We start from the raw sequence: 72,089 nt of genomic DNA on the forward strand, positions 1-72,089 counted from the left end.
GACTGGCTGCTTCTCGCACAGTCGGAGCAGGAGGCTGTTACCAGACAAATGTCCTCGTAAAGCACCTGCTCAACCTGGGTTTCATAATAAACACAGAGAAGAGCATGTTGTGCCCCGCGCAGACTATACTCTTCCTGGGTTTACACCTGAACTCGGTGCCCTTTTCAGCTCGCTTGTCAGCGGATAGAGTGAAAGCTTTCAGAGCTTGTCTCGCTCTTTTCCAGCTGCGCAAACATGTTCTCTTCAGATCATGCCTGCGATTGCTGGGGCTCATGGCGTCAGCCATCCTGGTCGTACGACTGGGACGCTTACACATGAGGGAGTTTCAGCGCTGGGTGGCCGCCCTAAAACTAAACCCTGCGCGCCATGGCGCGCGGAGAGTGATGGTTACTGTGAAATGCGTAATGGCACTGCGCCACTGGCTGCACCCGACTTTTCTAGTACGAGGTGTGCCTATGGGTGCTGTCCTTTCACGGAAAGTGGTCACCACGGACGCATGTCTGACAGGTTGGGGAGGTATTTATGAAGGTCGCCCGGTGAGGGGTCTCTGGAGCAGAGACCTCCAGCGGGCGCACATAAATTACCTGGAGCTTTTAGCGGTATTTCTCACCCTAAAACGCTTTCTGCCTTTCCTCAGGGGACATCACGTCCTCGTGAGGACAGACAATACGACCACAATATCGTATATTAACCGCCAAGGGGGTTTGCGTTCTCTCCAGTTACACACACTGGCGCGCAAACTTATCCTATGGAGCGGTAGGCGTCTCCTCTCTCTGAGAGCGACGCACGTACCGGGAGTGAGGAACCTCGGGGCAGATATACTGTCCAGAGGTATACCACTTTATGCAGACTGGACTCTACATCCAAGGATTGTGAGCCAGCTGTGGGTGCGTTACGGCAGAGCCGCGGTGGATCTGTTCGCATCGAAAGACAACGCTCAGTGTCAGCTGTTCTTTTCGATGCGCGATCTAAATGCACCGTTAGGCGTGGATGCACTCGCGCACAATTGGCCCCCGGGCCTTCTGTACGCGTTCCCACCCCTGGCTCTGATACCCCCAACTCTGGCCAGAGTGAGAGAGCAACGCCACACACTTATCCTGATAGCTCCGCACTGGCCAGCTATGTACTGGCTAGCGGAGATATATCAGCTGCTGTGCGGGCAGCCATGGCAGCTCCCACTACGCAGGGACATACTGTCCCAAGCGGGGGGGGCGATCTTTCACCCACACCCAGAGCGCTTGGCTCTATGGGCCTGGCCCGTGAGTGGTACAATCTAAATACAGTGTGACATGACGCTGACCCTGGCAGCTGCCAAGCGAGCCAGTGGCACTCATGCACTATCTGTACAGTTTTCATGCACTCAGTTTGCCCCAGGGCAAACAGAGTGTGGTTGAAGCCTGACCCTGCCTTTATCTTAAGGCGGTCGGTTCGGGTACCACATTTGACATTAAGGCATCCCCCCCGCCACTGTATTCCTCCGGGGAACAGCGGCCGGATTTGCCGTGTCCAGCCCGTGCTTCACGCACGTACAGGGACAGATCAAGGGTGCTTTGTCATAATGACCAACCCCTTGTGTCCTGGGCTAACCCTTATAAGGGCAAGCCTGTTACTAAGCAACGGCTCTCCCACTGGTCTGTGGAAGCAATTGCTTTGGGGCTCATACGAGTCAGAGTTCGCAGGCACCCTCGGGTCCGCGAGCTCTTTCGACTCAGAGTCTGGCTGCATTCTGGACTCTGTCCAGGATGTCTCCCATCAAAGACATTGGTGCAGCGGCGAGCTGGTCCTCGCCGCTCACTTTTGTCTGCCTCCTAACAGGCTGGACGTTCTGCTCCCAGTGTGACTCAAGCAGTGCTGGGCACCTGGTTGAGTCAGAGCTCTACCTGTTAAGTTCTGGTTGGTTTGGTGATTTTCGAGATAAGCTCGTCTGGCAATACGGAAGCTACAATTTCCCATAGTGAGACATCGAACGGAGTGTTATGAATGAGAACTATAGGTTACTTGCGTAACCCCAGTTCTCAGAGTAACATGAAGTGAGATGTCTCACCAGACGGCCCTCCTTGCTATGGTGAAGCGAGAAGAGGTGCTTATTTGGAATGGCGCATGCGTTGTGGCGCAAGCTACTTATAGGGGGTGATTTCCCTGACGCTGACGTCAAGATCTCCAGCCAATCAGGATTGGCGTAATGAGATTGATGCTTCTGTTTGCTCCGCGATGAGGCGCATCCCATAGTGAGACATCTCACTTCATGTTACTCTGAGAACTGGGGTTACGCAAGTAACCTATAGTTATATTTTTAGCTTACAAAACAGTGATTCTAATAATACTAGTTTGGATTCCTAGACATTTGAACTCAAGACAGTATCCAAAAAATACATCATATCATTTTAGTTAATATTTTACCTCAGAAACACACTTTTGCTGATATCTTACGCGAGAAATTCAAACGTGGCTCCTATTTTTCTCAGCGATCTTACCATCTAACTGCGCATGTGCAGAGTGAGTTTCATCACTCTAGCTTGTTTGTGATTGAAGATATTGAAGGTGTTACAACCGACCCGTGTTACAACTGTCCCATGGTCTCCCCCTACTTTACTCAAGTATTATACTTAAATAAACATTTGAGGTACTTTCACTTCACCCGAGTATTTGACTACTTTACACTTCTGCTCTAATACATTTTGAAAACAATTTTTGTACTTTTTACTCCACTATATTTATTTTACAGATGTATTTACTAGTTATTTATCAATTCATTTGGACTCACAATAAAAAAACGTTTAAAATATGATTATTTGGTAAGGATTAAACCATCCAAGATTGTATTCAAGTAACTAAAACCATTGGTGGTTTAACGGGACATACATTGGCAACATTTTTCCTACGAAGCTTTTTCTTCAAATATATTTCACAGCTCCAGCTTCTTAAATGTGAAGATTTGGAATGGTAGTTTTTTCTGCAATGAGGACTTTTACCCCTAATGCTTTTTCAATCAGGAGAGACGGTTTTGATGTAGGAATACATATTTATTGCCAGGAATACACAAATTAATGTAATGGAGTTTTGGCGATTAGGCCCCGTTGTGCAGGAGTATCATTCGGGAGGGGAGAACCGGTCCGATTCACCATCGAGTCACCTGAAATGACAACTGTCAGATGGGAGAGCAGATTTAAAAGGTTTAGCAGAGCGCTATGATAGGCTTGTGGGAATAGAGCGAAGTGATTGGTTAAACTGGGGAGTGACGCTCCCGATCACTTATTGAGAGGAGAGAGAGTAGTAACATGGAAATAGTAAATGCATGAGTAAAGAAGGTCTTCCTGGTTGAACTTGCGCTGAGCTTCATAAGTACATTTTTCTAATCAGACCTAAATACTTTTGCTTAAGTACCATTCTTGATGAATGTACTTTTGCTGGAAATTGAGTTTTTGTACAGTGTGATATCAGTACTTTTACTCAAGTAGGGAGGACTTGGAATCAGGGGGTAGCAAGTTGGAGTCCCACTGCAGTCAGCATGTCGTTGTCTCCCTGGGCAAGACACTTCCCCAAAATTGCTCCTGTGAGGATTGTCCACAGTACTGAATGTAAGTCGCTTTGGATAAAAGCGTCTAACAAATGACATGTAATGTAAAGTAAAGAATCAGAATACTATTACTGCCTGTAACTACTGTATATTAAGGTATATAGCTCATAGTAAGAATTATAAAAACAGATTTAATGTTGACAGTTTGGGCACATATGGTAATATAAAAATACACAAGTAGGCTACAGCAAAAATACGTTATGGTTGCAAAGCCTGTTACAAGAAGTAATGAGTTCAGTTTGCTCACTGTCTAGTCCTGGAAAAATATATAAACAATAAAAACAGGGTTAGTGAATGTCTCAATCTCTTAAATCTAGTGTTATTTAAGGAGATGCATTATTGAGGAACATGTGACCCAGGTGTTTCATTCATTACACAACTACTTTAGTTCTGTATATGATATGACTTTAAACCTTTGAATCTAAGTAACAATGCGCTAACTGTAAAGAAGCGGAGTGAGAGGTTACGTATATTTATTTATGAAATGTAGGAAAGTAGAAATAAAGTAGAATAAAATACAAATATTCAAGTAAGATAAAGCCATTGTACCTTGAAAACAGCAGCTGAGTATATGTTGAACCTTTCACGACTGATAAGCAGGACTAAATTATATTAGAACAAATACATCTCGGAACGATACTATCTTGTGCTCTTAAGTCAGTTGTATTTTGTTGAAAGCATGTTAGACGAAATACTTTATTCCAAAAGTTAAGCAAGATGTGAATTACCATGTTTTTTTGTCTGTAGGCCTATAGGTTAGATGGAAAGCTTTACCTCCAGCAGCGGTTAGCTTAGCTTCGCATAAGACTGAATAAAGTTTGAAAACTGCTGACGACCTCCAACCAAAACTAAATCTTCCTGGTGGCCCCTGAACGCTCATACAACTGATGTTATATCGGTTGGATATACTCAAAACAAAACATACTCAATACAAAGTCAGTCCACAACTTTAAAGCCCTAATGATTTCATGGATAGTGCTCATACTGGAAATGTGATTCATTCAAAATTAAAATGTGAATTTATTTGAACGCTTAATGATAATATATTGTTAACGTTTCTTCATGTATGAAAAAATGATTTTAAATGATAGTAAATCACATTATTGTACAGGCAGCACTTATATGTTATATATCGAAGGGCTGCTATGTGTTAAATGTGTTCATTTCATGATTCTGAGCACCTTTCATCTATTTATGAGCATCAGAAACACTCCCAACACGGCTTAGGACCTTTATTTGTGAGCTTTATCTCAGTCACTACAGTTGGACTGCACAGTCATCTGTTTCTCCTCTGATGCACTCATAGAAAAAGGAATGTTTTTTATTATGGTCCTTGGTCTTGGAATGACCTTCAATCAAGCCTCCAACTGATGGCACTTGTCCCAATAGTCTGTTTTAAATTGAAGTTGTCTGAGGTCCTTACCACCAGCTGCTCTTGCAGTAATAAGTAGCGTACCTTTCTTACTGTCCCAAATGTGCACAATGTAGTTACTGCTTTTTGTTTACTTAGTTGTGTTCTCTGTATTTTATATGTCTGTGTTATGTGTAATAATGTGTAACGTTGCTGCCTTCTTGGCCAGGTCAGCATTGTAAAGGAGATTGTATCTCAATGCTTTTATCTGGTTAAATAAAGGTTAAATAAAAAAATTAAATAAAAGAACAGAGTCGTGGCACAAGATCAGTTTTTTTGGCTTTATCACACCTGCTTTTTATATTGCTGCGTTACATTCGCTTAAACGCATGACAGATTCTTGATACTCCCTGCTGAGAGACAGCTTCCACATTTAGTTGCCAGAGGGCTGAATGTAAAGGAGTACTTTGAGACAGTCGTCAGCTCATTAATCCACCGCTGTGATTCACAGCATGCACTTCTCATTAGGTCTGTTCAAAAGAAACGTAAGGCATATATGTGCCCCTCTTTAGATTTCAATTAGAGTTTAAGCTCGGTCATTATCAGTTCTATGTGGGCACCATTGATTTGAAGTATGAGGTATGTCACTATCAGTGGCGTTTTCTCCCGGAGGCCAAGGGAAGCCAGGCTTCCTCTGTTTTTTCGGATTGTAGTTATAATTTAAATAAATAAATAAAAACACTTTGTTTTGTTTCGATAATTCTCCTTTACTGTGTGTTGCTGCCGGCCCGTCTCTCCCCCATTCTCATTGAGTATTTTACAAAGAGTGAAACAAACAGCGCCCCTCTAGATGTCATGGTGAAACAGTAGATTGCACTCACTGTTGCGAGAGGAGGCCAGCCGAATCTGGCTTCCTTTGGTGAAAAAAAATGGAGGGATTGACCAATCAGATGAGGCCCACGTGATGCCCCTGCCAACCTGTGATTGGTCAGGGCCATGCCAAGGGAAGCCAGCCGCCTCTAGCTTCCCTTCAGGGGCGGCTGGCGGCTGGCGATTTGATTGGACACTGCCATCCAATCAAATCACATCAACATCAGTTTTAATACTGTAACTGTCATCACCGCCGTTAGAAATTATCAAGCAAATGAAGCATTATGGAGGGAGGAGATTTGGCGTACTTAATCAAACATAACTTTACTAAACTTCCGCTACAGCAGCAACTAAAAATTAAATCAGATGACAGGCCAATGCCCGTACTCGAGCTGTGTACACAGAGGAAAAAGGGAGATAATCGGACGTTCAATGAGGACAATTATGTCCGCACAGAGTGGCTAACTGGAAGCGCTAAACTTCAGCGTCTATTTGGCTGGCCATGTCTTCTTTTTGACAAGGATTCGTGCTCCCTGAACAATACTTGGGCAACTTCAGGATTCATCGACCTTGCCAACCTGTCACGGGCAATTGAGAGGCACGGTAAATCCAAAAATCACATAGATTGTGTGATTGTTTGCATACATTAATAAGTAAAATGCTTAAATTAATAAGAAGAGAGTTTCAGCTGGAGAGTGCGTGCGGACCTGTCGGTTAGATAACAGGCGTGTGCAAGTCCTGCATCTGTGTGATACAAATGTGTGTCAAATGATACCGGGCGCTGTAATCACTCATCTGGTTACGTTATTGACCGCCCCCCGACCCAAAAAATGGGCTTCCCCTACATTTTCCCCCACGCCACGCTACTGGTCACTATAGGTTCACTTCCCTGCATAATTATCCCTTCTTTCTTCAAATAAGAAGGTTTTTTCTCTATTCCTTCTCATCCCATTGTGCATCACAGATCTAGAGGTAGCAAATACTTATTTTTCTGAACTACTCTCAGATTTGTGTTCAGTTTCGAACCAGAGGAAGACACTTAGTTCAGCTAATGAAAAGCATCCAGAATAAATTAAGCAAATCCTTAGACCCCGGCCACACGAGGACGAAAACGGCTAAACGCATAGGATTCACGCAAACGCAATCGCAAACAAGCTTCCGTCCACACGCAATAGTTATCCGGATAGTGTCTGCCCAGTGCCCACACGAGACCGCTCCGTTTAGCTCCAACCGCTGGAGAAGCTGCAGTACATTATGCAGGAGCCTGTACGTGGCGCTGTAACTTCCTCCACAAAAGCAGCGAAGAAGCATGGTTGTCATGGTTGCCCTTCTGTTTATTCTCCGCGGTGGGGGCCGAGGGAACCGGGCAGAGTTTTTCGCCAGTCAACGTGTATTCAAGTTTAAACCTTCCGACAAAATTATAAAAGTGCCGGTCAAAGGTCTTCTTTGTTATTTATTGAGCTTTAAAACAAATGAATAACGACTCTATATAATATAATAATACAAATACACGGAGCCTCTCTTTTTCCACCCTCTCTTTGGACAGCGTCTGTCTCATGCAGCAGCTGATCCAGTAATGAGTGACCCGGCCGACAGTAAAAATAAACATATTTATAACTAGTTTAGGTAGTTTGAGAGGTGTCTCCGTCCTGTCAGATTAGACTTCTCTCGCGTTTATGTCCATATCGAGAGAAAGATAAATAATCTGAATTCAGTGTGCAGTTTACTTTAACGCGGGGGTGAGCAGCAGAGGTGGGGAGAGGCGGGGCTATTGCGCAATCATTATCAGAAAATGATCGCTGAAGCTGCAGTACATATCCACAAAAGCAGCGAGTAAGATCCCCCCTGGATGTATAAGTCTGCTGTAGACAGGGCCGCCCCTCCCTACAGGCCAATCACGCAGGCTGCATGGGGCCCCGCCTTGCACAGGGGGCCCCGCCCAGAGGGCCTCAGCTGCTGTGCGCAGTTCTCCGCTCAGTTCTCCGCGCACCCCCCGCGAGAGTGAGAGTGCGGTGCACGCCGCTGTGTGAACGGGCCGTGAGAGGTGACAAGAGGAGCACGTTTGTAACCCGACACCGTTGCAATGAATCGACATCTGACCAATCACGGCTTTGATACGGCCACTAGTGCAGGTGAAGAGATGTCGGTGAAAAGACAGTTTCAGTCTGGCGCAAAAAACAAAACATGAAGAAACTAGCGCATCACTCGAAGGTGGGTTATTGAATGAGTCAAATGTACAACTTACGAATGTTGTATAAGTCAAATTGCCATCTTAAAACATCAGCTGCAATTCACGACATGAAGAAGGCAGTCTCTGCAGAGCATAGGCTAATGGAGATGCAGTTATTTCCAGCATTCTTTATTTACCATTCATTCATTATGTGATGCCTTTTATCTGCTGATGTACAGGAGGAAGAGAGATACACTGTCTGTCTACTTGGCTTACATAACAGTTAAAGTTTACAGCTTAAAAAACATGGAACATTTGTTCCCCTCTTAATTTTTATGTCAATTTGCACATTTCATGGTGACGCTCAGCCTCTCCCCTTAACTCCTAGCAGTCATCATCATGTCAACCACAACACAGAGAAATACTGATAGAAATGTGTGTGTAGTTGTTGATGCATTGCTGACAGAGGGAACTACAATACAGATTTAAGAAATATCAGTTTTTGAGCATGTCATAAGAATGTTTTGTCTTGACTATATTACAACTATATTATAATAAAACAATATAGTATTTTTATTATTGAATTGATTATGATTATCATTATTAGTAGAAGTAGTTTATTTGCATTAATTATGTTTTTATCTTTTTGAGGCTAGTATTTGGCAGGAAATGCAAAATTCACCTGTAAACCCATACTGAACGACATACATGCACATTTACCATTTACTTCACTGTATAAAAAAGTAACCGTTGATAATAATAATAAACAGGAATTATATTTGCAAAGTAGCCTACTTTGTTTCCAAAACATTTTTTTTCACTCCTGTCGGTTGGGGGGGGGGGCCTCATCTCACAATGTCGCTTGGGGGACCAAGTTGGCCAGGGGCGGCCCTGGCTGTAGATGTTGCACAAAGAACTGTAGCATGGTCAGTAGCGTCCGGAGCACGATAGCAACTCTGCGATCCGCCATTGTTGTTGTTGTTGGTGGCGAAACACATCAGCAATGGCGCGGGGTAAGCGGAGGTGAGCAGAAGAGGTGGGGTGGGGAGAGGCGGGGCTATTGCTATTGCGCAATCACTATCAGAAAATGTTCGTATAGGGCGCACACACGGAGCCGTTTGACCCCCCAGAGCGTTGCGTATGCCGTTCTATCCACCTTGGGACCCGTTATCGTTTCCTCAGTCGTTTAGTGCCGTATTCGGTCGTCCTCGTATGGCCGAATGGTCTATATGACACTAAACAGTAACGCAAACGGCCGTTTTCGTCCTCGTGTGGCCGGGGCATTAATTGTCACAAATGTAGCTTGAATGCTTAATCTTGCCAAATGTGATAACAAATTAAAAACATATGAATCCATGCCAAAATAGCTATAATTGATCACTCTTGCGTGACTTCACTGTGCCTCTAAAACACTAACAGCAATTCTTGTTATATACATTTAAATTGTATTGTGTTTTGGAAATCTATAATTACAGCCTATACTGAGTTATTACGGTATCATTATGTTTGTGCAATACTAAGACGTCAATGTGTTTATGCATGAAAAACGTACAGTGACTCACTGTAGCATTTAAATCACTTGCACTCCAATTTATGTTAATATAGCCCCAGAAATAAGTGTCAGGCAGCCTTTCATTTGACTGACTACTGCCTATCTGCAGTATGGGAACATAACTGCACAGAGAGAACTGTTGGATTCATTTCCAGGGATGTTGTAGGGAATTTGAAGGGATGTCATTATCATGTGGTGTCATATATATTTAAAGCTCATAATTACCATAAATGTGGGAGTTCATGTCAGTAATGACCTTTTTTTAGCTCCACTGAAATATCGCACATATTATCCTACATTATTATTTTCATTATAGTTCATACGCATATAATCAACCACAACTATTTGAATTATATCCCGTCATTTGTAATAGCCTGGAATTAAGTTGAGGTCAAATTATATGAACACTAATATAGATCTGCAGGGGATTGTAAATTAAGTTTGTTCTCATGGAAAAAGGTATCACGAAGTGGAGCTACAATAAATCAATCAGTGGTTCCCAACCTGGGGGGCGCCAAAGATCGCAGAGGGGGCACCAGGCCTCAGATGATTTGAGGCCAAATATCATATTTAGACTTTTTTTAATTAATTAATTTACATATAATTATAAAGCAATACATGATTGTCACTAAAAGCCTTGTCTCTACATTACAATAAACAATTTAAAAAAGATTAATTAATTTGAATAACAATTCAAGTAGCTATTAAAGGCATAAAAAGACAGAAATGTATAATTCTTTCTTTAATATAAATGTTTCTTCTGCCCGTAAAGTGTCCAAACCGGGCTTTTCTGGATAAGCGCATTTTTAAAACATAGTCATTGTCCATGCCGGTTTCAGTTGGATTATTTGTCACAGTTGCTCTGATCAGATCGTTCTCCATTTTGTAGATTATTTACGACTTTTGAATCTCCATAAACACATCGGCAAAATCCGGCTTACTTTGAGCATGTGTTTTAAACAGTTTAATCCCTTTGTGAATTGTTTCCACTTCCGCGCCGTCATTTAATTTCTTCATACAGCGGGAATCCAAATGAATTAATCCTGAGTCCAATAACCATCAAAGTCACTCCAATAGTGCTCCTTAATTACGCTTTCATCCTCCTTTAACAAAATACTTCACATTCATCTAGTTTCTGACAGTAGTTCAATCAGGAGAGATGTGATGTATGAAATACATGTTTATAATCGGGACACATGATATGCGGGAATAGTGATTGACGTATTACAACAAGTAACTGTAATGATGTTTTGGCGATAAGGCCCCGGGTTTGCAGGATGATCATTTAGGAGGGAAAGAACCGCTCTGATGAACCCCCCGGGGTCTAGACACTGGTGGTGGTGATAGTAGTTTGTCCGTTCTGAAGGGAGAAGGTTTCAGCTTGGCCCTGTATTAGGAGACAGGAGGCGAAGGGGTGGAGGAGGGTTGTGCGTTGACGCCTAAAATGACAACTGACAGGGAGGGGAGAGCAGATTTAAGGGGTTAGCAGGTGCGATGATTGGCTAGCCGGGGCGTGACACCCCTGATCGCTTATTGAGATAACGTGTGACACCCGATGATATTGTCTTCCTGATTGAACTTACGCTGAGCTACATTTCAATCAGGAGAGACGTGATTTATGAAATACATGTTTATAATCGGGACACATGATATGCGGGAATAGTGATTGACGTATTACAACTGTAATGATGTTTTGGCGATTAGGCCACGGGTTTGCAGGATGATCATTCAGGAAGGAAAGAACCGCTCTGATGAACCCCCAAAAGAAGTGAAGTATGAAGTACGGAGCTGTGAGCAATTCTTACCTTGCGGCTGGCTGCGGAGATCTATGGATGAAATGAGAGATTAACATGGGGACGTGATGAGCGCCGGAATCGCTTCCGGGCTGCGGGGTTAGACATGCGCGGACCCACTGGCCGTAACCTGCATTCGCAGGGTTAAACCTGACGCAGACCTGTGTCCGCAACCTGCATTCGCAGGGTTAAACTTGACGCAGACCTGTGTCCGCAACCTGCACCCGCAGGGTTAAACCTAACGCGCACCTGTGTCCGCAACCTGCACCCGCAGGGTTAAACCTACCGCAGACCCATGTCCGCAACCTGCACTCGCAGGGTTAAATGTGACGCGGATCCACGTCCGCAACCTGCACTTGCAGGATTAGCGTACGCAGACCCGGAGTCATAGCCTGACAGTTAACACGTATACATGCGGACGTATTACCACCACCAGTTATAGGCATAATTACCATTTTTAGTGTTTGAGGGACCTTTGGATAGCCAGCACGGCACTGATGTCCGGGCGGATGTAGGATGTGAAGGCAGAGGAGGACCATCGTCTGAGTTGTTGCAGGGATGAGGATGAGACGCCTTGATTAGCAGCGGAGGTAGCTGCGCCTATCCTGAACGAATGCCCCGAGATAATTGGGGTGATAAACCGGATCTAATGAGAACTTGCTTAAGTAATGTGATGGAGGGTCGCTAGTGTTAGATCCAGAGAGTGTGATAATAAACGTGTAAGCGATAGTGGAATCTGAGCGGCCGCTATGGCGGATGATCTCATGCTGATATTCCCCCCCAAAACGGAGGATGTGCAATCCACGTCTTTAAGGGACGGGGAAACCGCGGTCGTCGTGAGGCCGGCGGATGCCACGTCCAGAACGGGAGATGATGGCGTGCCGAAGATTATCCGCATGCAAAGTACGGTTGCACGGTGAGGAAGAGCAATTCTCGTTGGAGATGTTTGCTGTATACGCCTTGACGTTTATGTGGATGCACGCAGTTTGGTTAGAGGAACATTAATACCATGAGCTTGATGTGATGCCTAGGCACTCCAGGTGTGTGACTAGGCCTATAGTTCCTCATGATTAGGCACGCTGTGCTCCTGGAGGAGTCTCTTCTTGTTTCTTCTTCTCTCTTCCCAGTTGAGCGGGGTTATAGGTTAGTAATGTTGTATTTGAACACTAGATGGCGTAAAGCAACGCATGAGGGGATCTCCCTGGGCAGTGGGTGATTGAACTGGGGAGAGACACTATTAATATTATAGTTTCTCCTTACTTGACTCCCGCTTAAGGCTGAAAAGACTTCCGCTGAACGGATGATGGGAACTTAAAGCGCGTCGTTAATATCTGCTTTGAAGAGCCAGCCTTGCCTGCACGCTATTAAGATTACATTATCTCCGTGCGTAGAAAGGGGGAACATTGACCTTGTCATCGAGATTACCCTAAGCAATACCAGTCATGCTAGTAGCCTACGCTAAAGCGAATAGAGTTGTAACGAGCAGTAGCGCTTGAACAAAGTGACTAGAACGCGACCGCTCCTTGAAATATTTACCAGTCGGGCAGCATTAAGAATCTGTTATTGTGTAGGAAACGGTTTAATGCCGCAATGATAGTGACAGTAGTCAAGATGATTGATTAGCTTGTTGCTAAGCAACATCACCTGTAGGATGCCAGAGAACCTTAATGACGTTGTTGTGATGGCGACGGCGTAAATTCATGTATGAAACACATCGCTAACAGATGGGAAATATTTATAGCTGCTTATATGACAGTCGGACAGTGAATGCGTACGACGACTGCTGCGTGTGAGTTAACAGACAGTGGAATAGCTCCGGTGCACAATGCACTGCAGCGGCGTTTATGCCGCTGAACCACGTGATAACCGATACAACACGGCATTCTAGAAAAGTATAGGTTGAAGAAGTAGTTCTGATTGAATCTGGCTTCGTATGATTGAAAACTACCCGACACAATCCTCCATGATGTTGTTTGACAGCAGTAAGGGAGAAAAACGGCGACGTAAACAATTACGTCATGACGCAGACGCGATATTACACCTTTGAACCTAATTCACCTCTGTAATGTGTAAGGATTTAGTGGATCAGAGACTGTGAACGGATTTGGACAGTGCTGCCAAAAATATGTTGTTGTCGCAGATCCAGCCGTTGGTGCACCGAAAAACGGAATATTCTAGTGGAGAAACTTCGCAACAGGAGTCATTTGGGGGGGCTCTTGGGAAAAAAGTTTGGGAACCACTGCAATAAATGATGGTAATCTTGCTAAATCCGTTTAATCCCATCATTCTCTGTTATATAATGCATTTGACAAGACCACCTAGAGCAGGGGTGTCAAACTCAATTTCATCGCGGGCCACATCAGCATTATGGTTGCACTCAAAGGGCCGGTTGTAACTATATAAATATACATATAAATATATAATATATATAAAATAATGTGTTATATTACATTATTGCCTCTGAATTGGATTATTATTGGATAGGATAATGACTTAGTAATTAACTACGTATGAAAGCAAATAATTGCAAGTCTCTTCAGTGCGCATGTCACAAAACGAGATGCATTGTGGGACATGTAGTTTATAGGCAACCTGATTCTGTAAAGCGGCATTTAATCGTATAATAAACGTATTACATTCTTTGCAAGCTCTTGCGGGGCCACATAAAATGAAGTCGCGGGCCGGATGTGGCCCCCGGGCCTTGAGTTTGACACCCCTGACCTAGAGGTATTGAATCAATTTAGCATATGGACCAGATTCAGAAAAGGCCTGGTTCTAAGTTTCAGGATTGATATGCCAAAGAAGATTGCGTTTTAAATGGTGATCTTTAGAGAGGCTGGTAGGTCTAGCTCATTCTTTAGATATTATAACCATAACGTTTTAAATGTTTTTGGTAACAAAAATGCCCTGAACACAAAAAAAGATACAGTGGATTTAAGGATTTATTTCCCCCCTTTTTTCAAAGTATACTGAAATAATTTGTCCTTGTAACTTTTCATCAAAGGTGGAAACGACCTATTAATTATTTTCACCCCTGAAACTCATGAGTCATGACCAATCATAATGTAGCTATTATTTAGTTTTAGTCAGCTTTTCTGCCTTGGGCATGTGTTATATTGATACCTGTTGCACAGAGACTTAGGTAGTTTAGGTTCCTTAAACCTTATGTGTTTACAATAGAACCCCCGACAAATGATATTGTAAATAAAGCTTCAAATGCATACAATTCCAGAAATGTGCTAACATTTCCTTCTTGGCTGAAAACGGCATGTGACAGGCTAGATATAAAAGTTTCACAGGCCTAGCAACAATAACCAAAGGGGGAGGGGCTTTGGAAAGGGTACATTCAATTACCTATACAACAGGCTTTCTTCGACTAGGCAATACATGACAAATAATAAAATAAGTGCCCTGCCTAGTCAAGGGTATTTTTATTTGATAGTGATACTGTACTTATTCCACACACAGACTCTGGACTCTATAATCTTTAAACACCCTTTAAAAGCACCTCTTATCTTTCAGAAAGTAATGCTTTGCAGCTTTAATCCCTTGGTTTTGGATAGTATTTAATTGAATTTGAATTCACAGGATAAAGTACCAAGAAGAGCTGGCGTTTAATTATTGGCAGGCTTCTCCTCAGTTGCTCTGTTCTGCATTTAAGGCTTGTACTCAACCCCCGTCAGCAAGGCATGTACACGCAGTATATGTGAACTATATGTGTGGGGCATGTGATGAAACCATGCAAACACACCCCCTGAGCTCAGAGAGGCTCGCTAAAGTTCACCTCAAGTTTTCTCAGGTTTCACTCGCTCAGTTCCTCCTTAACATTTGCCTTATTTTCTCCTGTCAGAACTTTACTGTGTCCCATGAGAAGACAACTGGGGAGACCATGTTGCAGAGGGACATTTTCAAAGTCTTTATCAAAGACTCCACGGAGGGAGGAGCAGGGACAAAACTACGAGTAAGTACAACAAAAGCACTGTCAATGTCAAGCAGAAACTATGACAGAAATCTTTGTTATTGACATATTAAAATGTACATATGTGCATTTGTGTGTAATACTATATATATATCTGCATGTCTATATCTGTGTAACTATGCAGGGCAATTATACACACAAGTTTGGCATACATAAGGCATTTTAAGAAGGGAAAAATAAATGGTTGTGACAGTCCAACGTATCGACATTTTAATTAGAATAATAGGTTAAAATGGAAATACTAAGTTTCTACTCTATCATGGGTTTATTGTGTTTGTTTCAGATACTGAATTCATGAAAGTGTTTCTCTTCTCTGCACCAACGTTGGTCACGCTGATTTAAAGAATTTCAAATGAAACACTGAAAAAAAACACACACACACATCAGTTATCATTTATTAAATACTGTTTTGTTCTTTCAGCCTGCACTGGGTCACATGAGCACCTCTCAACCTGAAGCCTCTGCGTCAGTCAGTGTTCCCTCTGAAAATACCACCAACCCCGTCGCTGCCTCTATGGAAACAGCTGTTGATCAACACAGGGACATTTCCCAGCGGCATTATGGCAGTACCTCTGGACTTGCTGAGGTTAGCTCGGGTTTCTTTGCAAATATAGCGTCTGTGTCAGAAGACAGAATGAGCCCAACCAACTCGGCAGACCTGTTCCCCACCCTGGCTTCATCCAGAGAGTCCATCCTCTCCGAGGGCTCGGACAGAGAGAAGAGCTGGTCGGCCATGGAGCTTTCCTCTCTCACCTCTCCATTCTCTCTCAGCCGCACTGTATCTCCCTGCTCATCTGTCCGCTCGGGCACTTTCACACCTAGTGTCATTCAGATAAAGAGACACTTTCTTGCTCCTGGCTCTAGTCTGATCCACACCCCTTGTTTTTCATCCTGCGAGAGCCTCTCCTCCTCCGTGGGTCCCCAGTCCCCTCCTCCTCCTCCCCGGCACCGGCCTCCTCTCACCCGACTCTCCCTCCTCACTGCCATCCTGAGAAAAGGCCGTCTTCCTATCCTGTCCCCTGCTCTGCAGAGGCCTTACACCCCCTGCTGGCCTATTAACCCTGTGACCCTGTCTTTCTGTAATGCATGCGCAGCGGCCTCCAGTGTGGCCTCTATTCCCCTTAAGTTTTCATCTCGGTTCTCTTCATCAGCGTCTATAGATAGTCAGAGCCACGTTCACCGGGAGCCTAATAGATGTGCCACGGCTCCACCACCTGTGAAGTCGAATGAGCCCAGCGGAACATGCTTTCATACTGAGGCGGAAACACGCTCTGAGAAAATGTGTACTAGTAGTGCGCCTAGATGGCAGCAGGTTATTTCACCCCCTGGAGTGAAGAGCGTGCTGCCTCGAGCTCCTCCATTATTTTGCTCAAATTTCAAATCTGTTCCTCCCTTAAAGCATGAAGACATAAACCAAAAGCTGCAACACACACACAGGTCTATTTCCAAGTCGCCTGAGATGAAACCCATCAACACTCAAATGTACCTCAAGGGCCCTTCAGACCAGAACCTGAAAACACGAATCTCCCCATCCCCTAAAGTTAATAATGAGCTAGAGACCTATGCACCCCAGCAATGGAATCCTCCACCAAATTCATCTCCCTCAAAGCTTCACTCGCTCTCTCGACAACTGATATCCCCTCCTCTCGTTCAGCCTTCACAATCACGATCAGACAGTGTCGAAATGTTCTGTGACAGAGCATCACCACCTGCACAAAACACCACAGATTGGTGTGAGCCAGGAAGAACCTACCCTGATTCTAAAAGTGCCACAACCTCTTCAATTCGTTTTCACAGAGCTCACTGTCTGTCTCCTTCCCGCTACACAGCCATGGCTTTTCCTGGATGGCTGCCACCCACAAGCACCCCCACGCCTACGCCCTCCCCTGCTCCACCAATCAGAGACTTCACCCCGTCACCTTCTCTCTCCATGCGCTCCACGCCCTCCCCGAGGCCAGGGAGTGCTATATCCGACTGCAGTGACAGAGAGGGTAAAAAAAGAAAGGTAGTCACTCTGCTTGCCACATGCATGTCTAAACTGATAATATTATTAAAGATGTGACATAGTGTTCTCACAGGCTATGTTGTTAAAAACAGATTTCACTCACTGGATATCTGGATATCAAGTGCGGTTCTCTCTGTGTGGAGCTGTTTTTAGATTGCTGTTCATGTTGTTATAGATCTTTGCTTTGCAGAGATTTCCATCTGTTTGCTGGATTGCAATGATTGACATATCTGAAATTACATAGGCCTATGTTGAAGCAGGGGGGGACCCGTCATCTGAAAATCGATACAGAAGCTTTTTCTAGGTCAGCCATACATGCTTGAAGTTAAGTGACACAAGTAGTGCGAACACACTGAGTATTAATCAGGAATCCAACTTCGTCTGGAAATATAAGTAAATGTGGGACACAGTCAACAAGTTTGGTTGCCTGTCAGTGCGGAAAAGTTAGTTTGAACTGGACTTTAGAGACAATTACAGTCCGTCCATGATCCAGCTGAGCAGCGGGAAGACAGACAACACTGCAGCATTATGCTCGTCCCGTTGGGTGTCTGGAGCCTGGCTCATTGTTTATGCATGATTAGTGGCCTGTGGCAGTGTGAGATAAAGCATGTCTAAAGAAATGCTACATGATGAATTTCAACAAAGTCTATTTTTAGTATAATGCAGAAATGTCAATCAATGTGTATTCACTGTCTACCCTTCTCTCTCTAATAATTCCAGACACACAGAATTAAGTTAAGCTACAAATCGCTCGCTGCAATTCCCTCAAACACCCTTCTGTTGGATCAACAGGTGAGTTCAATAACCTGACTCTAATCCCAGTAACCACTAAGCTTATTGGAAGCAAATGCACCAGCACTTAAAATGGTTTGGCTTATTGAAAGCTAATGTATCTGCTAATGTTGCTATTCTGAATTTGTATCCTCGGTTGACTGCACTTATTGTACGTCACTTTGGATAAAAGCTAAATTAAAATTGAAATGTAATGTAATTTGAATAATCTAGTTATCGTGTTGAGATCCTGTCGTATAAAGCCTTACTGTATGATGCAGGCACTTAAATGTTGCCGTGGAGCACAAGTGAGGAATTTGAGATGGGAATCAAATCAGTCAAAAGGTATAATGTTTGGTATAATTATAAGAAGGCTCTTTTTTTTGTAAAATAAAATACTAAGAAAAGTAAAGAAAAGTTGAATGGCAAGTTTCCAATAATCAGACACAGACAATTACATTTATATTTGACAGAAATATAAATAATGCAGCGTATAGGTTAAGCAATTTAATGGTTTTGAAACCTTAATAAAACTCCAATCAGACGTAAAAAGATGTCATTAATGCTGCAGTACGGTACATTCAGAGCAGCAGAGGAGGCAGGGCTCAGACAGAATACAGAGTGGACGGATCTCAATTGTCTGGAGGGGATATCAGTGTTGTCTAACCCTCCTGTATAATCCTGGCCTTGGCAGCGAGCTCAATCTGTCCACTCTGCTTTACATTCACAGGCAATAGACGAGCAGGTGGAGAGAGAAGAGAGTCCATGTGACAGGCTGAATGTGGTAGATACAATTGAGAGAGGTGTTGCAGACACCCACGCTGAGGTACAAGTGCACACATCAGTTTTGGTTTTCACTGCACACATCATACAACAGTCCAATAACATCAATTATTTTCTGCAGATGTGCTCACCCGCTGAGCTCCGGCAGCAGTCCGAGGAACTCTATGCCGTTATTGATGAGATATTGGCGGACTCCATTCCAGCAGTGAGATCAATTCATTATATGATATGAAATTAAACATGTACAAATGTTGATTTTTGATATATTAAAAGTTATTTAATGGGTTTATTTTTTCATATTTTAAGAGCAAAACATCCCGGTCATCGACTAATAATGTGGGTCTGCAGGTAAAGAGTGTTTCTTTAAAGTATGTAACACAAACTCACAGCTGTTGTTTTCCTGTCTACATTTTTTAGAAGAATCGTTTTTTAGATATGAGAATTGATTATTCACTCATGTCTTGCTGTGTACAATTCATTAAACTATCCAAGCTGTTATATTGCTTCATTTCATGCTAATTAATACGTTTGATGCTTTAGAAAAGTATTAACACAGTATATGCAAAACAATGTTAATGTCACAAGTGTGTAATTGTAACATCCCCAACAGCATGCAGAAAGTTATTAAACAGCTCAAATACAATTATAACTAATATTCAAAGAAATTACTAAAAATAAGAACTTCAGCAACCTTGGGGCCATGGGAACATTCTCTTCTTTTTATACTGAAACACAAAGCTGAGATACAAGGCTTTGCAACTCCCTTGTTTTCTTTTCTCACATATTTATTTTGTACTTTTAGCAGAACAACTCATCATTTACAAAAACCCTGGGACGTGAAACCAAATATGTGAGTAAGAGTCGGCTAGTTTAAATTCACAAAACTGAGATGCTGCCTGATAATGTTACACCTTAACTTGGCTTTACATAAAACCTTCAGTACTTCCTTTTATCAGTACTTACGTTTTGTTAAATAAATTATGTTAATGTATTTCTTATAAATGTTTTATTCAGGCCTCTGTTTGCAGCTTGCACCCATCAACTGGTGTGGATAGAAAGCTGATCAATCCTAAAAAGGTACTTATTCACTTAATGATCAAGTTTAACATCCTGTTGCAATTGCTTTAACAAAGCAGGATTAAATCGTCTTTGCTTTTGGAATCCTTCCTTCCAGACGAATCCCGGGGTTATTCGCCCGATGACGGCGATCCCAAGTCTGACAGTCGATGATGAAGAACATTTTCATCCAAACCCTTTCAGTCCATTTGCCGTCAAGCAGACCTCCTCTGCCAACAAAAAGGTAGACTGGAGGTATTTGCTCATTGTGTAATGAATAGGTTTTCAAATATTAGTTTTAATTTAGCAGACCAGAGAGATCTGTCTGGTTTCCATCACTCACACCCCTCATGGGCTGAAGATGTGGCTCTTAAAAGAGAAGTGTCTCGCACATTTCCTGACAGTTAAGTCTGAAGTCCAACGTTGACATGTTTTGACACTTAAAAAAAGTTTTAAATGACTAAAGAAACTTCTCAAACTATACTCCAACTCAATGCTGTCCACCCATATCAAAATCATGTCTAGAATATATAACGTATATCTGGTCAAATATTAATACCCAAACAGCTTCCATCAGAAGAAAAAGGCCTGGTTCTTTCTGCCTGTGGTGAAATCCCTTTTTCTTGTCACTCTCTGTCAAAAGTCACATTAAAACAGTAATTTGTTGCCTCCTAATTTAGCGATCAGTTTTAAAGGGAACATGAAACTACATTGGAGATTACATTGAGTTTGAGCAACCAATACAATATTGTACATTTAACTTACTCTATACAACCTTATTCATAAACCTTTTCTCCTGCTGTCTACTTTCGGAAATGGGTAAAAATCTGGAACACTCAGATAAAACAAACAAAAAATCGATTTAATTATATTAATAAAATGTATATAAAATGAATAAATGAGTATCGTATCTGTGTTGTTGATCTGTAATATTACAGTGTTACGTTGATTTGTTTGTCCTTCTCGGACCATGCACTACGCATTTCAGTGGTTTTGTGTTAGAAAAGAAAGCAACCAATCAGATCTTGTTCTGGGTCTCTGGGTAGAATATCCTTCAACCAAGGTATTCTACATCCTTGATAGAATGCCCTGGCCGTTGCACTGAATGAGAGCGTACGTTTGGATTGACAGTTTGATCAACCAATCATATATTGATTTGTAGCCAACGGTTGTATTTTTTCAGAGTTTCCCTCCCAGATAGCAAAAAAGGTTTGGCCCAGATTCGGCCCACACAAAACACCTTCATCCGGCCCACATACCGCATGGAATGATGGCACTTGGGCACTCCGCTCCTGTTTGCCAGATCTGGGCCACAAGCAAGCCATAGCAATGCCACATGTCAACCAAAAACGAACCACATAAACCAGAATTGGCCCTAATCTGGGCCACAGTTAGTTTTCATTCTGGCCCAGATCCGGCCCACATTCCGTATCCTCATCCGGCCCAAATGCTGCATGGAATTATGGCACTTTGACGGTCGGGTGATGTTTACCAGATCTGTGCCACAAGCAGTTCAAAGCATGGCCACATGTCAGCCAAGAATGAACCAAATAAACCAGACCTAGCCCTAAAAAGCCATTAACACTTTGGTGACTCAGTAACTGAATATCAATGACACTGTGGATTCTGCAACAGCAATATTCAACATACAGTAAATACAAATGTCAAAATGGCCTCCCAAAAGTTGCATCAATAAATGTTCAAATAAGTTACAACAGATGAACCAAACGTTTTTTTTTAATGACTGTATCATAATTTATTAATATTGGTGATGAACTAGCCACTGCATCATTACATTTTCAAAAAAACTGGGATATAATCCAACCATGCCAAAATAACAGAATAATAAACAAAAACAATATAGCTGTATAGTAAAGCAACTTTGAAAAAACACGCAATTCTAAAAAAAAGCTTAGCTCCCCAAAAATAAACAAACTCTTCTGCAGACTCAGTGACATTTCAGATTTATTTTATTGATTTTCTTGTGAAAACAGAACTAGCACAGAATACTTGTAGAACCATAGGGTTAAACCTAACCCTGCTCAACCAAAATGAACGATCTTGGCACGGGAACAACCTGGATATTTTATTGATGGATTTATCGACCTCCTTGACTGGGCCCATGGGAATCGTGAAGGCCTATAAGGAATGCACAAACAAAAAAAACTATTTTGAAACTAAAACAAACAAACTTACAAAACCGGAAACAAAATACAATTCCTTATGTATTTCTATCAGAGATGGGGACTCGAGTTTGTGACTCGGACTCGAGTCGCACTTAAGTCGCACACACAGAGACTTCAGACTTGACTTGGACTCCTGCTCAAAAGACTTCGGACTCGACTTGGACTCGTGTTTTGGGACTCGTGAACAATCATTGTGTTTTCTATTTTTGGCGTATTAAAGGTGGGGTAGGTAAGTTTGAGAAACCGGCTCGAGATCGCTAGAATTTGAAAATACACAACCGGAGAAAATCTGCCACTTCCTTACTGAGCCCCTCCTCCAACACACACGAACGTGCACATTGAGGGCACGAGATAAGTTTGTGCCCCGATGGGAGGCTGACAGGCAGGTAGGCTATCCAGTTATTATAGCCGGGCCGGCTAAAATAATTGGTCGTGCTTTTTACAGTATTACGGCTTCCACAGATGACATTTTTTAATGGATTTTTTGTCAAAGCACTTAAGATATTCATTGCTATCGGGATGTTAAGAGCATTCCATGGAATATAACAAAAAGTGTATCTCGAGCCGGTTTCTCAAACTTACCTACCCCACCTTTAACATTAACATTAACATCATGGTAACATCATGGTAACATCATGGTAACATCATGGTAACACCATGGCGACCGGCGGCACACCTGCAGCTGTACCGCTTGTAATTAGGTTCAACTATAACAACTTCGAACAAAACGCCGGCGGCACCAACAAAAGGAGCGCACACTGCAAAGTCTGCAATATTAAAATCAAGGATGCTGGTGCAACAACGTCAAATTTCATCAGGCACTTGAAAACTCACCCGGAGAGGTCAGTCACATTAACGCATATGGACGGTTAGCAAACATGTTTAGCTCAGCATCAGCTGTAATGTTAACTTAGCTTGCTACTAGACGCAGTGTAATTAAACAATACGGTTGCAGAGGTCAAATTTTAACATTTTTGTCCACTGGCCAAATGGCTAGCCTAGTGAATGTTGAAATTTTACCAGCCACTGAATAGATAGATTGCCATTGTTATTTTTGGCTGGTGCATGCAACATACAGTACCAGCCACTTGCATGATTTACCAGCATTTGGCTGGTAAATGGTGTTAATGGTAGATATCTCTTTTGGAACAGGTCATGTTTTAATATCACCAGTTCAGTATATTTCAGATAATATTGCAGCAATAGTTTTTTAGTTGCAAATGGCACAGAACAAATGTTTACTTTTAAGTACTTTTAACACAGTTTCCCTGCGGGGGATTAATAAAGTATTTGTGATACTGATTTCTGATTCTGAAGTGTTTTGCTTATAAGTTGTTTGCATTTAGCTAAAGTGTGATGTTTTTCCTCATATTGCATTGCAATAGCCTGTTTAAAGTGATCATATAACAAACTAATCAGTACTGATACTGTATGCTAATAGATATAGGAGTGATAATAATACAGTAAATGCTTTGAATTTCTTAGATATAGCTGTGCAGTATTCTTAACAGATTGGATAGCAGCAGACAATAGAAGGCTTATTACAACCAGAAGAGACATGAGACTTTTATTTTTTAGAGACTTGAGACTCGTGACCAAAGACTTGAGACTTGATCAAGTCTCACCCCACAAAGACTTGATACTTGACTTGGACTCGTGACCAAAGACTTGAGACTTGGACTTGCAAAAAAAGACTTGTGAAAATCTCTGATTTCTATATTATATATTACAAAACAGTGTTTCATCACTCGCCAAACGCAATCCTTAACGTCCAGTCCTCCAATGACACTCAATGCAGTAATCTGAAAAAGATAATTTAAAAGCTAAGGATACATGCATTATATAAACACTAGTCACAATAAACCTAATCAAAACAAAAAAAAATAACATTAAAAAACATTATTTCCCTTTTCGCTTAGCTGGTATTTAGCATCACTGCTGTCCAACATACAACTTAGGTGGCAAGTAAAATATAACAATAGTTTCAAATTGGGTTCCCCATCCTTTTAAGTTGGTAAGGGCAATTATTACCGTTTTTGAAGGTCTGCCTCTTCCTCAGACGTTTTCTCCAGAGCCAGCAGGTTATATCTTTTAGCGGCAGTATATCCCTGCCAAGGGGATCCGGCCCACCAGCAGGTTCGCCTGGAATTTTCTGCATGGTCATCTGAATGACTGAGTTGATCCATCATCATCTCTTGATTTGTAAGAAGTCTATGTAGAAGAGCTAAAAATAAGGACATTCAACATATATAAATTAATGCTGTCAAAATTATCGTGTTAACGGCGGTCATTAATTTTTTGAATTAATTGCATTAAAATATTTAACGCATTTAACGCATGTGCAAAATGGCCCGCCCCATACATCCCACCAGTGGCATCGCCAGGGTATGGCTGGGGTAGGCTACACCCATACCAATAAATGGCTTAGCCCCACCATGAAAAATGATGTTAAAGTAAGCAAAATAAAGTCCGCCAACTCGCAGAGAAAATTGCACAGACAGCAGTTAGTAAGATTGATTTCAGTAGCCACTTGTCTGGAAATACCGAAGACCAGAAACGGTTTTGAAAACTTTTGTCACGTAGTGATCGTCTTCTCAATAGAACATCTTTGATAATGTCTTCTGGCCAATCAGAATCAAGATAACGGCGTGGTGTTGTTGCAGGAAGTCCCGACGGAGAATACTTTTGCTGTAGTACAGGTAACACATAACTGGTACGCAGGTTATGTGCGTAATCAGAAATGCGTACCGTCACTTGTGTCACAAAGCGCATTTGCGTACCGACGTACTTGTGAAGCTTTTCCAGAAGGCGATTAGATCACCGGACGACAGAGTCGGCCTCCGTGTGCACAGACAGGGCTGCTGTTAACGTCGGTCTGTACAACGGAATTGTGCCAAAACTACGCCAACCGGCTGCGGAGGGAGACTCCCCCCCCTTCACTGGAGAACTGCGCTAAAACAGCTGGGGCCTCATTTATAACGCCGTGCGTAGGATTCACGTGGGAAGGTTGCTTACGTAGTAGAAATCCAAAAAATAGGTACAGAAATGTTCCGACATTTTCCGATTCACCAAACATTGCGTACCGTCGAGGAAAGTGCGTACAGCACTTCCTACGCCGGTTTCCCTTTATAAATCACAATCGACTCGAAATGCGGTACAGCTTTTGCGGGCTTCACGTAACGCCCATATTTGCCTATAAATAGTCAAAGAAACGCCCATTCATTCATTCATTTTGACTGACTTTATGAAGAAGATAGCAGGAAATGACGACAGAACAGCTAATAAATACATCTCACACCGTGTCAGATTTTGGTTATTTTGGGGAGGTCGAGATAAATCATATTGTTTGGTGGATGCCGTTTGAACCAGAGTAGCAGCATGGAGGTCGGATCGTCACCAAAATAAATAAATAAGTGGTCCGAAAAAGGTTCATGACAAAAAAAATACACACTAGAGGCTTCTCGATACTCAAATTTCCCCTCCTCGACTCCCTCCTCGGTTCCCCCTCCTCGAGACTTAGACCCCGCCCACAGGAGATGCGAGCGGAGGACCGAGGAGGGGAAGCAGCAGACGTTTAAAGAAATGAGAACTCCTCTCCTCTGAGCGGTCATTTTAAAGAGACGTCCGTTCATGATTACGTGGCAACAGCTGCATCAGCTGTCGAGTGTTTTGTCATAGCGCTGTATCTCTGTTAGATCAGCTGAATATTGTTCCCCCACATATTTACTTTGAATTCATTGAGAGTGCGGTATAAGAGACAATAACAGGCTACAGATGCGGACACACACACACAAATATATTTATATAAATATATACATTTAAAGTATGAGAGCACTCTCATAATACGTAACACAATCAGAGACTGGATATATCCCCCCCCCCCCCCCCCTCTCTCTGGTCGCTGAAATGGGGAATTGAAATTACGGGCCAAAAGTTGTATTTACAAGTAGGCCTATTAAAAGTAAGCAGAGGACACCAAACCAACTGAGACCCGTCTGTCCGCCGCATTTACGCACACACCTACACACTGTACCACACACACCTACAGCTCCTAAAGCATAAGCCGTTGTGTATTTTATTATGTGAAGCAATGGTCTTAGAAAAATATCGACTCTTTGTTTGTAGATATCTACTAAACTAAAGCAAGTAAAGAGAGTAGGCCTGTTATACTGAGTGATATATATTATACACACTGCTCTGCTTTCTGCATGGACCTTACAGCTGTTCTCTCTGGAAACATCGCGACGCGATGAAAGCAGTTTCTAAAATAATATCCAGGGGATGCATGCAGAGCTGTCATTGGCTGAGATAAGTCCGGCCGTGCGTCACGCCTCCACCGTTCCCGGAAATGCATCCGTGGAGGAGCCGTGGAGGAACCATCAGTGTATCCTCGGTTATAGCTCCTCCAGAGAGCCCCCTCGACGCTCGATGCTCGGTCCTCGGTGTGCATTTAGAGAAATGAGACGTCCTTCAAAATGGCGCGCTGAAATTCATTTCCGGGTCACTACCGGAGGACCGAGGAGTCGAGCAGTCGAGGAGGGGACATTTGAGTATTGAGAAGCCTCTATAGCCTTCCTCAGGCAGTGTGTTTGTACCGGGGACAGGAGACATCCCAGCTGTCGATCAGCTGTGCGTCTCCACTGCAGCAACTCTATATCCACCAGTTAAAGGAAATACAACTAATGTGTTGTGTTATATTAGCTGTACAATTGACCACTATGGTGTTCTTAGTTTCCATACCTCCTGTGTTTTATGAGCGACTTATCAAGTCTTAGCAAATGGCATAAAACATGATTAAACATGGTAGTATATAAAACCATGCTCGTACAACCTATAGAAATGCAAAACCGCATCATTTATGAGAAAACATTTCATAACATTAACACAACATATTATTCGAGGTGGTTTTAAATAACATATCCGTATTTATTTATTTCTCCAAGTTGTGTTTTTGTGTGCACTGAGGAGTCTCAAACAGGCGTTTGTTTAATCATTTTAAGATTGGCTTTAATCAATGTTTGAAAATGAATTCTTCATATGATAAATGAGAGGTAACATTTTGTTTATGGTATTATTTCCACATATTTCTCTCCATTCTTCCTTCTGCCAACGCGGTGTCGCAGTTTCTCGTCTCTCCCGTTTTTGTGCTTAGTGCGTACGCATGGGTTAGAGTTTGCGTGGAGGACCGCACGTTTTCTCGTCAAGTTAGTATTTTATAAATCGCAAACATTGCCTAGAAACTGGCGTACGCCATTTTTTGAGCGTATATCCCTTTATAAATGAGGCCCCTGATCACAACGTTCACACTCTGTGGTCACGAAGTACTCCACTAGCCCCCCCCCCCCCCCCCCCCCCCCCCCCCCCGACTTTCCTGAAGTACTCCCCCGTTGATAGAAATCAACACGTAATGAATTAAGACCCCACGGTTTGATGATTGATAGGTGCTCTCTTTCATTTTGACACACAGCATTTTTTTACAATAAACATGTTAAAAGGATATATCCGCCTTCTTTCATTTATCTTTCCATTCCCACAACAATATACATAAAGAAATTACATATTTTGGACATAGTTTGAATGGTGATTAATCATGATTAATTCATTTTTAAGCTGTGATTAATCTGATTAAAATTTGTAATCGTTTGACAGCCCTAATATAAATGCATTACAAGATGACTCTTTCCAGCTCTTGAAATTGAAAAATAAGAGGGATGTCCCAGATTAAAAATAATTATTTATATAAACAAACAATAATGGTCACATTGACCTGGTGTCAAAGATTGCGAGATTCACATTACATTATCTCCGTGTGTTTGCTTATATGTTATAGCGTACCATGTTAGCCACAGTGGTTTGGGTTTGAATCTGGCCCAGGCGCTTTGCCGCATATGTCTCTCTCCACTGCGCCTGTCTAAAGCAGCAATGCCCAAAATAATAATTTTAAAAAAGAACACTGATTGTAACAATTATCTTTTTAGCATCAGGGAATGAGTCCTTACCCCAAGTGAAGGAGTTCAAGTATCTCTGGGTCTTGTTCTCGAGTGAGGGAACAATGGAGCGTGAGATGGGCCGGAGAATCGGAGCAGCGGGAGCGGTACTGCTAGGGCTGTGCATCTTCACTGGTCTCACGATTCGATTCGATTACGATTATCCTGTCAACGATTCGATTCAATTCGATATCCTGATGCATCACGATTCATACCAATGCGTTGCATCCTCAATTTTCTATATTACTGCACATGGCTTATTTTTCATCAATGCATACATGCAGTAAATACATATGAACTCTCTTTTTATTATTTAGAAAGTGCTTCAGAAATCAATAACATAAATGTCTTGACATTAATTTATAAACCAAAATAAATGAATTGTATAGGTCTAGCCTCCCTATATCTGTGTGTTCCATCCTCAAAAACAAAAAACTAATGCTTCTGCAGTCTAGCTGCAGCTTCTAGCAACGGTCTTCTGTTAAAAAAAGGACACTGAATGTCCTGAATGTGGCATCACACACATAGGCCATAAGGTGAACCCTGTTATCGTTTCAACCCGCTCCACAGAAGTGAAACTACACAATCTTTAGTTCATAAAAAAGAACGAGTCATGCTTATCCACCAAAAAAAATATCGTCGCTAAAATTCCTGCCAATTCTTCTAGGCACGTAATTATTGGCTGAACTAGACCCTTCGAAGCGTAATAATATCTTGGTCCAAAGTCGTGCCACGGTTCGTCACGTGATCGTGCTACACCAATTGGGTAGCTGCATATTGTCAACAGAAGTGAAAGATGGCGGCCGCCATGGTTACGCTAAACCAGACCAAATGGATTCTAAACAGTGCTGTATGCTTGTTTTATGTCATGTTTTGTCATATGTCTTAATACATCACTAAGTCCGAGGTATTTGCGTTATATACGCGGTATTTGTGAGAGGTTTTACTATCTGGGAACAGAGTTGACCATCGAATCAACATTGACTAGCAGCGTTTATCAGCCAACTCCAGCTACAAACAATTTCCCCACGGGGATTAATAAAGTATATCAAACTCATATTTATCAAACTATCATTCCTGGACTGCCATGTTCACATCGCTAGGTTCATTGGGATTATTCCATTAGACTGAGGACTTTTTGTCTGTCTGTTGTTACCCTGTACACGTTAAATGCACTCTTAAAATAAACATGACTTGATTTCTGCGTCCAAGAAGAAGGTTAACTTGTTACGTTAAGTAATTTAGATCAATAAAATGCAGTACTTCCAGGCTGAAGACTTTTCTTTTTGTTGCTGCTTTTAATTGAACTATTCATATCTTAGACTGCACTGTAACTTTTATCCATGTATTTTTTCTTTTAATGTTTCTTTTATTAGCTTTTCTTTTGAATGACTGATTTTAAATGCCATTTTCTTAATGTCTTTAATTTTTTGTAAAACACTTTGAATTGCCTTGTGTTGAAAAGTGCTATATAAATAAACTTGCCTTGCCTTACTTATACCAATGTCCATTGATTCATTTATTTACTCATTCATCCCTCCACAAATGAAAACAACACTGATGAACCATAAAAACGAGATTTATTACAAATATAAAAGGTATGACATAGAAAACAGTAGAAGGACATGTAATGTAGTATAATTGATTGGTGTCAGGCTGGGCGGAGCGGCTGATTGGTGCTGTGATTGCCTCAGCTGGTTAAAAGAGTCCTGCTGATTATACTCTGTTCTAGTACCAAAAACAAACGTATCTATGAGTGATGTGTGAGCGCGTCGGCCAGGCACTAAAACCAAAAGAACAGAAAAGAGCTTAAGAAAGATGGAAAGAAGGCTCTTTTATTCCTATTCCTCACTGTCAGTGTCAGGGCAGTCATCGTTCTCTTCCTCTGTTTCTTTTTTATTTGCACAATTTGAGCAACGACATAAGTCTGTGCAACAGAGTCCTGCAGAGAAGCATGAACATCTGCCTTTCTCACAGGCAGACTCTTTGCAGCTGCAGTGTATCACATGCAACACACTGTCAGGGGCAGGATTTCTTGTCATCCAGGTGACGTGTAAGTTCCCATCCTCTATTTCCCAACCATATCCAGCAGGTGATGGAGCATTCATTTCTCTTTTGAGACAGGACCTCATTATTGCTGCCTGGTAATTTGCCCCTTTGCAGTGCTGATGGAGGGCATCATGAGTAGGGGGAATGCTTAATTCTGGCAAGGCCGATGATGCCATACAGAAAGCCTTGTACCTAGCATCATTTACATGTTCGGCTGCTGGCTGATCATACAGGTGACATACATACCGGCAAAGAAGTGCAAATGTTGATTGCTCCAAGTCAAAGTTAGTACCTAAACTTCTGAAAGCCTTAAGGTAGTCATCTTTCTCACATGCAACAGCAAATGACTTTCTTTTGCCTTTGCCATAGAAAGCGCTTGTGGAGTCACACCCAGAGAACGTGTGAATTCCAATCAAGGCTGAACACACACTGGTTCCGAGAGCTGATGACACCATGGCAATGTCAATGATCCGTGTCCTGTTGCCAGTCCCTGTGAACACATATAAGCTGCATGGCAAATCTGCCTGCAGACTTACAGCAATGACTGCCACATCAGTGTCCGAGCTCTTGATGATGACAGCTTTGTGCTCCTGTGCAGCATGTTGGGCATGTAAAAACACCCGTGTGTCACATTCCTCATGATCACACGGCAGGTCTTCAACAACATCAACAGACTGTACACCCTCCATGACAGTTACACAGTGGCATTGATTTTGATGGGCAATGTACAAGCTGAGGTTTTTACCCACTGTTGTGAGGTCTGCATATGTCCATGCCACATAAAGGAATTCGGCCAGTGCTTCCTTATTTTTTCCGTCAGAGAGAAACTTCTTCCACTGGGTTGGAGTTTTCTGATCTGGGCTGAAGATTGTTATTAGTTGTGACCCTGCATCAGCTCTACGGGACCGTTCTAGGCTTTTGATGCTGATGGGTGGATACCGGTCAGTGACAAAATCAATGCGTGTACACTTGTGATACAAAGCAAGTTGGAGTATGCTCTGCAGTATGGTCTCTGCAAGCTCTCCAAATGTTGCTGGTCTGGATGGCATGGCCTGCATGACTGCCATGCCATCAAAAAGAATGGCACCACCTATTGGAACTTTGTCAACCAAGCACTCTCCACCTTTGCTCTGCAATAGATCCATGAGAGCTGATTTGTTTGTTTTGGCAAGTGAACCATCAGCACTTGCTAATGGGTATGACACAGTTCCCAAGGAATATGACAGAATTTCCCTCATTTCAATTTTCCTGCTCTGGCCAAGGATGAGGAGCCTGGAAAATAACTTCTTGTCAGCACGCAAAATCACTTCCTTGCCTGCTGGTCAACACTTTGGTCATCTTTCTTCTCAGCAGCTTTCTGCAATTTGCCTAAACGGAAAAAAAGGACAACTCAATGAGTTTGTTGACGTATCTCTCACACATAATTGTACCTTTCAGTTATTCAACCACAGAGAATGTGTGTGTGTGTGTGTGTGTGGTGTGTGTGTAGTGTGTGTGTGGTGTGTGGGTGGGGGAGGGGGTTTGCTTACCTGCTTTTAATGTTTCAGCCTTACACAGTTGATCCCTTTGTCGCTTGCCTGCTTTGATGATCATTTTCTCCTTCATCTTGCATATAATGCACAGGGCAGGAAGGACGGGGCCAGAGCCTGCGATTGGCAGGCCTGACCTTGATCGTAGCTTCTCTGTTTGGCTTCGGTACGTGCTGCGAGACGTCGATGGGATGGGCTCGACCTCAAGGTCCTCCCTAACGTCTTGATCTCCCTCACGTGCGAGCCGTCTTTCCACCTTCGTCATGGCCTTTGTGTCGGTAAACCTTATGTAGCATGTGTGGTGGAAGCCAGCGTCCTCAGGAATATCTTCGAACTCGAAATCAAGACAGTGCTTGTGGTTTTCAGCCACCACGTTCCGAGAGTCTCCCTTCAAGCCGAGCGACCGTTGTAAGCTTGTCCTGTACGTATTCCATCTTGTATTGGTAAAACAATCAACCTTTTCGTGCTTCACAGACGTAATATGCATGTAACAATGTTTGTGTGTTGACAATTTTGACTTTTTGAGACTTTCTGGTGCGTTTTCCTCGTCTCCGCTACTCGATGAAACCATGGCGGCCGCCATCTTTCACTTCTGTTGACAATATGCAGCTACCCAATTGGTGTAGCACGATCACGTGATGAACCGTGGCACGACTTTGGACCAAGATATTATTACGCTTCGAAGGGAATAGTTCAGCCAATAATTACGTGCCTAGAAGAATTGGCAGGAATTTTAGCGACGAAATTTTTTTTGGTGGATAAGCATGAATCGTTCTTTTTTATGAACTAAAGATTGTGTAGTTTCACTTCTGTGGAGCGGGATTTCTTTTCTAAAGGACTTTTCGAGGTTCACCTTGCGGCCTAACAGGACTTGAGTCTGAACCATAGACTGTATATAAAGGTCTGAACACAGCAGACAACAGGAGTATTTACAACAGCATATAACAACTAAAATACTGCATGTGGGTGCACACTTACATTCTCTGTCTTACTGTTGCATAAATCCCATGAATGTATGAGATTAAGTTAGCTTCATTATATCTCAGTGATTAAGTGAATAATAAAGTTTCTATCGGGTCACTATCAGCCTGTCACTCATTATTTTCAGGGAGGGGGCGGGGCTTGGAGGAACGGAGAGGAGACGGTGATCGCGGAAGCTTTTTTCCTCCTGCCTTCACAAACTTTACACACGTATATATCGTCTGAAAATTGCTAGAGGACATTCATACTCTGCAATCCAAGACTTAATTAAATCCACCAAAAACCTGACATGATTGTAACGCGATTATTTTTGAAAAACATAAATCTCTGAGCCGCAGCGACACGGAGTGATTCAGAGCGGGTCCTTCTGCTGTTGGTTCTGGACTGGTGTTCTTGTGTTGGTGGATAAAGCAGCTCCGTGTTTGGTGTTGCTGTGCCGCTGTCACGTCTGTTCCCTGATCTCTATGTCACCAACCGATTTGATATTAAAGTGACAGAAAAAAAACGTTATAGTAAAGCCGCGGCCGGAAAATCAGGAAGCAACGTTACTACGCTATAATCGATTATCTTCCGTCACTGCATCGAGACCGAATCGTCCACGTCCGCATCGCAATACATCGTAGAAACGATTATTTTCAACACCCCTAGGTACTGCAGTCGCTTTACCGCACCGTTGTGACGAAAAGGGAGCTGAGCCAGAAGGCAAAGCTCTCTGTCTACCGCGCCATTTTCGTTCCTACCCTCACCTATGGTCATGAAGGATGGGTCATGACCGAAAGAACGAGATCGCGGATACAAGCGGCCGAGATGGGTTTTCTCCGCAGGGTGGCTGGTGTCTCCCTTAGGGATAAGGTGAGAAGTTCGGTCATCCGGGAGGGACTCGGAGTTGAGCCGCTCCTCCTTCGCTTCGAAAGGAGCCAGTTGAGGTGGTTCGGGCACCTAGTTAGGATGCCACCTGGGCGCCTCCCTAGGGAGGTGCTCCAGGCACGTCCAGCTGGGAAGAGACCAAGGGGTAGACCTAGGACCAGGTGGAGGGATTATATTTCTTCGCTGGCCTGGGAGCGCCTTGGGATCCCCCAGTCAGAGCTGGTTAATGTCGCCAGGGAAAAAAAAGTTTGGGGCTCTCTGCTGGAACTGCTACCCCCGCGACCCGACCACGGATAAGCGGGAGAAGATGGATGGATGGATGGCATCAGGGAACCTTCACAAGGATAGACTTCTGGTCCCTACAAACCCTAACCCGAGGGTCTGCAACCTGCGGCTCCAGAGCCTCATGCGGCTCTTTTCCCATCTCCCTGGAGCTTTGACAATAAATAACATGGAAATTAGTAGCAGTTAGTTATTTGATATGTGTTTGAGCAGGGGACAAACATTCAAAGGGAACATCTAGGTCAGGAGTGGCGAACCCGCGGCTCTCGAGCCGCATGCGGCTCTTTGCCCATCTCATGCGGCTCCTCAGTTCATATCGAATTTTAATTGTGTTTTGTTTTTTTTTGCGCATATTCACACATATTCCCACATATTCCCAGTTCACAAAGGGTTAACAACACACAAGTTCCAGCCCAATCGTTACACTGAGTTTTCAACAAAGAAGTGCTTTAGCCAATCAAAATGCAGATCCTGCAGTACTGGAGGCGGGCTTTACTGCACTCGCGATGTGACAGTGAAGGGAGAGATCTGCTTCCGATTGGCAGAAATATAACTCAGATAAAACCGTAATAACTCAATATAATGTTGTCAAATCAAAACGGTAACAATTTGCAGTTGTATATGTGTATGTGAGAAGGCCTGCTCCCGGAAAGCTGGCTACTGGCACAGAAGGGCTCCCGAATTTGGTGATTCGCGGTAAAGAAATAAACAAGAGAGAAAGTGCATCTCTGTCAGCAGAGCTTCTGTCAGTCAGAGGGTTAGGTAAAAGTTGAGATGTCATGTGAGGAGAATTAACAAAAATACACTTTATTTATTTTCATTTATTTTTAAATAAGTGTCATGAATCTGTGTGTGAGATACAGACAGGGAGAAAAAAGTCGCAAAGATCGCAAATGTGCCCTTTCATGCATTTGAGCCCCTTCCACATCCTCTGCACATTTCAAGAAGCAACATGCATAGTAAGATAACTACTTTTTTCAAATGTTTTTAACTGAGAGTTTGTGTGTGAGACACAATATTAATGGTTGAGTATAACTGGCCTCTGGTCTTAATACTGGTAGGAGAGGTTTAAGTCCATTTCTGTCAATATCATGGACTGTGACATTTATAGGAAATCTGGCTGAGCGGAGGTATGTGTTTCTGTATGTGAGTGTGTGTGTGTCAATTATTGTTCATTTTTAGATTTTCATTTTGTATGTGTGAGAGATAGAGAGGGGCACATAGAGGAAGAGAGTGAGGGAGCACACAGAAAGGCTGAGAGCAAAAGAGAGAAGGAGAGAGAGGTCGGGGGACATACACCCAGCATGTGTGCCTGTGTGTACTGTATGATGTGGCTCTTTGCAGTAACACAGGACAATTATTGGCTCTTTACCTCTGATTGGTTGGCCACCCCTGATCTAGGTGATACTGTGACACTGAAAGTAAAAAAGAGTTTGAGTATCCGGCCTACAATGAGTGAAATACACGTCACATCTGTCTCCAGAGCGGCTCAGTGAGCTAACCCTGGATTAATGTTTCTCTTTACTTACTAAGAATAAGAAAAGTCTCAGTAAAATAAGTTTGATACTTTTGTAAGTGATCAATTTCTATTGTATTAATATTTCACAAATATGCAGAAAGTTCTGGAAAGTGTATAATTTATTGCAAACTTTCTCTTCATAAGAGTTTGTTGATTTGATTTGTTTTAACGGGTAAATACACACATGTCAAGAGTTCTCTTTATAGTCGTTCTATAATTTTATAAATGCAACAAACTTTAGTTTTTGTACATATAGTATAAAGTATAGTGTAGTATAAATATGTTTTGCGGCACCAGACAACATTTATTTGATGGAAGTGAGGGCAGATTGGCTCTTAAAATAGTAAAGGTTGCTGACCCCTACCCTAACCCTATCTCGGATCACACGGCAGTCCAATCCACAATTTATACTATATCTCACATGTAGGCCTTTTCAGGCTCACATCTAGATTAGCCTGTGCCAAAAGTGTTACATCCTCGCCAAAAGTGTTCCGTATATTTACCAAAAGTGGCCCAGATATGTTTTAAGATAACCGGGCCACATTTGCTGCATCAGTTGTGGGCCACTTCAGGCTCATATCAAGATTTGCCGGTACCAATTGTGCGGCATCCTTACCACAAGTGGCCCACGTCTGTTTTTTAATATTTGGGCCATATTTTCCATGTCAAATGTGGGCCACTTTAGGCTCACACTCTGATTAGCCAGTGCTGACTGTGCCTTACATTTGCCAAAAATGGTCCAAATTTGTTGTAATGTATTTGGGCCATTTTTTCCATGTCATATGTAGGCCACTTTAGGTTCACATCCGGATTACTGTGCCACATCTTTGCCTAAACTGGCCCAGATATGTTTTAAGATAACTGGGCCACATTTGCTTCATCATATATGGGCCACTTTTGGTTTACACCCAGATTAGCCTTTGTCCATTCTGCCACATCTTTGCCAAAGGTGGCCCACAGTTGTTTTGTGATATTTGGGCCATATTCACCATTTCCCATATGGGCCACTTTTAGGGTGACATCCAGATTACACATTGCAGGAGCACCACATCTTTGCCAACAAAGACCCACATTTGCATGTGTCTAGTCCAGTGGTTCCCAAACGGTGTGCCGCGGCACACTGGTGTGCCGTGAGGCAAGTCCGGGTGTGCCGTGGGATTTTGTGACAACCATGTTATTATTTCAATATACATCTACACAAAAATAATTATTCAATTTACTATATCAGTACTTTGTAGGTTTATATGTACGTAATCTGCGCGATTTGCGCGTCCACATCTCCACGTGCAGTGCTGCATAAACATGGCTGAGTCAGCGATAACTTTCGAGGGGTGGAGGTATGCCCATTATTTTGTGTTCGTCCGAAGAATAGACAGGAATGTGACGGTAAGGTGCAAACTGTGTCCAGGCCAGAAGCTGTTATCCACTGCTGGAAACACCACGTCAAACCTCAACAAACACCTGCAAAGAACACATGCTAAGGTGAAGCTAACGCACACGCTATTTGTTGTTTGTTTATATCACGTGGTCTGTTCTTCTTCTCTGTCTTCCGTTGTTGCCTGTTTTGAATGACAAATACACACTACCGCCGCCTGCTGGTAAGGAAAGTTATTGCCACTCACGCATGCGCAGTTCGTACGTGCTCGGCGAGTAAAGTAACGAGTTACTTTATGTAGATAGTAACAAAGTAGTGTAATATATTACTTTTTTTAAAGTAATATGTAATATATTAAAACATTTTAGTAACGACTCCATCTCTGGAGTTGGCGTTCTCTACTCATGAAGAACAACAGGAGGTCACGGCTCTCTGTTGAACAGGACTTGCGAGTGGCCCTCTCCTCAGTGCCACCAAGGATTAAAAAAATGTGCGCGCCCCGACAGGCACATGTATCTCACTAATTTGTAAATCGGCAAAATATTTACAATAGCACATGTTTCAATGCTGATTGCTGAAATGTTACATTTATAATTTGTAGTTCAGGACCATGCAGTGCAGCTTCCTTGCATTGACAGTTCTCTGTGCTGAATTTCTGCTGAGTTTCCTTTGCCTCATTTTTTATTTTGTAACCTGTCTGGTTTAAATGAGTGTGTTGCTGCTTTGATGAAGCCTAATTTGATAAAGTTTCAAATTAATTTCTGAAATATTTCGTTAATAAATATTTCATGAGTAATATAGTTGTCTTTGTCACATTTTATTTGGCATTAGTAAATAATTATGCACATTTACAGATATTTTACATGATATGAGTGATAACACGTGTTATAAGGGCTATTTTGCACAATAGGTGTGCCTTGAGATTTTTACTTGTCCTTTGGTGTGCCTTGGGCACAAAAAGTTTGGGAACCACTGGTCTAGTCTACAGAAGGTCCAGTTGTGATAGACATGGTTCGCCACTGAGCCTGTGTAATATAATAGCATAATTAATCACAGATGTGCCAGTGCTCCTCAGTGTAAACCAAGAATATTTTTCAGTGCCTCTGTTGGGATTACTCCAAATATCTATCAAATATAACAAATAAGTCCTAAATGAATGATTTATGTGATGTAGGGAAAATGTGAACTGCCTCCATCCATCTATGTACCTGAAGTCAGGACAAAATCAATACGAATTTAAAGCGCCCTGTTATTTTGCAGGTGACAGACTACGGAGCCCCCTCCGTAACTGACTGCTGTTTTTTACTCTCACTAAAATAAATGGCATACCTTCTACCAGCTATCAAGTGCTGTGTAGGCCCTTTTGTCTTTCCTTACATAATCTGTCAGCCAGCCCTACAAAAAACCCCACTAGAACAACACAAAACAATTCAAGTCTTCAAGTGAAGCACTCTTCAATCAGATACGACTCAGTATTAAGTCTGATTTTCCGGTTGATGAAGGTTTAAAGAGCTCCTTGGAGGATAGACAAACATGCATCTATTCATCATACATTACCTTTTATTTTACTATAAACAGCAATGTGTGATGGCAAAGTATGCACACTCAAACCGCAGACAAAAAGCAGGGAATCAGGTTTTTGCTATAAATACTAGGTGGTGCAATGCAACAATCAGAGCATTCATGACAGCTTGCTGCAGCCTTTTGTGCAAGCATTCTATTTGTTATCTATTTGGGCTTTTTGTTAACACATAGGATCATTGCTTCACATCAATACTGTAGTTAAAAATGCTGTAATAGAAACATATTCATTAACCATCTAATTTTCACACATTGTTACAGCACCTGGGCTCACACTCCACAAAACAGAGATCAAATTCCTGCTGTATGCAGATGATTTAATCATGTTAAGCCCGACAAAAGAAGGACTTCAACAGAGTTTAAATATACTCGAAGGTTACTGTCAGACCTGGGCCATGGCATTCAACATAAAAAAGACAAAAACAATGATATTTCAAAAAAGATCCAGATGTCAGGCAACCAACACTGACTTTACAATTGGGACACAGACAATAGAAAATTGCTCAGATTATAATTATTTAGGCCTGAAAATAAGTTCCACTGGAAGCTTTAATCAAGCTGTCAAGGAACTGAGAGAGAAAGCACGCAGGGCATTTTATGCAATAAAAAGACAAATCCACATTCAAATTCCAATTTTAATTTGGCTTAAATTACTTCAATCAGTAATACAACCCATCCTACACAGCGAAGTGTGGGGCCCACAAACAAACCAAACATTTGACAAATGGGAAAATCATCCAATAGAAAATGCTCACAATGAGTTTTGCAAACGCATCCTCCAGGTTCACAGGAGAACAACTAACAACGCCTGCAGAGCGGAATTAGGCACATTTCCATTATTAATACAAATCCAGAAACGATCAATTAAATATTGGCTACATCTAAAAGAAAGTGAGCCCCACTCCTACCACCACAAAGCCCTGCAGCATCAAGAGATGAACAAGAGTCCCCTCTCTCAGCTGGTCCTGACACTCTGTTCACAAACCGGTTCAAACTGTGATCAGGACCAGGCTGAGCCCACATCTATTAGAGTCAACCAAATTATAACAAAACACACACAAAACTACCTCACTTATTGGAACACTAAATCACAAACACAAAGTAAAATGCAATGCTATCTGGCCCTAAAAAGACAGTACACTGTGGCAGCCTACCTGAGCACAGTGACTGATGTTAAACACAGGAAGATGTTGACAAAGTACAGACTGAGTGCTCAAAGCCTGGCCATAGAAACAGGCAGGTACAAGAAAACATGGCTGCCAAAAGAGGAGCGATCATGCCAACAGTGTGGAGGAACTGCTGTGGAGACAGAGCAGCACTTCCTCACACAATGCCCAACTTTTGAACCTGTACGGAAACAATTCTTCCCAAAACTCAAACATAAGCATCCTCAATTATTTAAAAATGAAAAACTAAAAATACTTCTGGGGGAATATAAAGAGAGCTGCATTGTGGCAGGACAGTTTGTCTCTGCCTGCCACAGTTTGAGGGAACCGGAATGAGCAGATACACCAGGTCTCACATCTTATGTATATACATCATATTCTATTTTGTACTCATGTATTATATGAATGAAATGAATCTGTATTCCTTGTAAAAATAACATGTTCTTTGCAGTTTGTTTATAACTGTTCATTTGTTTATTTGTATGTATTTTTGTATAGATGTTACAACTATACATAGCTTTGGCAATACTGTATGTATTATGGTCATGCTAATAAAGCTTTTGAATTGAATTGTTACGGAAGTAAAGTGCACTAAAACTGAAAATATGTCAACCTTTGTAGTAGCACAGCTCTGAATGTTTTCGCCCAATTATCTCAGAAATGGAATCCACAAGGTTAAGTATCTTGCATTGTACTGAGTTGTATGAAAATTACAGTCTCAACCTTGTTCATTTGCTGAATGGATGACATTAAAGATCGAGGTCAACCTTAACCTGTGAGTAAGTGCACGCTTTCAACAATCTTCCACACTAAAGAGGTTTTTAACACGTCAACGCTCCTGACATGCAAAAAAGCTAAAACGCCTGTTTTTGACCCTGAAAGGCAGCAATTTACTTCCAGAAAGACATATAAAATAGCACCATTTCCGACACACAGACTATTGGTAGCTTATTTCAAAGGCTTTGTTGAATACTTAGCTTTGTAAACGGTATGTTGTGATAGAAAGCAAAATAATAATATGCGGATGTCAGGAAACATGAGCAGAAGCATTGATATTCATTGTTTTGTGCAATCTGTTTCTTACCTTGGCACAGCCGACTGTGTGTTTATTCTGCTGTTGTCACCTCAGATCTTTATTAATTGAACTCGACACTTTGCCATGAGATAATCATAATGATACATTTCCACCCATGCAAATTAAATTAAAGCTGAAGTGTAATTAACATGCTGTTTTGAAGTTCTGCAATTCCAACCAACAATTCTGCTTGAACTGTGCAGAGCAAACATTAAAATCCCAAATCTCTGCACTCGTTTCACATTCTGGGAAATACACTTACAACATTCTTGCCAAGTTTAGATGAAAGATTGATAGGGGAATCAATCTCATGTTTGTTAATTGAATCTGGAGCTACAGCCAGCAGCTGGTTAGGTTAGCTCATTGTAAAGAATGGCCACAGCTAGTGTTGATCTGTCTGCATGGAACAAAAGCCGCCTCACAGCACCTTAATGCCTTGTTCAGACTATACGATTTCAGCCAAGATTCATATATGCAACCCAGTCTCACGGCATTTCATGTTATAGTCACGAAATGTGATCTACAGTATTGATTCGTGTTCACCAACACGATTTTCCCATTTTTTTCGTGTCACACAGAACGATTTTAAAAGCAATGTATTGCAATGTATTGGTAGTATGTTTCGTGCCTGGACCCAATAATAACAAATTAGAAGGAAAAAAAGATTTAAAAAATACAGATTTCAGTATTCTGAGGCCCATTTCTTTTCCTCACGGATGGCAAAAGAAGTCCGACATTATACAATTTAAAATAAAAACAATAATCATGGCTTGATATTGAGTAAGAAAATGTTTTTATGAACCACACAGCTTCCGGTCTTCCAAGACACGACCGGACAAAAAGACGTGGTGCAGGCACGAAACATACTACCAATAGAAAATCGTTCTGTGTGACACGAAAAAAATGGGAAAATCGTGTTGGTGAACACGAATCAATAGATTCAATTCATTTCGTGTCTATAACACGAAATGCCGTGAGACTGGTTGCAATATAGGGTGATGGCCTGGATCGGGGAAGTATGGGCTTCAGACATGACAATTGATCTTGTGTTCTGTCATAGTAGACAACACTCTACGCTGCATCTGGTACACCACAGTAATATTGATTTTTTGGACTACACAAGGTGTTCCCTCACGTCCTTGACTATGACAAAAGATGCTCTCTAATTTAAGAGATCACAGGCAGCACAATCGTATGAAGTGGTATACACTTCCTGCCTCCTTAGTGTGTGTGTTGTCTTATGCAGTTCAATTTTATTTTGCTAACATTAGTTCAATCAGGAGAGACATTGATGTATGAAATACATATTTATTACTGGGACACGTCATATGAATGAAATAATGATTGCCAGAATTGAGACAGGAGAATGGAATGATGTTTGGCGATTAGGCCCCAGTTTGCAGGATTATCATTCAGGAGGGGAAGAACCGCTCCGAAGAAACCCCCCGGGGTCTAGACACTGGTGGTGGTGATAAGTAGGTGGGACCGGTCTGAAGGGAGAAGGATTAGCTTGGTCCTGTAGCAGACGGGAGGCGAGAGGGGTGGAGGAGGGTTGCGTATTGTCACCTGGAATGACAGCTGACAAGAGGGAAGAGCAGATATAAAGGGATTAGCGGGTGCAACGATAGGCTTGTGAGAATGGAGAGAGGAGTGATTGGTTAGCTGGGGAGTGACGCCCCCGATCACTTAATGAGGGAGGAGAGGGTAGAGAAGTGACGTGTAATATGAATGAAGAGCTTGGTCTTCCTGCTTGAACTTGCACTAAGCTTCATATGTTTACACAGCTCACAAAGATATTGAGCGTTAAACATTTTTTTTAGCTAGTCTAACTAATGCCAACATTACATTTGTGTACTGTGTTCAAAGATCTGTTGCTTGTGATATTAAGGGTTGGATATTAACTTTGGTGACCATGTCGCTAATGAATAGTGTCAAAACCCACCTGACCTAGTCATGTCAAAAATGTATCACTGTAACAGACATTAGAGTTGTGTAGCCTGAACATAAAGCTTCTCAATTAACACACTTAATCTTGTTAAATTGCTACAATGAAATGCCAGTGGAGAATCCTGAAAGTGACTGTCTAAAAATAGTACAGCACATAATTGCCCATCTGGACATTTTTCAGAGTTTGCCAATATACAGGGGATTACCAAAAGTGTTTTCTGTTGACTGTTGGGTTTAAGCAAAGACTGGTGCCTGGGTAAAAGCTTGCAGGAGGCAGGACATAAAGCGGATTACAGCGCAATTTGGTGATAAACAAACAAATCTCTGGTCTTTCTTTGAATTTGGCTTACAATCTCGACATCTGCTATTATAGATTCAAATCCAGGAAAGGTTGTTATTTCTCCATTTAGGCTTGTTTTATTTATTTCTGTTTTGATGCGAATTACAATTCTTGTTGATCTTTGGATGTTTGTTTCTTTAGATTTTGTGCAAGCCATGATACAAACCTCAACAACACTGAGAATGACCCAGAGAAGAGAGGCTCTATTCATTCATGTCAAAAAAGTTTGAGGCTTAGTTGTGTTGAGGTACTGGAGAAAGTCTATATGTAACTATTGTCCCGACCTTAACGAAAAGAAAAAAAAGGCCATCAATATATCTTGTACGACTTGATGCTGTATTTTAAAGAATTTGTGTGGCTATGCACCTACCTTATTTCCCAATGTCCAGATAAAGCCCAGTATAGTTAGCATAAGATTTCAGGGTCACTCATTTATATGAGTCACAAACAAGGGTGATTTTAGAGCCGGAGCCACATAATATCAAAGGGCCGACTAAAGGAGAAAAAGGGAATATAATAATTCCTTCTATATTCCCGTGCAGTGTGTCTCTTGAGAATGTGTTAGGGATAAAGAACTACAGCCACATGGAGTTTTAATATTACAAGAGAGCTGTCAAAGGCAGGGAAAGAAAGCAGATAGGATGCTCAAAGGTCAGTTAATTACTTTGTCAGAGACGGAGGAAACAAAAGCTCCTTCTAGAGTGATGATTCAAACTGTAATTAGGAAAGAAATAGGCTACTTGAAAGGAACTCTACAGCTTACTTTGCATTTTAATTATTTATTTTGTCTTTTTACAGCAGCACTTGATTTGCTTAGCATGTCCAATGTTGCTCATAGGTCACCGGTCTTTGGCCAGGGTTAATTTGACAGAAAAGTAAGAAGACCCATAAATCAATGTGTTCAGTGGTTTGATACAGGAAATGTAGTGAGTGTAATGGTATTTTCAACCTCAATATTCTCAAATGCGTCAACCTGCCAGATATTTTGTTCATCTTCATTAAACATACAGTTGCTGCTTTTTGTTTTGTTTTGTGTCTACATTTTCTACTAACTAATTTGACGTTTAGTGAATGTTGTATTTAGGATGGCAGTTTCATTTTAAGGATATAGATGACATTTTAGAAGGTACCCTGTGAGGGTTTTGACCACTCGCGGCTCTTTTGAACAATGTCAGTGAGCCCCTGTTTTGTTTGATCTCATATACAAACGCAGGCAGGAGGATACCGCGATAAAACCTCCTGCCAATGGTTTCAGACCATTCTACTAATCAACAGGGGCCAAAAAAGAAGACTGTTAGCAAGCAAACATGAATGTGAACCACAAACGCTTTAAAAAATAACAGCTTTGCAATTAGTTTATGAGGAAATTATACTCATTTTGGTGAGAACACTGAATACATTTTCAGTATGAGCACAGATGTGTCAAATGTGTTGGCTCCACCAGCCTTGGTAGAGTAAAAGTGAACTGTTGCAAAAACATTACCAACCAAAAGAGGAGAAACACTGGGTTTGATAAAGGTCAACACAAGTATCTCGAACCTTTATGCTGCCTGTTCCTCTGAGCGCTTTGATACTCTGTAAAATACCAACCGGTTGCATCCAATGCAGTTATAATAAACATTATAGTATCAATTAAAAAAGTTTTTTGAGTAAATGAATTGTCTTTTTGGCTCTTATCTTGTTCATAAGAAAGAGTTTCACCGATATGCTAGAAGAGTGTTAAGCAGAATACAAAAAGAAAGAGCTTAATGTTTATCTCTTTTGCAACAACACAACAATATTGACGGTATTTCCAAGGCAATCTCAGGATTTATTCATGTTTGTGTATTGTAGTGCGACAAAAAGACTATTTGGATACATCCCAATAACAAAGACTACATCACGCCTGAGGTCAAACATTGCATCAGACCAACAAAAAAATACTTCCAGAACACAGATGTTATGAACCTGAGAGCAGTTCAAAGAGAACTAAAGGGAACACTGAGAACCGGCGACACAAATACAGGGTTTTTGTAGATGGGGGTTCTCTTCCTTCATTCTGAAAAACATCCTGTCGACCCAAGCATAATTAAAAAAGCACAATCAATGCTGTGAAGGCCAGTTGGCAGGTTGCGACACATGCACGCAAACACACACACACACACAAGACACACACATACGTACTACTTACATTCATACACTTTTTAATTAACTTCTATGCTTTGTGAAAAATATTCTGCTGATACTTCCCGAGGAAGAACATTTCCTTTTGTAAGACAGTGTGACGATCCCTGCGGTGTTCCTTTATTGCTGTGAGATGACACATAATACATTCCAACGCCAGCCTCATGAGTATGACATGAAACTGAGTTGCATGGAACTTTTTTGGTCTGCAGACATTGGTATTACGGAGATGGATGTATGAGTGTGGAACATTTAATAACAGGGTCCTCATCCGCAACCAATTAGCCACCATGGCAGACGACACATATTTTTCGAAGCATCAAAATGATGGCGAAAAGCCCAAAAGGCCTACTAAAATAGTGATAAGAAATTAAGCAAAAACATAAAGCAGGTGATTCAAGCCACCATGCAATCCAGAAAGATAATTGTCAATTATAATCAAATAACAATGAATATGTATTACAGTGCAAACCACAAGCTGCTGCAGGATCACTAATCTCAGTCACTCTGGGATGGAATAACTCTGAAGTAAACCAATGTAAACTGTTTGGAAATTGCTGCTGTTGTCCTTTTTTCCTCTACTCTCTCTTACTATATACATGCTAGACCTATAACCATCATTTCTCTTTCTATTTCAGATGGGAAGAATGAATCTTGCAGATGCAGGAACAGATTTGTACTCAAGATCAAAAGGCCAAAAGAGAGGTCCATTCTCGGTCTGTGAGCTGCAGATTAAAGAGCCTGAAGACCAGATGAGTCCACTTGTTAAAGCTGCCTCAACGTCTTTCAGTCCAAGAGAAGGGCGTATGGAAGCTCACGAGACTCATATTTGAACCATTATCACTAAAGCACCAAAAGTTGAACAAGCCTTAAACTAAGCTACGCACGTCATGTTTCCAAATATACAGTTAACATTGATAAATGATGGCAGATTTACAACTCAAAATGTGTTTTCTACTTCGTAAAACTATGGCCTAGTGTCAGACCAAAGTAGACTCCACTTCTATATGCAAAATGGATTACTGTTCTGCTTTCTGTTCTTAAAGGTCACCTATTATTTAAAATCCTCTTCTTCATGTCTCTTCTACATCAACATGTGTCCCCTCTGTGTAAAGAGATTCTGAAAGTTTCAGGAAAAAAGATTTGCTCACTTTTTGTCCTGATCCATTTATATAAAAACCTGTCTGAAAATGAGCTGATCAGATTTTGGTCACTTTATGATGTCATAACGATGTTTTGGCTTGTGTAACCATTAGCCAATAACCAACCAAGGTAACACCCTTATCACCTGAATCTCCTCCTAGAGCACCATTGTGTTCTTTTTAACCAAATATCTCTCAGAGCGGCGTGGGGAGTGGCTCCTTATTTTCATCTAAAGTAACAGACAGAGAATCAGCACTTTTGAAACAGGGCTGAAACAGAGGGGATTATGGGATGCTACAATGCACGATCTGTTTGGTATTTGGAGCCAAACACTTCAGAGACATGTTTTGTATATATCTGAGACCTATAATATATTGATGAAAAACATTATAATAGGGGACCTTTAAGATTAGGCAATTGTTGCTGGCAGACGGCATGACAAACACTTATTGGTACAAAGCTTTAAATGGCAAAGAGTTTATGTAGTTAATTTATAAAACAAGCTGTTGAATTCAGAAAATGTCAAAGTGGTATCAGCCATTGTAGAATAACACAAGTCGTCCAAATGATGTATCTCCTCCAAAGAAACTTTTATTTTTAAATGAATCTTTTTATCCCGCAGAAAGCTTTAATTTTTAATAAAGGACTTTCCTATCTTCCACGTTGCTTTGAGTTGTATATGCTGTTGCTATATTTACCATATCAATAGGGCTAAAGAATATCAAAATGAAGACATACAAGTCAGCTTGATAAAAAAACAATGGGTATTCAGGATGTTTGAAATAGCTCAAAGGATGTGTTTTAATTTGCAGAGCAGGAGTGCCAAAGGCTGATCATTTCGTTTTTCTCTGGGATGTACCTTAACCTCTTTGAATCAACCCTGTGATTGACTTCTCCGTTCTCCCCCCCCTCCCGCAAACCTCTATGAGATTACACAGGTGCAGCTAATGGTTGGATTTTCCAACACTTGATTAGAAATCCTGAAAGAAACGGGCTCAAACGGGCTCTTGGAGCAATGGGAGTTAAAAGGGTGCAGGTGTTCGATGTATTTATAGCCTCCTCTACCCGCTGTGGACCTCAAAGCAATGACAGCAGAGTGGTCCCACAATCAATGTCAAGAATTATGAAGCCGTCTTATAAAACTCTCTTCAACAGAAGCTGAACACGGCATCCTTTAATCCAACAGTTTAGACAGCTGACTCTCTTTTCTCTGACATTATTATTCTCTTTAGCCTAGTTTAAAATGACCTTTGCTGTCTATTTTTAGACCTTTAAGAGCTGTTTTTATTCTAGGTCTGCATTTGTTGGCTTTTTCTCAGGGAAAAAACATATATATTAATCAGGATCACTTGTGTAAGGCAATATAATATAATAATAATATTAATCAAGATCTGATGTATTTGGATCAGGCTAAATGAGATACAGTCGACTCTGGGTTGAAAGTGTCCGCCTGGTCCTCTACACATAATGTTCCCATACAACAAAACTGCCTTGTCCATTACGTTTCAAGGGGAAACATATGGTTCTTTCACGCCAGTGTTTTTAAAATGTAGATCCATAACTTAAATAATGTAACAAATGTACTACGGTTAGGCTAAACTGTGATCGTTAACAAAACCTATACTATAAGTAGTTTTGTTACCTAAACTTAGCCAAAAATGTTTTTTATTGCATTTTATTTAGTTTTATTTCATCACCAAACATTTTTCATCAAAGTATTATTTAAATTAGGTTAGAAAAAACAGGATGACTCACGTTATTCATAAGCTCTTCTTTACCTACTCCCATCAAAGATTCAGTCAGCTTTGTTGGTTCTCACAGCATGAGGAAATAACTTTGTATAAAATATAGAAGGTTAAACACAATTAGTCTTAATCATAAACATCTCTGGTGTAATGCTCTCTGTTTCACGCTGCTGCTCTCTCTTCTGTATCAGATCCACTTTCAAGTTTTTGACAAATTGTATTTCTCATTCTAGTTTGGTCGTAAACGTGTTTCCAAAATGCTGTGGACGATGTTGAAATGTTATTATTTGATTTTATATCCTCACTTCTCTTAGCCATTGTCAACAATTAGATTGGTATGACTCATCCAAATTTAAGCAGAAGACGTCGTTAAAGGATGAAAGGACACATTCATCGTGTTTCCTTGGGAGACTATTGATATGTAAACAGCGAAGACAAAAAACAGGATGTGAATCTACTCAATGATGTAGCTCATCCATTCATAATCAACGTGCCGACAGATTCAAGGTTGAATTTCCTTTTTTGGATTTCAGAAGGAAATGATCTGAATATTAAATGGTTAATAATCTTGAAAGAAAAATCGGATTTGAACGTAACCACATTAAAAAAATTCTCGATTATATATAAAGCACAATTATTTTAACTGACACTCAAAGAGCAAAACATCGGCTCAAATCTCCAAAACTCTAAACACGTTTTCAGCTTTTCACACAATTTGCAAATCAACATGGCAATTTTTGCAAACCACTGCACACGTTTATCCACGTAAGACACAGGAATCTGACATAAAGTCACGTGTTAGCTGGTTTACAGTTTTTCACGATTGCTAACACACTTTTTTTTTTTTAATTGCTCAGTTTCTCAGAACACTAAACACAATTCACAAAACCACACACCCAAAGTGCAAAACACCTCATTTCTCCTGCTAAATGAAGAACTGCACTCAAAACTACATAAACACTTAACAAATGCAAACTTTTGCACCAAATATAACACACTTCATTCATAATACTGGATTGTTTGACCACCAGCTACACACTGCTGAGCATAATCTAAAGCACTCTCCTCTGTTATGGGCTGTGCTCTGTACATAGAGGGTTCTGCAGAGAAAGATTGCTGAGTTTACAGAAATACAGTAAGGGAATAAATACAAATTAGTTGATGAAAAAATCACATTTTATTCAAAAACAACATTGTGCAACATGCATCTCAGCACATAGTTACTATATGCTTCGGATCTCTCTAAGTGTGATGCATTGTTTGCCAAAACCCAGTTTGTAACTGCTGCTTCCTGCCTCATTGAAAATCCTTAGCCTTCCACCTGCACCTCTTTTTTTCTCAGTCCTTCAGATAAACAACAAAGATATAGTGGTTGGTCAGTGTCTGTGTTGCATAAAAGTGAGTTTACCACAGTACATTGTGCAGGATTGTTGTACAGTTATAGTATGCAACATGCCAACAATTCAATTACAGTAATGAAGTCAATACGTTTCACACAACAGATATAAGCACTGATATATCATGAATTATGCAGAGCTAAAAACTGGTAACTAACCTGTTGTCAAGTCTAAGTGTCCGGATTACAGAGGCAACAGTACATCGGCTTAGATTAGGCTGAACCCTCTGTCCAGCCTCTCTCATCGTCAAACCATGGTTGATAACATTTCATTTCATAGAGAGTATTCTTCTTTGTCCACGTCCTCTCCCTCCAGCTCTACCTCTACCTCTCATTCTTCCTCCTCTCACTCTCACCCCAGCTCTTCCTCTTCCTCTTTCTCTTGCTTCCATGTTGGCTTCCATTGTTGCTGTAAGAAAGTACTCACCTGTGTTATTTTTATAGTGCTAACATCCTGATTGATGAGCCAACAATTATGCTATCAGGTGTTTGGTCAGGTGGAACGTGTTTCTTGATCATTGGTCCATGTGTGAGGCCTTTTGAATGTCAGTGTTTGAAACCTGCTAACACGTGACTTTATGTCAGATTCTTGTGTCTTACGTGGAGAAACGTGTGCAGTGGTTTGCAAAAAGTGCCATGTTGATTTGCAAATTGTGTGAAAAGCTGAAAACGTGTTTAGAGTTTTGGAGATTTGAGCCGATGTTTTGCTCTTTGAGTGTCAGTTAAAATAATTGTGCTTTATGTATAATTTTAGTGTGTTAGCAATCGAGAAACTGTAACACCCAGGTAATATCAGACATGTGGTCATACATAAAACAGGTAGTCACGTATTTTTCTCTGACTTGCATTAGAATAACTTAAGCAATGTACCTGTATGTTGATGTCAGCAAAAATCTATAGTTCAAGGTTGCTTAATGCTAATTTATCGACATTGAACATGCTTACATTTTTTTACTGCCACTTTAAATCCGACACCATATGATAGATAACCAATATATTGTATAGAATGAAGGCCATATATTCTGGAATATATTTGACCTTCCTTGTTTGATGCCATGCAATATTATGGGGTCCAAAATGACTTCTGTCGATAGTTTGAATTTAGCAGGGTGAGAACAGCCTTAAGCCTAAAGATCACAACATATCATTTTGAACATTCTAACATCAGCATCCCCTAAGATTCAGATGTGAAAATTATGAAATAACTAGGGCTGTCAAGTTAACGCGTTAATAACGCGTTAACGCAAACAAAAATTAACGCCACTAATTATGTGATTAACGCATGTGTATTTTTTGTCCTCGGCCGCCCCGTAGTTTCAGAGCGCATCGAGTTTAAAATACCATCTACAAGCTGATGCTGACAGCCCCGCTCCTGCCGCCCGCTTGTGGCAGACCACACTTCCACGCTCACCGGCAGGCACCGACTGGCTATTGGGAGGACCGGGAGGGTGTGTGTATGTGTGGCCCGAGCGAGCGAGAGAGAGACCTTACGTGCATTGTTGTTGTTAGCATCTGGTGCTAGCTAGCTGCGCTAACGGATATGGAGCTGTTTAAATGAAAACAGAGGAGCGACATTTCGCCACAACTGCGCCGAGCACTTGACTTTATGCAGGAAGCCAGACAGTGGGACATTGTACGAAAAGTCAGCACACTCAGCACGGATAGTGCGCAACATGATTGCAGCGTCCAGGCCAACACACTCTCACTCCCTAAGCGTCCAATAACGACGTTTGGTCAGTGTCCGTGGCGTCCAGTTGTGACGCTCCTAGGCTCCTTCAGCGTCATAAAGGGACGCAAATAGCGTTCAACTGATTGCAATGTATTCCCATCTGCGGCGGTATTTGACGCTCAGGGAAGCACGGCATTCGTTTGTGTCGGCTGCCCTTAAAGGCAATGTGAGCGTCCATTCCCATTGGATAACGGAGAATTGTACACCCGGAAGTAAGTATTCCTCTTACTGTCGATTGATTTTACAGTGATATCTGCACTACTCATCGACTAAAAAACACCAGATTATCCTTGTTAATTACACAACATTGATTGGTTTAAATTGTGTGCAATGCTTTTGTATTTTTCCCCTTCGATTCGGAGAAACAAATATTTTTTCTGAGTAAAGGATGGCAGAAAACACTACACTACCCAGAATCCCCAGCTATCGTTTGGACTACACCATGTGCTCTGTTTGACAAACCCCGTGACAGTCCTCAAGCTCTGTGATTGGTGAGTGTGCTCCGAGGGTTACGCCGATTCTCGAACAGCACTTGAAATGAGATGGAACCACGTCAGACTGTCCAAAACTGGATTTGAACGGGTCCACCGCGTCCCCCCCTCCCCCACCCCGTCCCCAGAACTACACATGCTGGCTATTCTGTTTCGCAACATGCTCTCTATCTATGGCACGTCTCTACTGGGAGTTGTAGTTTTAAAAGACGTTTTCGTATTTCCCATAATAAGAAGTTGCCAGTATTAAACTGTGTACATCCCTGGAGGTTTAGGGGATAGGAAACACTCAAATGTAAAACATATAATTATGGGTGAAAATTGCTTGTGCCCATAATGGGCAGCATTAATATATATATACACACAAGCCAGCTAAGGTCAGAAGAGCTTTATTTAACAGCTGGTCTTATGTTTTTGACCCCTCCTGTTGTTAATAGATAACATTACATTAATTGATAAGCCTGAAACATGCACTTGTCAAGGTTCAGAGGCAAATTTTGCAAATATGGCAGTAGCCATCGATCAGCTTAAGATAAGATATAATTTATTGATCCCAGGTTGGAAACATTTGCGTTACATCAGCATGTGTTACTGTTGTACATTATGCAGTGGTGTTTATTTGTAAATCATTTAGTATAATCACACAAATTCTGTGTTTTATATTTAACAATTCTGTGTTCTTTATGTATTGATTGTTCAATACCTGACAAGGCCGGAGATGAAATATCTACATACATCTTATAAGAGTATAATACATGATGTATAATATCAGTTAAAATAAGTGCTTCAACATAGTTAACATTGCTGGAGGTATGCACAAATATTGATAGATGTCTTGTAATGCGCTATTGAGGAACCTGCGACCCAAGTTTTCCATTCAATGCAGAACTACACCATAGTTGTGTAGGCCTATATGATATGTCAATAAACCTTAGAAAATCTTGAAATCTTGAAAGGGATGTGCAAAATAGTAATTATATACAGTCTTTAGTGAACTATTAGTAGAGAATAACGAGTAATGAATATACTTTATAGGGATCCTATTAATATCTAATAATAAAAATAATGAAATTCAATAACATGCTTTAACCACTAGGTGTCCCTTTATATCAGCTGTGCACCTTTATGGTGTAAATACAGCCTATCTACCAATTGGATCAAATATAAAAGTCAGCCGAATTAGTGTTGATACTGCAAGGAGACGTATTGTGTGAAAAGAAATGTAAGATGTTGTTTAATTGCTGATATATTTATGACCCACGTCACGTTTTCAGTTCCTCGTGTTTGTCTAGAAGTCTTCTCATCAGGGCTCTATAAATAGAGAACTACGGCAGATATGTAATATTTAATGCAGCCGAACCGTGTATTACAATGCCGTTATGTGATGACTTTCAAAGAGAAAATCAAGCACACTAGGAATAAAGTATTATTTTATTTTTTAAATGTTTTCGGTCTGTTTCCGGTATTTGTTAATGACGATGTGCTGTGAGATGTGAGACTGGAATTGCACAGGGGGAAATAACGTATCTTTCGATGCGGATTTTGTTAAACTAATATGTTTGCGCTGTGGACCAACACTATACATTGACGGGGAAGGGGGTAGCAATAAAGATAACACCATTAAACAGTTACACAACATAACAGAAATAATATCGATAGCAGCGTCCCTAGCAACCACCTTGGTAACAATGAAAACGTCGCGATTTCCTGAAGTAATCTTGGTAATAATCAGCAAACTAAAGACCGTGTACATCCACTGCACACATAATCTGAAATAACAACTCATATTTCTCGCATCAAATGACATCAAAACGCATTTTAATGGCCAAACTAACTTAAAAATAGGCATTTTCCACCGAGAATAAAACGAAGTTCGGCCATGTTTTATTTTTCTGCAGGGAGAAATTTGAAGATCACGTGACATAGACGCCAGCCATTGGAATGAATGGTGAAAAAAAACGGGTTTGTCAAACAGAGCACATGGTGTAGTCCAAACGATAGCTGGGGATTCTGGGTAGTGTAGTGTCTTCTGCCATCCTTTACTCCGAAAAAATATTTGTTTCTCCGAATCGAAGGGGAAAAATACAAAAGCATTGCACACAATTTAAACCAATCAATGTTGTGTAATTAACAAGGATAATCTGGTGTTTTTTAGTCGATGAGTAGTGCAGATATCACTGTAAAATCAATCGACAGTAAGGGGAATACTTACTTCCGGGTGTACAATTATCCGTTATCCAATGGGAATGGACGCTCACATTGCCTTTAAGGGCAGCCGACACAAACGAATGCCGTGCTTCCATGAGCGTCAAATCCCGCCGCAGATGGGAATACATTGCAATCAGTTGAAAGCTATTTGCGTCACTTTATGACGCTGAAGGAGCCTAGGAGCCTCACAACGGACGCCACGGACACTGACCAAACGTCGTTATTGGACGCTTAGGGAGTGAGAGTGTGTTGTCCAGGCAGCTCCCGTTCGAGCATATGCCTTGAGTTGCACATAGCTCCAACGATCCATCACACACACACGCACACACGCACGCACGCACACACGCACACACACACACACACACACACACACACACACACACACACACACACACACACCATTTGTATTGTATTATTGTATGAGAGAGGTTCCAGGTTGAATTGAGGTGAATATTTGTAATGTTCAGAGGTTGTTGTGTTTAATATTCATGAGAATATTTGTCATTGTTCAAATGATAATAAACATTAGCATAAAGCATATTTGTCCACTCATATGTTGATAAGAGTATTAAAAACTTGAAAAATATTCCTCTAAGGTACATTTAGAACAGATAAAAAATGTGCGATTAATCGCGATTAACTATGGACAATCATGCGGTTAATCGCGATTAAATATTTGAATCGACTGACAGCCCTAGAAATAACATGTAATATCTCAAGCTCGATATGTGACATATGGTGGTGGATTTATGTGAACTTTAGGTCTCATCTGTCAATACAGGGAAATATGAGCAGGAGATTAGCAAGAAGAGTCAGACTTAAAAAAACTGTTAGATGAGTCCTCCAGCATGGAGTCAGCCCGACACACACTTAGCTCCCTTGTGATGTGCTCACAGGAGAGCTGAGAGTACAGATAAGATATCGAGCCGCTGTCTGACTGGGCTGACCTGTTTGAATCATTTTAAGCACCTTAACGGCTGAACTTGCAGCTAACATTTCCCCCAAGATCTGGCAGCTAACCCAATTTAGAAGCAGCAAAATACCACTTCAATGTGCATTACAGTTTTTTTTTTTAATTGCTCAGTTTCTCAGAACACTAAACACAATTCACAAAACCACACACCCAAAGTGCAAAACACCTCATTTCTCCTGCTAAATGAAGAACTGCACTCAAAACTACATAAACACTTACCAAATGCAAACTTTTGCACCAGATATCACACACTTCATTCATAATACTGGATTGTTTGACCACCAGCTACACACTGCTGAGCATCATCTAAAGCACTCTCCTCTGTTATGGGCTATGCTCTGTACATAGAGGGTTCTGCAGAGAAAGATTGCTGAGTTTACAGAAATACAGTAAGTGATGAAATAAAAATGAGTTGATGAAAAAAATCACATTTTATTCAAAAACAACATTGTGCAACATGCATCTCAGCACATAGTTACTATATGCTTCGGATCTCTCTAAGTGTGATGCATTGTTTGCCAAAACCCAGTTTGTAACTGCTGCTTCCTGCCTCATTGAAAATCCTTAGCCTTCCACCTGCACCTATTTTTTTCTCAGTCCTTCAGATAAACAACAAAGATATAGTGGTTGGTCAGTGTCTGTGTTGCATAAAAGTGAGTTTACCACAGTACATTGTGCAGGATTGTTGTACAGTTATAGTATGCAACATGCCAACAATTCAATTACAGTAATGAAGTCAATACGTTTCACACAACAGATATAAGCACTGATATATCATGAATTATGCAGAGCTACAAACTGGTAACTAACCTGTTGTCAAGTCTAATGGCGCATTTCCACTGCAACGGGGTAGCCCCGTTTAATAAGTGTCCGGATTACAGAGGCAACAGTACATCGGCTTAGATTAGGCTGAACCCTCTGTCCAGCTTCTCTCATCGTCAAACCATGGTTGATAACATTTCATTTCATAGAGAGTATTCTTCTTTGTCCACATCCTCTAATAATAATAATAATTCCTTACATTTATTATAGCGCTTTTTCATTGACTCAAAGCGCTTTACATATACACACATTACACATATATCATACATGCAATGGTCAGATACTGTGGACAATACGCACAGGAGCAAGTTCAGGTGAAGTGTCTTGCCCAAGGACACACCGGCTTTACAGACGCAGCAGCGGCGGGTTTCACCCCTTGATCTGATGATCATTGCACAGCGCACTGCGCCACAGCGTCCATCTTCACGCCTCGAGGTCATCGAGGCGCTTTTACAAGTACACATTGGTATTATACATGTACTGTGGACAATACCCACAGGAGCAATTCCGGGTGAAGTGTCTGATCCTCTCCCTCCAGCTCTTCATCTCCCTCTCATTCTTCCTCCTCTCACTCTCACCCACCTCTTCCTCTTCCTGTTCTTGCTTCCATGTTGGCTTCCATTGTTGCTTTAAGAAAGTACTCACCTGTGGTCTTTTCATAGTGCTAACATCCTGATTGATGAGCCAACAATTATGCTATCAGGTGTTTGGTCAGGTGGAATGTGTTTCTTGATCATTGGTCCATGTGTGAGGCCTTTTGAATATCAGTGTTTTAAACCTGCTAACACGTGACTTTGTGTCAGATTCCTGTGTCTTACGTGGAGAAACGTGTGCAGTGTTTTGCAAAAAGTGCCATGTTGATTTGCAAATTGTGTGAAAAGCTGAAAATGTGTTTAGAGTTTTGGAGATTTGAGCCGATGTTTTGCTCTTTGAGTGTCAGTTAAAATAATTGTGCTTTATGTATAATTTTAGTGTGTTAGCAATCGAGAAAAACTGTAAGATAATTTTGATAATAGCAAAGTGAATGACACCGGATTCAGAGTTCAGTTCCAAAGTGAAATACATACATTTTCTTCATGACCACTGTGATATAATGCAGATAACACGTTGCTATGTGCTACGCACCTTGCGAGCTGAGAGCTCCTTCACCTGCGGACCGGCTGTGGGAAACGGAGTCCTAATAACTCGCTTTGAAGTACTCGTGATAAATGCATCTTGAGATTCTCTCTTGCTCTGCCAGCCAGGTGCCCTCAAAAGCATGAATGACGGAGTACACAACCCGCTCCTCCAGTTTATTAAAAAATATGAGGAAGCAAGCCGTTGAGCCAGAAGCCCTTTGAGAACATTATGCTTTAAAATAATACCAACAAAGGTTTTGTCAGTGTTCAGTGTTTTTGTAATCGTCCCTCAAATATATTTAAATGCTTGTGAGAACGTTAGACCATAATTTGTAATTTAGGGTGAAAAATTACATTACATGGTGTTCACTTGGTATGTTGTGATGTTTTCAACACCCAACATCCCACATCATGACATTACATTTAAACCTTGTTTTGTTTGTTGTTTTCCATTTGGCAGCTGGCCACACGGAAAATGTCATTCTGGAGGTTGAGGAGACACAGTGGGAAATCTGGTGCTCATAGTCTTTGATTTTATGTGGGCGCTGATTGAGTCAGGCAAAACTGTAAATGTTTTAATGTTTGGGCTTCTGAATCTAAATGCAGCTTTCGTTAATGTTGATTTGAAAAAATAAATAAAACATCACACACACGTCACACACACGCACACAAAAACAAAAACATGGCAACAGATTGTGCCTGGATGAGCCTGAAGAGGGTGTGGTAGAGACATGTCTGAAACATATTTTTACTTATTTTTGTCAAGATGATAAGTCTGTTATTCTTCACTGTTTTTAAAACATCTTAGTGGCATGGAAGATTTCATTTTTAGTTCATTTTTCAGCTTTTCACACAATTTGAAAATCAACATGGCACCTTTTGCAAACCATTGCACACGTTTCTCCACGTAAGACACAGGAATCTGACATAAAGTCACGTGTTGGAAGCAAGAGCAAGAGGAAGAGGAAGAGCTGGGCTTTGAGTGAGAAGAGGAGGAAGAGTACTCTCTAATGAAATGAAATGTTATCAACCATGGTTTGACGATGAGAGAGGCTGGACAGAGGGTTCAGCCTAATAATAATAATAGATTTAATTTGTTAGCGCTTTTACAGGTGCTCAAAGACGCTTTACATATATAGTGAAGAGAAAATAAAATAAAATAAAGGAACAACAAATACATATATAGTTAAAGTTAAAGTCAAATAATACAAAAACAATCACACATTAAAAGCAGATTGAAGAGGTGAGTTTTTGTACGTTTTTTGAAGGTGGTGAGGTCAGTGCAGTCTCTGATGGGTTGTGGGAGTGAGTTCCAGAGGGAGAGGGCAGCGACAGAGAAGGCTCTGTCCCCCCAGGTCCGGTGATTGGTGCGGGTGGGGATGGATAGGAGGTTGGCTTCTGATGAGCAGAGGCAGCGGGAAGGGTGTGGTGGTGCAGCACGTCTGTGAGGTAGGGGGGGGGGCCTGATTGTTGAGGGCTTTGTAAGTAATCAGGAGGACTTTGAAGTCGATTCTTTGACGGACGGGGAGCCAGTGAAGGTTCTGGAGGGCGGGAATGATGTGCTCTTGGGAGCGGGTGTGGGTGAGGAGGCGGGCAGCAGAGTTCTGGATATGTTGGAGTTTATTGAGGAGGTTGGATGGTATGCCGTAGAGGATGCTATTGCAGTAGTCGAGTCGTGAAGTGATGAATGCATGAATCAGGGTTTCAGCAGCAGAGGAGGAGAGTGATGGGCGGAGACGGGCAATGTTTTTGAGGTGGAAAAAGGCGGTCCTGGTGATGTGATTGATGTGGTGGTTGAATTTGAGCTGACTGTCGAAGATGACTCAGAGGTTGCGGATGTGAGGGAGGAAGATAGAGTGTGGCTGTCAATGGTGAAGTTGAAATTCTGGATGTCTTTGATACGGGATGGGGGGCCGATGATGATGATGTCTGATTTGGCACTGTTCAGTTGGAGATAGTTTGTTTGCATCCATGCTTTTATTTCTGAGAGACAGTTGGTGAGAGTGGAGTGTGTTGTGGGGGTGATGGTTTTTGTAGAAATATAAAGTTGGATGTTATCGGCGTAGCAGTGAAATGGAAGGTTGTGGCGACGAATTATTTTGCCAAGGGGGAGCATGTAGAGGATGAAGAAGAGGGGGCCAAGCACCGAACCCTGGGGGACGCCTTGGGACAGAGGAGCAGTGGAGGAGTGATTTTCAGAAGAGCTGTTTCTGTGCTGTGTTTTGACCGGATTGAAATGGCTCAAAGAGGTCATTGGAGCTGAGGTGGGATTTAAGTTGTGAGGCAATGACACGTTCAAGTATTTTTGACAGAAAGGGGAGATTTGAGATGGGCCGGAAGTTGGACATGATGTCAGGTGTGAGTCCAGGTCTTTTGAGAATGGGTGTGACAGCAGCCAGTTTGAGAGAGGGGGGAACTGATCCAGATCTGAGGGAGGAGTTAATGATGGTGGCGATGAGTTGGGAGATGGCAGGGAGGCTCTCTTTAACAAATTTGGAGGGCATTGGGTCAAGTGTGCAGGTGGAGTTAATTCCAGTCATGAAGTCGGACAGTTGCATGGGGGTCACAGGGGAGAAGTGGGACAGGGGCTGTGAGGTGAAGGGGGGGGGAGCCAGGAGGGGAGGTGTGGGGTGCTGATGAGGGTGTCAGATTGCTGTAAATGTTGCTGATTTTGGTTTGGAAAAACGAGAGGAAGGAGTTGCACTGTTCGGTGGTGAAGGATGAGGTGGCGTTGTCACAGGGTTTGAGAAGTTTGCTGATGGTGGAGAACAGACGCATGGGGTTGCTGGAGCCAGACTGAATGAGTTGTGAGTAGTAATTAGACCGAGCTGCTTTGAGTGCATTGCTGTACTGCTGGAGATAGTCTTTGTAGATTTGAAGATGGATTGTTAGTGTGGTTTTCTTGTGTTGGCGTTCAAGTTGACGTTTCCTTGATTTCATTTGCCGGAGTTCGGGGGTATACCAGGGGGCGGAGTGTATGAAAGAGACATTTTTTGTTTTTGTGGGGGCCAGTTCATTGAGACAGAAGGAGAGGGTGCTGTTATAATAGTCCACAAGTTCAGATGGGTTTTCAGAAAGTGGGGGGGGGGAGACTAAGCTGATGTACTGTTGCCTCTGTAATCCGGACACTTGACAACAGGTTAGTTACCAGTTTTTAGCTCTGCATAATTCATGATATATCAGTGCTTATATCTGTTGTATGAAACGTATTTACTTAATTACTGTAATTGAATTGTTGGCATGTTGCATACTATAACTGTACAAAAATCCTGCACAATTGACTGTGGTAAACTTACTTTTATGCAACACCAACCACTATATCTTTTGTTTTTTTGTCTGTTTATCTGAAGGACTGAGAACAAAGAGGTGCAGGTGGAAGTCTAAGGATTTTTCAATGAGGCAGGAAGCAGCAGTTACAAACTGGGTTTTGGCAAACAATGCCATCACACTTAGAGAGATCCGAAGCATATAGTAACTATGTGCTGAGATGCATGTTGCACAATGTTGTTTTTGAATAAAATGTGATTTTTTTCAACAACTAATTTGTATTTCTTCATTTACTGTATTTCTGTATAAGCAAGCAATCTTTCTCTGCAGAAACCTCTATGTACAGAGCATAGCCTATAACTGATGAAAGTGCTTTAGATTATGCTCAGCAGGGTGTAGTTGGGTGGTCAAACAATCTAGTATTATGAATGAAGTGTGTGATATTTGGTGCAAAAGTTTGCATTTGGTAAGTGTTTATGTAGTTTCGAGTGCAGTTCTTCATTTAGCAGGAGAAATTAGGTGTTTTGCACTTTGGGTGTGTGGTTTTGTGAACTGTGTTTAGTGTTCTGAGAAACTGAGCAATTAAAAAAAAATGTGTGTTAGCAATTGAGAAAAACTGTAAATAAAGGGCATGCACACATTATTGAGCAATTACAAATTAAAAAGTTATTCCAATTTACAAGTTACAAATTAGTCGTCTTTTTTGTTACATTTTTACACGTTGGGGTAATTACACAACAGTGGTATCTTAGTCTGTGTTGTTGTTTGAGTGTGGGGTCTACCAGGGGCCATCATGGTTGTTGGGGGGGAAGAGTGTTGGCGCCGCCTGAAGTCCAAGTCGATGAAATTCTAATTACTGTAATTTGAAGTATACATTATATACAGAATGGGGTACAATTGAAGTGTCTACAGCCATGCTAGCACCTCTTTATGTTAGGCACAGCAATGTGAAGTGCAAACACCAGCCTGCTAACAGGCTCATAAGGACATGCAAGGCTGGTGGAAATGTTTTTACAGTTATTTACAAACCAAAGTATTGAACATATTTAAATGTCTTCCTGCTGGCGGTGATACTGTATATAAGAAATGAAAGGATCACCAACGTGAGTATGATTTATCCTGAGGGGGCCATGAATGTCTGTACCAGATTACATGGCTTTCGATCAAACAGTTGTCTAGACATGGAACAACTGAACATGTAAACCTCTTAGTGGTGACAGAGGAAAGTTCAGGGGATTACAAATCGTTTAGGATTCATCCCCTGGGCAGCATGGCTATCTGAACCAAAAATTAGAGCAATGCATCCAATAGTTGGCGAGACACTGCCGGTCTTACAAAATGTGAATATTAACATTTAGAGGGATAAGGTGGCAGAGGAAATAATTAGAGAGCACATATAAATATCCGTTTCTGCGCTCAGTGAAGGGAAAGTAAGCCGGTCAAGGCAAAACGAGACACCAACTCAATTTGAATTCTTAGAAATCTGTGAGGAATGAAGAGGGACAGTCACAGAGAAAAAACAACAGTCCTGTCAACGAAAATGAAGAAAGTAAGGCAGAACACATATCGATGAAAAAATAAGCTTATATAAACCTATATAAGTGCACCAAAGCCAATGAGGGCTACTTTAGTAATGTGGTGCAGAGAGAAGTTTACTGAAATGTTACTTCTAGCCAACACCAGCCTGGTTGCCTCAAATCCAACAGCTACTGTAGCAAAGGTCTTCCGCCTTGACCCAATAGTGTGAGGCCAATGATTCAACATCTCTCTCTCTCTCTCTGCTCTTTTAGCCTATATAGTATCATAATCAAGTAACTTCTACAGAGACATTTCAACACTTTCTGACATTCAAGGCGCCCATGCGTCATTTCATTAAAAATATACAAACACGCAGAATATTCCTTGAACCTTCTAGCTCCCTTCCACACCCTAAACAACGAAAACCAGTCATTCCAGCACTCTTTACCAACACATATACTTTGTTCTTTGTGTTCCAAACAGGAAATATTTCAAAACGCCAAAACATTGGCCAAGTTCTCCTTTAGTGCAAAGGCTCTGAAGAGGTTTTGAAAAGAAAAACAATCTCAAATAACTCCTGATTACATTGGAAATATCCTTTCCCTGAACCCCCTTCTTATTTATAAAGCTTTAGCTGAAATTCGACTGAAACAATTAATTATTAGTGCATCCTAACATGTTCTTCTGCGAGAATTAACACATCCTGCTTGATCGCTTGAAGGCCAAATCCATCTGTGTTAATGTATGGCTTTATAAAGTAAAGAGCTGTTAACAAAAGGCAGTGAAGAAGGTTACCAATGAAAGCTGATCAATAAGGTGATTATGAATGTGGACGGTAGTTATAGTTGAGACTACGCTTGATGTGGTTAGGATATAACTTGTAGTTTTTTTTTTTTAAGTTGGGTTTTATGATTTACTTATTCATAAAAGAAGACAGTAGTCGGCATGCTTCTACATAGGAGAAGCAGATAGCACATACGTAAGTAATGTAATGTAATGTTGGTGGATCAAACTATTTCAAAAGCAAACTAAACGATCAACAGTAGAACAGCATCTCACAGGTTTTCTGAGGAAAAAGTAATATTTTTGTAAATGAAGACTGGCGACTTCAGAGAGAATATTACTGTAATACTGTCGGTCTTCATTTAGGAATAGGACTGTCTGAAGAAGACATTTCTAAAATAATACATTGTTTTCAGGTGGCAGCAGAACAGAAGCAGTCTTAAAGGGATCAAACTCCATTGACAACAACAGTCTGCATCAGACAGGAGTTGCTTGTCTACCGCTTCCTCCTCTGGTACCACACGTAACACCACTAAAGGAGTACTCAGTCCCTATGTAGGATGTATAACATTTATTTTGTTGCTTTCTATTGTAATTAAGTCGTAAAGGACAACAACTTTCTGACTTTTTCCTGTATATGTTAACTTAAGTGTTTTTTAATTGATCCAGAGACCACATTCTTTGTGAGCATGACCATCTTGAATGTTATGTTATTTGACCATTTCAACATATTTTTCACATGGCAAGTATGAATAGGTTTGGTAAACAAAGACAGGCATTGTCAGTGACACAGACACCAGAGACATCTGCTATTCCCATTCAAGCATGTGGGTTTGTAAGATGCACACAGTGTGAACAAATGGATGTGATTACATTGTTTTAATAACATTGTAGGAGCCATTTTGTGGGTGTTGTTGGTGTGTCAGTTTATTTGAGTTATATGTATAGTGCAATATTATTTATGAACACTGGGTGGCGGGGTTTAGCTGCACCGGGTGTATATAAGGAGGTCATAGGTGACAGGAGAGGTGTGGACACAGGAGGAAGAGAGCATTGATTGATTGATTGATTGAAAAGTTTATTAACAGCTTGTATATTGGGTACAGTACAGTACAGCTCAAAACATACAATTGTTAAGGGGATGCAGACCAGAGAAAGACTTTCGTCTTGTTTACATCAGGGTCCCCCATTTCCAATTCATCATGTCAATTAAGACATATAAGACATATTTGACATACAGATGGCTTATTTACGATTTACATACAGGTGGTTTTTTTTTTTACATACAGATTGCTTGTTTACAATTTTCATTTTATATTTCGTTCTAATACATCCTAACCGGACATTTAAGACATACCAAGTCTACAGATATACAGTTAGTAACAGAGTCTAAAATGCGAGTATATACATAGATGGGGGGGGGGGGGGGGGGAGCTGTCCATTGAACGACAGGTTGAGATTTGTACCATTACCGGGGCCAGTTTTGCAATGCTCTCCCCCGAAAGTGCTCTTTAAGAGAGGTTTTGAAGGTAAGTATAGTTTTACTTTCCTTTACAGTTGTGGGAAGAGCGTTCCACCTTGATGTGGCATAATTGCGAAACGTGTATTCCCCCTTTTTTGTGCCAAATCTGGGTTTCACATGATTTGTGGAGCTCCCTCTGGTGTTATGATCATGGTATTCCTTGACCTTTGGGAATAATTTTGACATGTACATGGGTACCATAGAGGTGTAGTGGATCTTGTAGACCAGGCCCATTGCAAGTAGCTGTACTCTGTCGTCTACTCTAAGCCATCCTAGGTTGTCAAAGTGGGCAGAGGTGAGGTGGGTTCTAGATGAAAGGTCAAGCAGTAGTCTGACCAGTTTATTTTGCGATGTTTGAAGTTTTATTTTTAGCGCCTTGGAGGTGCTATGGTACCATGACGTGCAAGCAAAGTCATAGTACCCTTGAATGAGTGCTCCTGCCAGAGTTTTCAGGGTGTTTTTGTTTACCAGAGAGGAGATCCGGTATAGGAATCTAGTTCTTTGATTGACTTTTTTTATTACATTGGATGCCATTTTGTCACAGGAGAGGTTTGCCTCAAGAATAGATCCTAGGTATGTAATTTCCTTCTTACTTGTGACAATAATGTCACCCACTGCAACTGAGAAGTCGTCGGATTTGCTGAGATTATGTTTCGAACCGAAGAGAATGGACTCTGTTTTACCCAGGTGTAATGATAATTTATTATCGGCGAGCCAGGTGCAGATTCTGCCGAGCTCGGAGCTGAGGGTTTTTTCAACCTGCAACCTGTTCCTGTCAGAGACCAGCAGGGCTGAGTCGTCCGCGAACAGGAACAAGTTGCAGTCACATGCTGATGACATGTCATTTACATAAATTAGGAACAGTAACGGACCTAATATGCTTCCTTGTGGAACACCACAGCTCACTGGGAGGGGGGGGGGACAGAGTACCGTTTACCTCCACCATCTGTTCTCTCCCCTCCAGGTAGGATTGCATCCAGCTCACCGATAGTTTATCAAAACCAATTGCTTTTAGCTTGTCAATCAGAATGGGGTGATTGACAGTGTCGAAAGCCTTTTGTAGGTCCAGCATCACCATGCCGCAGTACTTGCCCTCGTCCACCTCTTGTTTGATGTGGTCTCTCAAATAAAGAAGGCATGTGTCAGTGGAGTGGGATGTTCTAAAGCCAGATTGAAATTCATAGATTAGTTTATTTTCCGCGAGGTACTTTTCGACCTGTTCATATACTATTTTTTTCCATGACTTTCGAGATGGAGGTAAGTATAGAAACAGGGCGGTAGTTGCCTGGGTCCAATTTGCTGCCCTTTTTGTGCAGGGGGGTTACTCTTGCAATACCGATTCCACCAGCCCGGCAGATGCTCATCACAACAATTAGAAACTGTACAATTAACCCTGGTATGTAAAGCTGAATAAACAACATTATAAACTACAACAAAGGACCGGAAATCATGTTTGTGTCTGCGTCTGGATCACTCTTCAGCCCTTCTGTGAAAGTAACGGCAAAAATATCTAGGACATAGGAGAAGGAAATTGCCATTACATTAAGTGGAATCGCACTCTTTGAGTGAAACTGGACAATAAGAATCACTTCAAATTGGATTAAGGATCGTTTTCAACGGAAACAAACAATTGGATTAATGCACAATCGACATCGTCATCACGGATCAGCTGCACACGCCACAATCAGCTGGAGATTATTCCCACCTGTGAGGATCGAAGAGGCTGAGAGCAAGACTGGGAAAGCGGCCGGGTATGTGCACCGTGCAGCGTGATAAGTAGATTGTATTGGAGATATTAAGCTGTATTGGACAATGGCTTAGTAAATGGATGTAATGCTGCAACGTTGTCAGCTGTTTGAAACAGCGCGCTGTCAGCTAACGGACAATTCCTGAAAACGAAACTTAAAGGGACAGTGAACATTAATCATGTCTGTGAAATCTGACGTCACAAGATGGCACTGTTGGACTGCAATCTGTGAGGGAAAAAATGATTATCACTCACACTGCCAAAGGATTGGAATTGTTTATTGCAAACTGTAAAAAAGCAAGAAACTTCAGCTACAAACAAGTAAAGAAGTTAATGGAAAGACTGAAAGAGCTTATGAGCTCAAAAGACAATGCAAAGGAAATACAGTTGAAACTGGTTGAATTTATGAAGTTGTGTGATGAATTAAAAGCAAATCACAAATCATTAACCGACCTTCAACTGCCTGAAGAAGAAATGGGAAAGCAAAAGCAGTGGCTGCAAGAAAAGATGCATATATTTGATGGATTTATACAAGATGCAAATGTGTGGTTATCTGAGAGTGGACAGGCAATTACACACTCTATTGTGGGAAGTGCCATGGAACAAAGTGTCAGCTCAGATGACATTGGACCTGATGACAGCGTTTCAAAGGCATCACACCCTCAGTCAAGACACAAAACTGGTTCATCACACGCATCATCTACCTCTTCTGCTCTAATTAAAGCCCAGGCAGAAAGGGCGGCTTTAATCTAAAGGGCGGCAGCACTGAACAGTCAACATGAGCTTGATGTACAAGGGGAACAATTAAAACACCAGAAACAACAGTTGGAACAACAGGAAGAACAGGTGAAATGGAAAAAGGAACAATTGGATATACAAACTAAACTGGCAGAAGCCAATTCCAGGCTAAACGTGCTCAGCATGGGATCAAGACACACCTCTAGAGCATCAGATGGGATGAGCTCTTACTTCAGAAACCCTACAAAAATACTTGTAACGTTGTGAATTTAAAATGTAAATTTAAAAAGAAAAACGCACCTTTTTTCTGGCAATCATGCGGCATTGTCTTTCACAGTGAGATGAAAAACAATCTTATTTCTCAATTTCTTGAAAAAGAAACAAAGGTCTTGTTTCTGTCTATAAGCAGTTATCCTGCTCTATCTGTGTTAGAGCATATGGTTAGAGCACAGTAGCAGGTGGAGTTTGTCATTTGAGTGCTTTAGCTTTTATTGGATTTGCATTTTATTTCCCTGGTGTGGTCACTTTAAAGGAAGTAGATTAAGGCTTAGCAAAGGAGTTGAAGTGAAACATTTCAGACCTCATGAAACTAATGGCTTATGCAAAGAGTCCTTTCGTCTTGTGTGTTTTTGTTTTAACGTTGTAGTCACAATGGAGTTTGAAATGTATTTATGAACAAAAGCTGAATTGCATGGGACTTTACATGAGAACATGAATAACTGACCTGTCAGTGTTGTACAGATCAAGGGCAGTTTTTTTTAATTCCTCCCACAAGGTATCCATAATTGATGCTGCAATTATTTTCAATCGACACCCACTCGTCGCCCCTTTAACAAATCATTATACCCTCCGTGTTGAATTGAAAATATTACCTCCATGGTCCATGCGCCACACTTGCATGTAGAGAAACGTGAAGCTTTGCAGGTCTGCTATACATAGTAATATTAAAGTTGCCAAGCAATATATGGATTTATTACTGTTTAAGGTATGGTTACCACCAAAAGTCTTCATTCTGTCTTTGAAGTTATAGTTTATCATTATCCTTGTTGAAAATGTGTTCAATATAAACAACAAAGAAGTTGACAACCACTCAGCAATTCCAATTATTGAACATTAAGCAACTCAGACGTGTCAGTACAACCTAATCATAAATCCCTTCAGATTATCCATTTTTTTTTTTTCATGAATACCACTCAAGATATATTTTTCTCACACCACTGGTCAATGTGCCCCAACAGTGGGACTCATACATTAATGACCTCATGTTCTGACAGCAGGAGAATTCAGTGCATTACCCCCGACCTTCAACAATCCAACATTCAATCACAGGCTTTTACTGGTGTACTGTACACCACTTCATCATAACATAGGGTGACCAGACGTCCCCGTTTTCTGGGGACAGTCCCCGTTTGTATTGGCCTGTCCCCGGTTGAAACTGTCCCCGGAAATGTTCCCGTTTTTTTAATATATGTTAAAAACACATAGCAAGGTGAAATAAAACGTTTCATGTCAGGAAACAATGGGTAAACAGCAGCGACGTGCAGTCAGGGGAGGCAGAGCCTCACCTGTCATACTCCAATGTAACGGAAAAACAACTAAAGAAAAACTAAATAGTAATAATAATAAAATGTCTCCACTGATCTGTGTTGTAAGTGTGATTTCTGTATGATTCCAATCGCTTTTTATAGTCAAAAGCAACAAATTAGCCGAGCTCCGCTACAACTACATGGGAGAGATGAGGAGTGAGGCAGGGACGAGCTCTGCCTCACGTAAGCCCACAGTAACTGGCTGGAGCGCGGGCACTAATGTAGCGCGGGCACTTATTTTGTGAGCGCGCTCAAGCCAGTTACTGTGGGGTGAGGTGAGGCACAGATGAGCTCTGCGTCACCCCACAGAAACTGGCTGGAAAGCGAGCCCTAAGCGCATGCCTGCACCATCTCACTGTATGTCACCAATGTAATGTTTGTAGATCCCTTTATTACATTTATCCTCACCATCCATAGTCTCTAAATAACTTATTTCACGTATATATGATATTTAGGCCCGCTGGTCTCATCATACAACGGCAATGAAAAAAGCACCAGGAGAGGCAGCCATAACCTCTGCCACACTGAAGGGGGCGCACGTGAGCCCACAGGTTCTTGTTGCTACTGTTATTCTACGCAGAGACTGTAGACGCAAACAACAAGCTAGACTTTTGAAACTAGAGGAAGATAAGGAGGACTTTTACAAAGAAGTAATAGAGATTGTTGTCCAGAAGGATAGCATGGACTTCATCTTCAAGTCAAGGTAAGACCACAATTGTAATGAACATGGGATCTTACTAAGAAAGAACAATCCAATATTTAGATTTTGGGTATCCTTTTGTTGAACAGTCTGTTTAAAATGAATCGAAGCATCAGATTAAAAAAGCTTTTGAAAATAACCGAATTTCGATTAAGGTCAAAATTAGTGCTGTCAAAATTATCGCGTTAACGGCGGTAATTAATTTTTTGAATTAATTGCGTTAAAATATTTAACGCATTTAACGCATGTGCAGAATGGCCCGCCCCATACGTGCCACCAGTGGCAGCGCCAGGGTATGGCTGGGGTAGGCTACACCCATACCAAGAAATGGCTTAGCCCCACCATGAAAAATGATGTTTAAGTAAGCAAAATAAAGTCTGCCAACTCGCGCGGAGTAAATTGCACAGACAGCAGTTAGTAAGATTGATTTCAGTAGCCACGCTTTTGAAAACTTTTGTCACGTAGTGATCGTCTTCTCAATAGAACATCTTTGATAATGTCTTCTGGCCAATCAGAATCAAGATAACGGCGTGGTGTTGTTGCAGGAAGTCCCGACGGAGAATACTTTTGCTGTAGTACAGGGCCCTTTCTCATTTCATCAAATCCCCCTCCTCGACTCCTCGGTCCTCCAGTATTGACCCGGAAATGAATTTTAGCGCGCCATGTTGAAGGACATCTCATTTCTCTCAATGCACTTCGAGGACCGAGGATCGAGCGTCGAGGAGGCTCTCTGGAGGAGCTATAACCGAGGATACACTGATGGGTCCTCCACGGCTCCTTCGTTGATGCATTTCCGGGAACAGAGATGTTTCAGGAGAGGCTTCTCAATACTCAAATTTCCCCTCCTCGACTGCTCGACTCCTCGGTCCTCCGGTAGTGACCCGGAAATGAATTTCAGCGCGCCATTTTGAAGGACGTCTCATTTCTCTAAATGCACACCGAGGACCGAGCATCGAGCGTCGAGGAGGCTCTCTGGAGGAGCTATAACCGAGGATACACTGATGGTTCCTCCACGGCTCCTCCACGGATGCATTTCCGGGAACGGTGGAGGCGTGACGCACGGCCGGACTTATCTCAGCCAATGACAGCTCTGCATGCATCCCCTGGATATTATTTTAGAAACTGCTTTCATCGCGTCGCGATGTTTCCAGAGAGAACAGCTGTGAGGTCCATGCAGAAAGCAGAGCAGTGTGTATAATATATATCACTCAGTATAACAGGCCTACTCTCTTTATTTGCTTTAGTTTAGTAGATATCTACAAACAAAGAGTCGATATTTTTCTAAGACCATTGCTTCACATAATAAAATACACAACGGCTTATGCTTTAGGAGCTGTAGGTGTGTGTTGTACAGTGCGTAAATGCGGTGGACAGACGGGTCTCAGTTGGTTTGGTGTCCTCTGCTTACTTTTAATACTTGTAAATACAACTTTTGGCCCGTAATTTAAATTCCCCATTTCAGCGACCAGAGAGAGGGGGGGATATATCCAGTCTCTGATTGTGTTACGTTATTATGAGAGTGCTCTCATACTTTAAATTGTATATATTTATATAAATATATTTGTGTGTGTGTGTGTGTCCGCATCTGTAGCCTGTTATTGTCTCATTATACCGCACTCTCAATGAATTCAAAGTAAATATGTGGGGGAACAATGTTCAGCTGATCTAACAGAGATACAGCGCTATGCCAAAACACTCGACAGCTGATGCAGCTGTTGCCACGTAATAATGAACGGACGTCTCTTTAAAATGACCGCTCAGAGGAGAGGAGTTCTCATTTCTTTAAACGTCTGCTGCTTCCCCTCCTCTCTCCTCGGTTCCCCTCCTCGGTCCTCCGCTCGCATTTCCTGTGGGCGGGTCTAAGTCTCGAGGAGGGGAACCGAGGAGGGGAGTCGAGGAGCGGAAATTTGAGTATTGAGAAGCCTCTAAAGCGTTGTGACGCACGGCCGGGTGATTCTCACGAAACCACCTTTGGTCATGTCTGTGAGGAATTGACAGACAAAATTACAAAAATAATTAAAATAATCAATTCTATATCAAACTGCATTGTGTATTGTATGTGGTACTATTGCTATTTTTGTTGTTGAGGTAGTAATTCATATTTTTTTTCTCACAATTTTTCCATGTAGAAATTCATTACCGTAATGCGTCCGGAGTTTATTTTTTTACATTTAACCCCAAAATATCACAATAAATCTGCACAATTTAATACATACATAAATACAAAAAATTGTTGAAATGGTACATTCTTACTGGTAATATAATTATTTTGGGTCTAAGATTTATGAATTAAAATATTTTTGGATTAATATGTGTGTCCGGAGCATGTGAAGTTCATTACCGATGCACTGCCTATTTGGCCCCATTACAATTCCCGTTTGTTTAAATTAGTTTTTTTTTTACCCATGATGCATTGCATGGAAGAGAAGATGCAATGCAAGGTAAGATGTCCTTTCAAGGTCAAGCTATAGATATGTTAAAGATTCCATTTACTGACACCCCAGTGTACACTACTAACTGTCATTACCGTAATGGGGTATTATATAATGTTTTTTTTAAGTTATTGATTCCAAAATCAATAGAAAAGTTGCTTTTATAGAGCCAGAATGATAGTGCAAATATTTCTTTTGTAGCATCATGGCTATGCTAACTATTATGCTAGCTAGTGTTATGGTTATTCATTACCGTAATGCTCTGCATTCATTACCATGTCATATAGGAGGCTGTTACGGTAATGAACAAAATTGTTGCGGTAATGAAAGAAATGTGTGCAGCTATGTATGGTGAGCTTTAACTATAAAGAAATAATTTATATATATTATTTTAATCTAATTTATTTAATGAATACTGAATCCCTCTTGAAATGAAGTTCAGAAAAGGTGGAAAGGAAAAGGGCAGCTTCCAAGGTGAGGGTGGTGAAGCACAGAGAGAAAGTGTACAGCAACCCAGATACATAAGGAAGGAAAGAGAGAGGTTAGAACAGGACATCTTCACATTGTGTGTGAGAGAGAGAGTGAGTGAGAAAGAGGGAGAGACAGAGAAAGAGAGAGACTGAGAAAGAGAGAGACAGAGAGAGAGAGACTGAGCCAGTGTTTCCACCAGGGGGCCGTCTTGCCGTCATTGGATGCCCTTTTTCAGCTCGGAGCGCCCTCAACTCGAGCCGAGGCGGCCCAAAAAAAAGATTTATCCGAGAGAAGATCGACAATTTTTATCGTTTAAATCAGGGGTTCCCAAAGTGTGAGGCGCGCCTCCCCTGGGGGGCTCCAGAGAGCTTCAAGGGAGGCGCAGCCGCCAGAAAAAAATAAAGAGAAACAGTGAAATCTAGCTGGTTAACTTCAGCTAACTTTATGCGAGCGGCAAAATATGGATAGATTTTTAGTGAAGTTACCTAAAGTGAGAGAGGAGACAGCGTCTGTCAGAAAACGAAGGAAGTATGACAATGATTATTTGAAGCTAGGATGTTCATGGACCGGTCCTGATGACACTCTACTGCCACAGTGCGTTATCTGCAACGAGGTGCGAGCTAATGACAGTATGAGACCATGTAAACTCCGGCGTCATATTGAGACGAAACACCCATGTTTGGTGACCAAGCCACAGGAGTTTTTTGACCAGAAGCTCAAGGAATTGCAGTCACAGAAAAATGTCA

The 72,089-nt window shown here is 41.4% G+C and overlaps 2 protein-coding genes across 3 annotated transcripts; one reads left to right on the forward strand and one right to left on the reverse strand.

Annotated features, from left to right (window-relative positions):
- Positions 1–15,155: 15,155 nt before the first annotated feature.
- mlip (muscular LMNA-interacting protein) lies at positions 15,156–46,072 on the forward strand. 2 transcript variants are annotated; one of them, XM_034201734.1, is made up of 10 exons: positions 15,156–15,274; positions 15,714–17,297; positions 18,018–18,089; positions 18,799–18,894; positions 18,973–19,056; positions 19,158–19,199; positions 19,654–19,701; positions 19,866–19,928; positions 20,026–20,151; positions 45,593–46,072. In XM_034201734.1, exons 1-10 carry the CDS (start codon positions 15,203–15,205, stop codon positions 45,785–45,787), a joined length of 2,382 nt encoding a protein of 793 aa, XP_034057625.1. In that variant the 5' UTR covers positions 15,156–15,202; the 3' UTR covers positions 45,788–46,072. The 2 variants fall into 2 exon arrangements, with proteins under 2 accessions (XP_034057625.1, XP_034057626.1); XM_034201735.1 differs by having other exon boundaries at positions 20,026–20,162; positions 45,593–45,719.
- On the reverse strand, positions 29,734–31,740 carry LOC117536741. Its single transcript, XM_034201736.1, has 2 exons — positions 31,659–31,740; positions 29,734–31,497 (listed from the first exon to the last, which is right to left on the reverse strand). Exon 2 carries the CDS (start codon positions 31,365–31,367, stop codon positions 29,922–29,924), a length of 1,446 nt encoding a protein of 481 aa, XP_034057627.1. The 5' UTR covers positions 31,368–31,497; positions 31,659–31,740; the 3' UTR covers positions 29,734–29,921.
- Positions 46,073–72,089: the final 26,017 nt, after the last annotated feature.

Source organism: Gymnodraco acuticeps, unplaced genomic scaffold (genome assembly GCF_902827175.1).
Source record: "Gymnodraco acuticeps unplaced genomic scaffold, fGymAcu1.1, whole genome shotgun sequence".
Lineage (NCBI taxonomy): Eukaryota > Metazoa > Chordata > Actinopteri > Perciformes > Bathydraconidae > Gymnodraco > Gymnodraco acuticeps.

Excerpts from the sequence above, each read along its gene's own strand:
- LOC117536741 (XM_034201736.1), bottom strand. The coding sequence starts at position 31,367 with ATGAGGGAAATTCTGTCATATTCCTTGGGAACTGTGTCATACCCATTA.
- mlip (XM_034201734.1), top strand. The coding sequence starts at position 15,203 with ATGTTGCAGAGGGACATTTTCAAAGTCTTTATCAAAGACTCCACGGAG. Across the intron at positions 19,200-19,653 it reads CTAATAATGTGGGTCTGCAG|CAGAACAACTCATCATTTAC; the intron begins GTAAAGAGTGTT and ends TTGTACTTTTAG. Across the intron at positions 19,929-20,025 it reads AGCTGATCAATCCTAAAAAG|ACGAATCCCGGGGTTATTCG; the intron begins GTACTTATTCAC and ends CCTTCCTTCCAG.